The 60,948-nt window shown below is 53.7% G+C and overlaps 1 protein-coding gene across 2 annotated transcripts; it reads right to left on the bottom strand.

Moving 5' to 3' along the window:
* Window positions 1–879: 879 nt before the first annotated feature.
* CPNE2 (copine 2) lies at window positions 880–57,041 on the bottom strand. 2 transcript variants are annotated; one of them, XM_032157413.2, is made up of 16 exons: window positions 56,693–57,036; window positions 38,596–38,810; window positions 35,723–35,902; window positions 33,022–33,096; window positions 31,006–31,077; window positions 29,293–29,376; window positions 28,922–29,011; window positions 27,549–27,647; window positions 26,982–27,068; window positions 25,230–25,289; window positions 22,726–22,859; window positions 20,765–20,819; window positions 14,150–14,201; window positions 11,703–11,836; window positions 2,681–2,917; window positions 880–1,459 (listed from the first exon to the last, which is right to left on the bottom strand). In XM_032157413.2, the coding sequence occupies exons 2-16, from the start codon at window positions 38,773–38,775 to the stop codon at window positions 1,352–1,354; spliced, it is 1,647 nt and encodes a 548-aa protein (XP_032013304.1). In that variant the 5' UTR covers window positions 38,776–38,810; window positions 56,693–57,036; the 3' UTR covers window positions 880–1,351. The 2 variants fall into 2 exon arrangements, with proteins under 2 accessions (XP_032013304.1, XP_058297003.1); XM_058441020.1 differs by lacking the exons at window positions 880–1,459; window positions 2,681–2,917 and adding an exon at window positions 10,256–10,443 and having other exon boundaries at window positions 56,693–57,041.
* Window positions 57,042–60,948: the final 3,907 nt, after the last annotated feature.

Raw genomic sequence — 60,948 nt, 5'->3', positions numbered from 1 at the left:
TCACCAAGATAGTGCTTGCAGCCTGGGCAACATGGCAAAACTCCGTGTCTACAAAAATTAGCTGGGCGTGGTGGTGCATGTCTGTGTTCCAGCTACTCGTGAGGCTGAAGGTGGGAGGACTGCTTGAGCCCACAAGGTTGAGGCTGCAGTGAGCCGAGATCACACCACTGCACTCCAGCCTGGGTGGGACAGAGTGATACCCTGTCTCAAAAAAGAAAAAGTGCCTGCAAAACACTGAACACGGAGGTGGAAACAGTGCTTAATAGGAGGGTTAGCTGTTGCTGGTTACACAGAAGCCTGTGTCCAAGGGGCTACCTGGAGGTCCAAGCGGGAGTCAGGTAGATAAAGGAGAAAGAGGTGTTATGTGGAATAAAGGAGGGACCTGGGAATGGGGCTGAACTTTCAGAGAGGGGTCCTCTGGCTGGTTTCATAAAACTGGGCCTGAGCCTAGAGAGGGGGATGTGGAAGAAAAAGCAGGGTCAGAAGCAGCCCCATTTGGGTCCTGAGGCCAGAGAGGCTTTCACAAACCTCTAGGTGGCCGACCCAAACACCCGGGAGACCCAAGGAGGAGCAGATGGGTGGCTGGGACTGCTGTCCAGTTGTGGGGTAGGGATATGTCAGAAACTGGTATGGGCCTGCACATTCATTCTATTCATCCACAAATATTGAGTTTGTACAATGTGCCAGGTTCTGTGCCAGTTTAACAGGTTATCACTGTTAACTGGCAGTGATTTAACAGGTTATCATCTGGAATGCATGTCCCCATGCAGAAGTGACTACACCAACTTATCAGACTTGTGGGGTGGATTTTCATTTTCCATTTCCTTTCTCAGATCAGTGAGCCGGTCAGGTCCCTGCTGAGGAAGGAGCTGACGCAGGGACGTCTGAAACTCGTTTATTACCCTGAGTATATAACAAATAGAACACAGTCACAGTATTAAAAAAAACAGCAGGAATTAATTAGGTGCAGGCTACGACACGTATGGCACCAAGGACACGTTTCTTTCATCAGAGTCTGCAGCTGGTTACTTGGAAAAAGCCAGTTATGATTGTAAAAATTTTATTCTCAATAACAATTCCACTAAGATTATACAAAGTACATTCAATACTTAAGAATGGCAAAGGTGGGGAGAGGAGGAGAGGAAGCCAGTTTGGCCTGGAAGCATCAACAGTTGACTCCAACAAAGGAAGCCCAGCTGGGCTGGAGGAAGTTGGGGGTGGAGGTCCGGTTGTAAAAAATAAAAATGTGGATCGGTAGAAAAAGGCCACCCACAAGGAAGCAGGGTGAGCGTGCATGTTCCTGGGGGAGGGCAGGAGGCTCAGCTGACATGCTGCTGCTGGGCACTGGAGTTCAGGCAGGCTCCGAGTTGGTGGGGGGCAGGTTTTTATGCTTGAAATACTGCACAACTTGTTGGGGCAGCTCCGCCAGCACAGCTTTGGCCAAGGTCTCTTTTGCTGCCTGCAGGGTGGAGGAGGGTGGGGTGGGGAAGAGAGAGAATAAGGATTAATGACTGGAAGTTGTGAGCAGCACTATGCCCAGAAGGCTGCTACAGCAGGTGTCCATTGAGGACAAAATTAGGGCTGCGGGCCAGGGCTGTCTGCAAGTGGCGTCCCTTATCTCAGCCCAGGCCTGAAATTCCCCCTGATCGCAGTGACTTCCTTTAGGTTAGGTGTAAGTGTTACCTGGAGCACTTGAGATGCTTGGGAGTAACGGGTTAGGATGACTCCGTCTGCGGGAAGCACCTATGCGTCTGGCAAACATTTCCTGAGCACCTTCTTGGCGGGAATAAATGGGCCTGACAGTCTGGTTCACTAGTGAACGGCCAGCCACAGGCCAGGCACATGGAGGTACTCGGTCACCAACCTGTGCATGAAGGGGTGACGGATGCCCAGCGTTTGTCCTTAGGAAGCGAATGCTCCAGAAGGAGTAGAACCATCGCAGGCAACCCCAGAGGATGCTGGGCAGAGAGGTGAGGGCCACTGGGTGTAAACCAGCATGGGCAGTTCTTGCTGAGGCTGGGTTAAGCCCCCACCCAGCAGTACGGGGGTGGCATTACAGTACAGCAGTACAGTGGAGAGACTGCTCCCCTATGGGACTCCTCATGGACCCTGCTGCTAGGGCAGTGATCAGGAAGCCAACCCCGGCCTCCTTGTGGGCAGACCTGGGATCACCTGCAAATAAAGCCAGAGCCACTTCCAGGAACAAGGCTGAGGACACCATTCTCCCAGGCAGAGGGATTTAGGGAGAGGACGTCAACCTAAGATGACTGGGAGGCCTTGTTTTCCGTCTGCAAAATGAGGGGGCTTGCTGGGGTGTGATGATCAGGAAAACCCCTCTCTCCTCCTGCACTTTACACCACATGGATAGCCCCAGCCTCTCATCAGACCCCACTAGACAGCAGGTCCTCCAGGAAGCCCTGCCCCAGAGCCTCAGGCTAGATGCCCACGGCTCCATGTTCCATCAGTTTGTGGAAGCAAGTGCTCACACTATCACAACGGCCACCACCAGGGCAAGGCCTGGCACGGCGCCTGGCACATAGCAGGACCTCAGAAGAGCACAGTCAATGGAGTGGAGAAGTCTAGGATTGGGCCAGACAACCCCAAGACTCTCAAGCTTGATTATGAGCTATGGTGGCTGGGATCCTGTAACCGCCCCCTCCCAGCCCAAGCCCACACTCACGTTGCGGAACTCTCGAAAGGGAACGAACTGCACAATATCGCGGGCTGCCTCCTCCCCCGTGTGGGAGCGCAGCGTGCGGCTGTCCCCATCCAGGAACTCCATGGCAGCGAAGTCCGCATTGCCCACGCCCACAATGATGATGGACATGGGCAGCTTGGAAGCCTGCACCACGGCATGCCGCGTCTCCTCCATGTCACTGATGACCCCATCCGTGATGATGAGGAGGATGAAGTACTGCTGCAGGGAGGGAGCCAACGGGGCACTCAGCAAGGCCGAGGCCCTGGCACCCCTTCTCCCTCCCTCTACCCCAAACCCTCTGAGTCCTGGAGGAAGGCAGTGCATCTTACCCAGCTGCAGCCAAGTCCCAGACAACTCGCTATGCATCCTGCTCTCAGCACCTCACCCCTGCAGGCCTCTCATGCTCTAAACTCTGACCTGGTCACAGCAGGAAGTACAAACTGCTCTCCCCTCCTGTCCTGTGTGTTATCTTAGACTCCCCCTTGGGGCCTCTGAGAGCCCTGGACTCTGGGCCTGGCCTTGCCAGTTGCTACACTGTGGGACTCTAGGCAACTGACTTGACTCATAGTGCCTCAGTTTCTTCATCTGCAAAGTGGGAGTTGTTGCAGATAATGTGCCTGACGTGGCAGTAGCCCAGTCAGCTGCATTCCCGACAGGCCCACAGCTGGTGCAGGAGGACTCATCTGGCTGATGGGCTGCTCTGGGACCGGTCTCCCCCTCTCTGCTGCACCTGGGCATGGGCACCTGTGACCCCCTCCATTCCCTACTCAACAGGGCAATCTGAGACACCTTGCAGGAGCTAAAGCAGGTCGTCTGGGCCAGGGCTTCCAGGAGTGTGGGACTCTGCTGACAAATAAGTGGATTTGGGCCACATCCCAAACACAGCACTGAGCACCATCAAGTCATCAAGTCACCCCGGAAGAGGACTGGTTTGCAGTGGCCTTTCAATTCTATGAACTGCACCCAGGAGCAAGTCTTGGTTTGGTACTACTGTGTCTTTCATGTCTCTCTAACATTTGCTAAGCTTCTTATCAACGGAAAGGGAAGGCAGGAAGCCCAGAGCTTGAGGAGACAATAGTCTCCGGCTAGACTTTAATACCATTGTACAGCTTGTTGTGTTTATTTTTGTTACTCTCTATTTATGGCAAGTGATACTGCTTTTTTCATTTACACTGGGATATAGAGTTTCTTTATAAATTAAAATTTAAAAATTGAATAATTAGTGTGGGAGATATATAAAATACAAACTGTGAAGTGGGGCCGGGGTGTGCCTGAGTGAAGTGCAGGAAGGCTCACTGGACCATCTGAGGGTGAGGGCCCAGGATTCCAAATTGGCCAAGAACTCTTTTTTTTTTTTTTTTTCAGACTGAGTCTCGCTCTGTCGTCCACACTGGCACAACCTGGGCTCACTGCAACCTCCACCTCCTGGGTTCAAGTGATTCTCCTGCCTCAACCTCCCAAGTAGCTGGGATTACAGGCACCCGCCACCAGGCCTGGCTAATTTTTGTATTTTCAGTAGAGTTGGGGTTTCACCACGATGGCCAGGCTGGTCTCAAACTCCTGACCTCAGGTGATCCACCTGCCTCGGCTTCCCAAAGTGCTGGGATTACAGATGTGAGCCACCACGCCCAGCCAAGAACTTATTTTCAGCTCAGCTCTGTCCTTAGTACCCACTGACCCCTTTAGGGGAAGCTCAGTTTCCCCCATCCCTAACATCAACAGATCAGCTCTTGTGATCTTCATATCCTCTGTTTGGGGCTTTACTCTTCCAGAAGAGGAAACTGGGGCTTAGCCTAGTCAAGGTCATGGAGCTAAGGAGGGTGGAACCAAGCTGGACCCCAGGTCAGCCCTTGGCCACCTTCATATCCAGCAAAGCCACTTGTTCCCTGGGGAGGTTGCAGAGGCTACAAGCTCAGCCTTCCAGGGTGCCTTGTTCCTGTCTGCCCGCCAAGTACAACTGTGGAGGGAAGGAGCAGGGTGAGCTGTGTGGAGACATGGACCCCACCACCCTCACCTCCAGCTCCAGGCAGCAGTGGTCTAGCTCCAGCACTGTGCCTTTAAGAGACCAATCCCTTGGCTGGGGATACCTGTTGCCATGGAGATGGCAGCCTGAATCCCACAGTGGAGGGCTACTGTTGCCAGCCCCCCATCCCTGGCTGTGAGGGGCCTCAGAAGCCCATCCAGACCCTACCCTTGACAGCCCACCATTGTTCCTGGGCCCCTTCCCTTAGGCGGCCCTCCAACCCCACCTCAATACCATCAGAAACAGTCCAGGGCAATATTTCTGGGACACCTGAGCAGACAGGTAGAAAGACACTAAGAGGCCAAGCAATGAAGAAAGAAAAAAATGCTTGGTCTTGGTCTAACGGGCCCCACCCTTCAGTGGGTGGGATCTGTCTCCAAGCCCGTTCCAGTTCAGGCAGGCAGTGCCCACTCCCTCCACACATGGCCCTCCTGGCTCCCTCCTTTCTATTAGCCCCGTGCCTAGGAGATGTGTGGGGCTCAGGCCTGGGCCTACCTCTTAGCTGGCAGCCCTCCTCCCTGGGGAGCCTGGGGGCAGACAGGGCCAGGTTCCTGCAGGACTATGGGCACCAGTGGCCAGAGGAGGTGATACCACACAGTGACAGCTCTACACAGACCCTGCCTGTCACCCTCACTCTGACTCCCATTCTAGAGGAGTGGAGCTCAGACAGGTGATGTAACTTGTTGAGGCCTCACAGCCGGGAACTGGCACAGTCCAGATTGAACCCAGCCTGGCTGACTCCGAAGCTGGGGCTCTTTACATGATGTCCTCCTCCACCGCCCACTGGCACCAGTGGCCTGTCATTGTCTCCAACAGAGGGGCCTGGCAGGGAAAAGCTTTCCTCCCACCCAGCATGCCAGTGTCTGAGGGCCTGAATATCCAGGATAGCAGCCCAGGGTGGGGCCCAGAGCCCTGGTACTGGACTTTAACCCACACCCCTGTATGCCAATCAACCAGCCACCATGCCCACACCCAGGGGCTTGGCCTTAGCGAGTGCCCAGCTGCGCCTGAGGTCAGCAGCCCAGACCTCGGCAGTGGAAGTGCAGCTGACAAGTCCCCGGCTTCCCGCCCAGCCTAGACAAAGCCAGAGTTGCTCAGGAGCCTCAAAAGTCTATTACACAGCCCTACCCCCAGGACAGATCAAAGGGGACGGGGCTGTAGATGGAGAGAACGGAGGGTAGAATCGGGTGCAAGGGGTTGGAAGAGGCTCTGCAGGCTCTGTTGTCTCTGCAGATGGCCCTGGTTCACCCTGTCCCCAGCATTCCCACCTCCAGAAACAGCCCATCACTGTCAGATTGAATCCAAAAACCCAACTCCCAACAAGGACGAAGCAACTCTTGCCTTTACCCCGAGGTTCTTCAGGTTTCTAGGGCTGTAAACAACTGCTTCCCCTAATGCATTTAACGTGTGATTTGATTTATAAGAAATTGACTTGACCACAACAGTTCCAGGCAGAGTCTAGGGAAGCTGCACTTACTCCCTAGCTCATTTCAGGGAAGTTGGCAGCTGAGGACCCTGCGAGGGGAGTGGGTGGAATTCCCAGGGAGCTGGCTGGGTGCTTCCCAGCTCCCCCTCTACTGGGACACAAGACACCTGGGTGACCAACCAGGAATGGGCCATGAATAGCAAGGAGCCAAGGCAGAGGGAAAGATGAAGGCCTGAGATAGGAGACCCCCAAGGCCCACTCAAACCTGCATAAGACCTTCCAGTGGCTCCCCACCGCCCTCCAGAGAAAACCCAGATTCCTCAATGGCTTCTGAGGCCCCGCAGGAACTGGCCTACCTTTCAGCCTCACCTCGCCCCACCTCCTCCTCTTTCAACACATTCCTTCCTTCTGGTACACCCACACACCAAACCTCCAGGCCTCGGCACGTGCCGTTCGTTCCCTCCGCCTGAGACACTCCACGCACACACATCCTTTATGAGGCTAACTCAAGCATCCTCCAAGTTTCAGCTCACATGTCACTTTCCCAAGAAGCCTTTCCTGAGCCCTCCATCTGGGTCGGATGCCACCTCTGCCCGTGCTCCCATCGCCTCAGGCTTAGTCCCCCTGCCTCCTGCTCCTGGCCTAGGGCTCCTCACTAGACTGCAGGCTCTGGGAGGGCAGAGGCCCTGTCTCACTCATCATGGTCTCCCCAGTGCTACGCAGAAGTTGCTCGGTAAAGATGTGTTGAGTGAATGAATGGGAGAGTGCAGCCCTGCCTAGAGAGAGGCTTCCACCACCTGCTCTCAATTTCCTGTACGTGGGTGTGCATCGGTGCACATATGTCTGGGGATGGGGAGGGTGAAGCCACACCAAATATTCTTCCCCAAACTAAAAAACGGCTGACAAAACCATCAGGGGATAATTCATAAATGACTTCCTTTTGCTTTGGGACTAATTGTGCTTGGCATCACTGAATGCTAGCCCAAGAGGTGTCCCCAAAAGATTCGGCCAGCAGGGAAGCACTTTATGTGTGCCAGGCACTACGCTGAGCAATTTCTATGCCTATCTAGTTCTAGAAGGCAGGGACTGTTTCCATTATCCTCGTCGCACAGATGAGGAAACAAGTTCACAGAGTTTAAGCTACCTGCTCTGGGTCCCACGAAGTCAGGAAGTTGGGGAGCTGGGATTTGAACCTCCCAGAGCTTGAGGCTGAACCACCAGGCAGCCCCACCTCCCCTCCACTGGTGCACCCTGAGGCCAAGGGGATAAGGTAAGGCAGGAGGTAGAGAATGGCCTTATCTGTTCTTGGACATCAGAGTGGGAGGGCCTGATAAGAGGTCCCTTGGCCCCACTCCTGCAGGTTAGAGATGCTCAGACATCCCCTGAGGTCACACAGCCTGGGTGGGTGACAGAGCTTTTCCAGCAGAAGGGAGCCAGGAGGTGGCTGCCTCCCCCAGGCCGGGAGGACCAAGTCGCAGTAAAAGTGGCTGGGATGTCCAGAGGACTAGCACCAGGTGCTTGGGCCTCAAGTCCTTCTGCTTCTTCCCTCTGGGGAGCTCTCCGCAGCTGCTCCCCAGAACACACAAATGCCCTTCCTGGCCTTTCCTGGGGCCCAAACCCACTCAGACCTGGGTCCAGCAGATATAGACCCACCTCTCCCCAGGACCCTGGTTCCTGCCCAGTCCTGCCCCAGCTCTGCAGGTGCAGCAGTGAAAGGTCCCTGGCGCTAACACTGGGCTGCACGCCCGCTCCCTGCCTCACATTTTTCCCCTTAAACAAACATGCAAGACTTTCTTTTTCTATCCCTTTGAAAGCCTGCTCAGGGTGGACAAGACTGGGTGGGACAATGGCCTGGCACCCAAACAGGAGGGAGTGCAAGCTGAAGCCTGCCTCTTGCTGTGCCCTCTCTAGCCAGTTCTAGCCCAGCAAACCCAGGAACTAAAAAAAAAAAAAAAAAAAAAAAAAAATCCCAGCCAGGTGCCGTGGCTCACGTCTGTAATCCCAGCACTCTGGGAGGCTGAGGTGGGCAGATCAGTTGAGGTCAGGAGTTCAAGACCCAGCGTGGCCAACATGGTGAAACTCTGTTTCTACTAAAAATACAAAAATTAGCCCAGCATGGTGGCAGGTGCTTGTAATCCCAGCTACTCAGGAGGTTGAGTCAGGAGAATCGCTTGAACCCAGGAGGTGAAGATTGCAGTGAGCTGAGACTGTGCCACTGCACTTCAGCCTGGGCAACAGAATGAGACTTTGTCTCAAAAAAAAAAAAAAAAAAAAATCCCTCCCAGGCCCTTCCCAGTTACTGCCCATTAAGCCTGCACCTAGGTCCTCACAGCACACTGGGGGTTTACTATGCCCATTTCATAAGAGGAAATGGGTCTGGGTGCAGTGGCTCACATCTGTAATCCCAGCACTTTGGGAGGCTGAGGCGGGAGGATCACCTGAGGACAGGGGTTCGAGACAGGCCTGGCCAACATAGTGGAACCCTATCTCTACTAAAAATACAAAAAATTAACTGGGCGTGGTGGTGGGCACCTGTACTCCCAGCTACTCAGGATGCTGAGGCAGGAGAATCGCTTGAACCCGGGAGGCGGAGGTTGCAGTGAGCCGAGATCACACCATTGCACTCCAGCCTGGGCAACAAGAGCGAAACACTGTCTCAAAAAACAGAAAGAGGAAATGGGTTTAGAGCAGGAAACATTCCATTCCATTAAGAAGAAACATGCCCCAGGCTCCGAGTTGCCAGGGTCAGGGCCGGGACGCTCCTTCCGGCACTCTGAGCTCCTTCTGGCCGGGTGCTGCCTCCACGTCCTGCGCTTCCTGTTCCCTCTACCCTGGCCACGCTTCCCTGGGCGCTTTGCTGACCTGTCCTTCTCCGTCCCTCAGGTCTTTTTGGGTGCCAGGTGCTGAGTGATCTTATTTAATCCTAATACTACCTCCTCCTGATTGATCCTATTAGTTTTCCCACTGTACAAATGAGGAAACTAAGGTGATGTGACTTGCCCAAGTCACACAGTGAGGAAGGGACAGCAGCAGGATTCAAACCCTGGCACCTGCCACTCCAGGGTACCCATGTTTCCCACAGATCCTCTGCTGCCTCCTGAACCATCAGAACAGGCTCTGCCCCTGCCTGCTCCTATTGAAACCGCCTTTGCAAAATTATAACTGAGGAAATTATGACAGCGAAAGAAATCAGACCTAACTGACTCCATCTTGCTTCTAACCCTTCAACTGTCCTTGTTTATTCCTCGGTGTAGGCTAAACTAACTTTGGGAAGGGATTCAGCTCTTGGTTTGACTCTGAAACGAACTGATAACAGCCCATTCCCAAAAAGACCCTCTTCTTGCCTGGGGTCCAGTATGTCTTTGCAGGACTAACAAATCAGCTACAGATTAGAAATTACAGTTTAGGAGTCATGCAGCCTCTGGCTCCAAGAGTCTGAACCTCCCCAAATTAGGGATGTCACTATTGTGAAACCTAAGATCAGTGCTTGAGATATTTTGCAGACCCTGCACTCCATGGATCAGCTGACACCACCCAGACCGGTAATCTGGCTCAATCAGTTCTGCCATCGTACCCAGGAACAGAAGACAGCAAGAAAAACTCACTTCAACCCCCTATGATTCCATCTCCAGCCTGACCAATCAGCACTCCCCACTTTCCAAGCTTCTCCTTGCCACATTATCTTTAAAAACTCTGATCCCCAAATGCTCGGGGAGACTGATTTGAGTAATAATAAAAGTCCGGTCTCCTGCACAACCAGCTCTGTGTGAATTACTCTTTCTCCATTGCAATTCCCCTGTCTTGATAAATCATTCTGTCTAGGCAGTGGGCAAGGTGAACCCACTGGGCAGTTGCACTATCTTTCCCACCACCTCCCAGAAGTCAACTGGCACCTCCCTGGTGAGCAGGTGCCTCCCTCCTCTGGCTGGTCCCAATGGTCCCCTTAGGCATGGGACCGGGTCCCTTTCCCTGGGGGAGGAGGCTCTGACTGAGCTTGTACAACTCACATCCCTCAGCCCGTGCTGACTTCATCCATTCACAGCATGATGAGCCTGCACAGCCCAGGTGCTGGACCAGGTGCGGAGAGAAGGATGTGAACTAGATGCTGCCAACCATCATCAGGGCCAGCCAGGAACAGGCAGAGAAGGCAAGAGATCTGCTTCACATAGGTGGTCAGGGAAGGCTGCTTGGGGGAGGAGGCCCTGAGGGAGAGCCTTGCAGAGTCCAGGAAGGACCTGCAGGGGAACAGCTGGGAGTGCTCGAAGAACACAGAGGGGGTTAGGTGGCAGAATCATCCTAAGAGAAGGAAAGGGCTGTGCAGTCAGTGAGCGGGTCGGTAAGGAAGGCAGTAAGGAAGGCAGAGGCTGGCCTCAGGGGATCCCATCTGATGGCGAAGGGTTTTTGGCAGGGCAGAGGCTGGATCTGACCCTCCAGTGGGGGAAACAAATGGTAGCTTGTGGACTGGTGGTCTGAGGAGTGGTGAGAGCAGCTGCAGGGCCCAGTGAGAGACCTGTGGCCAAGGGGAAGTGGGTGAATTTGGGATATGTTAGAGTCTAGTGAAATGAACACTCTAGAAGTGACTTCAGCAACCCTCTTCTTTCAATGGAGGTGGAAGATGAGAAAGGGGCAGGGGCTGGCCGAGGTCTCCCAGGAGGTAGTGGCCAGAAAGGAATTGGAGTCAAGTCTCCTCAACCCAGACCAGCATCCAGGCTGGGTGCCTGATTCCCCATCATGGTGCTGGAGCCTGAGGAGCAGGGCTGGGTCAGGGGCTAAGAAGTCCTATGCATAGGGCATGTAGGTCAGTCAGGTCCCCAAGGTCAGGAGAAGGCAGAAGGGACATCAGATAACTGCCCTTAGGACAGGGGGAGAAGACCCCTCAACTCATACTGCAGAGAGAGGCAAGGGCAGGTCATGGTGGAAATGGGGAGGTGGGCAAGGTGACCCTTGGTGACCCCATCACTGGCATCAGACCCTGCCAGTAGGGCCTGCCTGGGAGCCAGTCTGCAGCTGGGGGCGGGAGAAGGGAAGGGAGACCAGGGTTGCAGATGCCTGGGATGGCTGCTTACCATATATTCCAGATGTCATGCAGCTACTTTGGCAGCCTCAGGCCGGGCCAGTGAGGCTCTAGGCTTGTTGCTGAGTGTAGGGCCAGGGCCAGACAGTTCAGTAGCCCTCAGTGTGAGGCAGGGGCAGCTCTGATTGGAACTGGGTGGCTCAGAAGGGTCAGTGTTAGGGCCTCAGGGATCACCACCTCCAGTTTTCCATCTTGTTACTCTTGTGGGAATAATGAGTACCTCGCCCTGGGGAGACATCTCCCATTGATCACAGCCCTGCTTCCTGCTCAGCATGAATGGATTTGCTTTCTTCAGTCTGTGCTCCAGGAAGCCAGGACCAATCAAGTTAAGCTTGACTCAACTCTTACAATACGTGAAGGTAAAGCAAGGCCCAGAGGTGTCCACTAGGATTTAAAGCAAAGAGAAGGCAGAATATCCTGCTCCCCAGCCCAGAGGACGTGCGTGGTTCCTGGCATGCCTGGCTTGCAGCTGCCTACTCACCGTGGCCGTCTGCTGCTGTGTGGCCTGGGCCGCAAACCGGGCCACGTGGTTGACGATGGGGGAGAAATTGGTAGGACCGTAGAAGCGGATGTGGGGCAGGCAAGCTGAGTACGCCTGGGCAATACCATCCACACCTGCCTCGGGAGAAGAGTCTGGATCAGCCAGGTCTCCCTGACCCCATACCCACTCTCATCTCCCTGCTGATAAAGCATCTATTTCATGCTTACCCAAAATGGTCCTGCCATGGCTAGCATAGGCCTCGTGAGACTGGAAGCTGCCAGAGGGAAGGGCCAGCATGGTAGAAAGCCAAGAGCCCTGAATGTGAAGTCAGACAGGCCTGAAGAGTTTGAATCCTGCCTTTTCTTTGAGACGGAGTCTTGCTCTGTCACCCAGGCTGGAGTGCAGTGACAGGATCTTGGCTCACTGCAATCTCCACCTCCCAGGTTCAAGCAATTCTCCTGCCTCAGCCTCCCAACTAGCTGGGACTACAGGCATGTGTCACCACACCCGGCTAATTTTTGTATTTTTAGTAGAGGCAGGGTTTCGCTGTGTTACCCAGGCTGGTCTCAAACTCCTGACCTCAGGTGATCTGCCCACTTTGGCCTCCCAAAGTGCTGGGATTACAGGCGTGAGTCACCGCGTCCAGCCTAAATTCTGCCTTTCTTAGCTGTGGGACCTGCGGCAAGTAGTTTAATCTTTCTGAGGCTATATCTTTATCTGTCAATGGGACTGATAATCTACACTCTGGCAGTTGGCAGGAGGGGGGGTCTCTCAGGCCTTTCCAAAGAAGGGGCTTGGCAAAGCTTGCAGTGATGCTTTGAGACCATGGGAAGCCATCTGGAGGTCCATTCCGGATATGCTATGGCTTCTGTTCAGGGTTGGGGGATCGAGGCATTTGCACAGTGCCTGTACAGAGTAGGTGCTCTGTAAATAGCTGCTGTTATGAGCACACTGCCCTGTAGCCCTGCCCAGAGGCCTCTGGCCAGGGATGAAGTTGACCAACCAAAATATCTCTGGAGATCTACCCCAAATCAGACAGCCTGGCCCAGCTTTGGGGATCCCCAGGGAAGGTAGATGCTATGTTGAAGCCAAGTCCTAGGCTGAAAGGTCTCATGATGGTAGAAACAGCCCCCTTCCATACCCACCTGCATCCCCTCTCCTCCACTCAGAGTTTTCTTCCTCCCTTCCTCCATCCCTCCCTTCCTTCCTTCCATCTTCCTTTTTCTTTCTTTCTCTCTTTTCTTCCTTTCTTCCTCCCTCCCTCCCCTCCTCCCTCCCTTCCTCCTTTCCTTCCTTCCTTCCTCCCTCCCTCCTTCTCCCTTCTCCTTCCCCTTCCCTTCCTTTCCTTTCCTTTCCTTTTCTGTCTCTCTCTTTCCTTTCTTTCTCTTCTCCTTCCTTTTTTTTTTTTGAGACAGAGTCTCACTCTGTTACCCAGGCTGGAGTGCAGTGACATGATCTCAGCTCACTGCAACCTCTGCTACCTGGGTTCAAGTGATTCTCCCACCTCAGCCTCCTGAGTAGCTGGGATTACAGGTGCGCACCACCACGCCTGGCTAATTTTTGTAGTTTTAGTACAGACGGGGTTTCACAATCTTGGCCAGGCTGGTCTTGAACTCCTGACCTCTGATCTACCCACCTCGGCCTTCCAAAGTGCTGGGATTACAGGTGTGACCCTCCCTTCCCCTCCCCATCTCTCTCTTTCTTTCCTCCCACCTCAGCCTCCTGAGTAGCTGGGACCACAGGCATACGCCACCATGCCTGGGTAATTTTTTTAATTTGTAGAAACAGGGTCTCCCTCTATTGCCCAGGCTGGTCTTGAACTCCTAGGCTCAAGCGCTCCTCCTGCCTCAGCTTCCCAAAGTGCTGGGATTACAGGCATGAGCCACGGCATGCGGCCTCTAATAGCTTCTTAACTGTCCCTAGGAGGCTCAGAAACCCTCTTAGGCCCAGGAGTGGGGATGAACACAGACACCACACTCACTTCCCAGCCCCTGCTTCCCCCTGATCCCCTCCCAGAGCAGGGCTGGCCTTCCCAGCAAGGGGGTGGGTGGGATGGAGGTGAAAGCAGGTGTGGCTGGTGCCACCCTCACCTCCTCCTGGTTTACACAGGGCTTCCTGTCAGTGGCTTCCTGTAATTCTCACTGAATCACCCAGTAAAGTGAGAAGAGCAGCTGTCATAGTTTTCCTGGAGCAGGTAAGGAGGCAAAGGCCCAAGAGGTACAGTGACCTTTCCAAGGTCCCACAGCTAGGAAGGGCAGCAGCTGGCCTTGAATCCAGGACTATCTGACTCCAAACTGCAGCTCTTCCCCCTCTGTCACTCTGAACAACAGTAAGGGGGAGGGGAAAGGAGAAAGAAATGAAAACCTGTCCTCTGCCCTCCCTCCACCCAGGGAGCTGGCCAGGCCTGTAGCAAACACAGGGCAGCTGCAGGTGGGTCTGACACTCACCTGAGCAGAAGGGGTTGGTGGGGTTGAAGTTGATGGCAAACTCATGGGAGACCTGAAACGCAGAGAAAACGCTGAGCTGCAGCCTCCCGCCCCCAAACCCAGACCCAGGCCGCCACCCACTGCCAGGCCAAGCCTCCCTTTGAGAGCACCGGCTCGTAACCCCCACCCCTACCCTCCTCTAGGCCACTGATACCCCCCACATCTGCTTTTCATCTCCACTGCTGGGTGTGACCCACAGAGAGGCCCAACCACCCTCTCCTCATAGTGGAGGAAACCGAGACCCTGGTGTGTCACCCTGGGCTCTTCTGGGGACTGGCGCTGCCTATGCCCTGTCAGTCCTCTAAGAGTCCTGGGTGGGACAGGGATTCCCCTGCGGGCCAGGGTTCCAGGATGCTCCCTCATCACTGCTACTGCTGGATGTGGGCTCCACAATTAGAGCACCGCTTCTCTGGGCTTCAGAGGCTTTTCCTACCTTAATAGTAAGCAAAGGGGCTTAGAGGGGAGCCCGCCTTGTGCCAGACAGCCAAACGGGGGTGAGCTGACAGCCCGCTCAGAGCTGACCTGGCGATCAGGGAGTGTAAGGGGGCTGCAAGAGGAGCGGATGGGGCTACCACAGGCTCCCCAGGGACTCATCCTGCTTCTCTGCCTCCAGGCCCAGCACTCAGCCCCAGAGGATCATCAGAGGCTGACCCGGACACTCCGGGACACTGCTGCACCCATCACATCTGGCTGCTGCTGCTCACGTGGCTTCGGGGTACAGAAGGACTCATAACTGGCCCCGTTCAGGGCTGTGGGTGAGACTGCAGTGCCTGCAGAACCCAGGGCCTGGGGAGATGCTGCAGAGCTCAGATGGGGGACAGCCCCTCCTTTCTTCCCTCCCCTGCAGCCCTACAGCCCCAAATCGCCCTCATCCCCCTTCCTACCACGTACCACATCCACATTCAGTGCTGTGCCGGAATCCCCTTACTCCTTCCTCACAACACCCCAATGGAAGGGCATCTGTTATCACCTCATCTTATGGATGACAAAATAGACACAGAGTGGACTAGAATTTTCCCACATTTCCTGGCGGGCAGAGCTGGGACTCGAACTGAGGTCAGGCTACCACCAGAGCTCACGCTAACCTCCAAAGGCATTCCTCCCCCAGGGATTTTCAATGAGGAGGGTGGAGGGGTGCCCAGGACAAAGCGACCGCCTCCCCGGTCCTCAGCTGCAGGGGGAGGGCTTTTGTCTGGGCACAGACAATCTCAGACAGACGCTTCAGCTCCAAGACACGATGACGGGGGTACTGGGAGGCTCTCCTGCATCCAGCGTCCCCATTTTACAAATAAACAAACCGAGGCCCAGAAAAGGGAAGCCAGGCACCAGAGCCACACAGTCGAATGGGCCTGAGACCCAGTGCCCTCCCCTCCCCTGGGGGTGGGAGTTGGTCTTACTCCTGGGGAAGAGGGCAGGGACCCAGTAGTGGGGCTCAGTCTGGCCTCTCTGGCAGCCCGGGGAAGGGGAGGCATCGGGAGGACTCCTCCCTGTTTCGGGCAATGGGGTTTTCCGTTCTTTGCTGTCTGCTTTAGGTGCCTGGCACAGAGCCAGTCCTCTGGTGTCCCTCTTGGGTCCTGTCCCTGTCCAGGGCCCCCTTCACCCTGTCCCCAGTCTGGGCTCCAGGTTTGGGGGCTGGAGGTCCCTGTTGCCATGGAGACTGCCTGAGCCTCTATAGAGATTACGAGGGGGGCTTGTATGGAGGGGCTGAGAGAGAAAATGGTTGCCAGGGAAACAGGCCTCCCTTGGGCCAAAGACTTCCCGAAAAATCAGATTTTAGGAGATTTTAGAGACGACAGTGGGAAAGCCCCCTGATGATAGGGGTGGAGGAATATTTTGCCTTCTCAGGCCCCCCACTCTTCATCCCCACTCTTCCCCCCCCCCTTTATTTGGGGAGGGCCCAGACTTCTGGTCAGGGGGGCTGTGGAAGGTTGTCCATCCGCCCCAGAGGCCCCAGAGGTTGCCTCCTCTAGCAACTCCATTTCATAGCTGGAAAGAGTGAGGTTCCCAGAGGGCCAGGGAGTGCCCAGGTCACACAGTGGGGCCTGGGGACAAGTGTCCATGCTACCAGCAGTGACAGCTCAGCCCCTCCCATACTGGCTGCCCTGGTTTGCCTGAGAAAAGTCATAAACAGGACAAGTTTCTGGAGGCCACAGAAGCTGATGAGGGGCCCCTGGGGACTGGCTGCCGGCCACAGGCCTTTGTCCTGGGACTCCTGTTGCCTTCCGACAGCCAATGGCCCTGTTCACCCAACCTGGCCTGGCTCAGCCTTGAGGTCAGGGAGTTACTTCAGGCTCAGTTCTTGAGGCCCTGGCTGAGGCAGGTGGGAGAGGCAGGGGGTGGGGCATGGAGAAAGCCCAAGGGATCTCAGAGTGACTGTCCTCTCTGAGCCTCAGTTTCCCCACCTGCAGAGTATGCTCCCCCTCCTTCCAGACCTTTGCACAGACTGTGCCTTCTGCCCAGATCCCGTTCCTCATCTGAGTAACTCTGCTCACGTTGAAGGGCCAAGACCTCATGCCATCTCCAAAGGGAAACGTGTCCTGAGCCCCTCAGCCACTCTCTGGGGCAGGAGTTCTCTCTGGGATCATCTGGGCCACCCTCAGGGAGAAACTGAGGTCTCAAAGGGAGGCAGCCTGGTCGCTGCTCCTTCTGGCTCCTTCTAGCTTCCCACCCTCAGAGAACCGACCCCTCTGTTTGTTCAGGCCTGGGGTCCCAAATTTGGGCTAGGTCCCAAATTCATTCTGTCAACAAACAATAATAGCACTGCACACTGCAGGCCAGGTGTTCCATGAGGGCAGGGCTCTGGGCAGGAAGAAGGGCCCCCATGTGAGAGTGCGCATGGCTCCCAGAGGGCAGGCCACTCCCCGAAATTCTAGGTGAAAATAGGTGGCAGAAGCCCAGGAGAGGGAGCAGCAGGCTGAGTGAAGGCCATGTGCAAAGGCCCTGAGGTGGGAGTGAATGAAGGAGCTTCAGGCAGCAGGAGTGAGGCAAGTCACAATGCCAGAGAGGGTGAGGGGCCAGGAGGGGCCAGGCCTGGCGGCTCCCGTGGCAGGGGGAGGTGGGACACAGCATCTGTCCTTTCCTAGCCGGGATGCAGCATCTTTCTTGGCACCGCCGGGCACTCCAGCCTGGCCAAGCCCCGGCCTCCCCAGCATCGCCCTGTGACATTTACAAGGAGGCTTTTGCTCAAGAAAACACCTCATTCAGTTCTTTGAAAGCTGGCTGGTGTCCTAGCAACGGGCTTGTGCTGGGCCCAGCCGCGCCAGCTCGCCCTGCCCCCCGAATGGCATCACTGTGGCCCAGCTTTGGTCCCATCTGAGGCGTAGCCTCACACCACAGGGAGCCAGGACACCCACCTCTCCTGCCCTGGCCCTTGGGCCACTCCCCGAAATTCTAGGTGAAAATCATCCTCCCCAGCGAGGACCAGAGAGGACGGGAGGCAAAAATTCATTCTGGAAACAGCAATGCGGCACAGCAGGGCAGACAAGAAGGGGCACTGGCCGAGCAAGACCCATGTGCAGACTTAGGAGCTCTCTGGGCTCACACCCCACAGGCTTCTCATGGGAAGACAACAGATTCTGAGAAGAAACTTTAGAGTCCATCTGCCCGGTTGGTGAACATGACCTTGGGCAAGTCATTTTGAGGCTCCAAGCCTTGGTTTATTGCCCTATAAAATGGGACGGCATTCCCTGCCCCTGTCTGCAGCGACTCCCCAGCATCACAGCTTCTGCCCTCATTGACGTCTTCATCTCTGAGCCACCAAACCACCCCTCCCCTGGTGCCCGTGGTTCTATGAGGAGCCCCCGCCTCCTGCCCCAGGACTACCCACAACCACACCTCAGGGACCCCCTTTCAATTCACCTCCACGCCTCTCCTGGCTCCTCCTCAGCCTTTAGACCTGCTTGACCTGCCCCTTCCCCTCCCTCACAGCCAGGTGACTTCCACGCTGGCTGACTGCCACACTGGCTGATGTCTCCATGCCCTTCTCCCCTCCCCATCTTGTCTCTGCTGTAATGGCCCCAGCTGTGGTCAGTGAAACGGATGGCCTCTTCTCAGCCTTACATCACCAGGCCAGGGGCAGCCTCCAACCCTACTCCCTCCTCCCCGAGCCCCGACTGCTTGGCTTCCTCAATGATCAAAATGGGTTCATAACAGACCCTACCTCATTGCCTTTGGTGAGAATTAGTTGAAACTGGTAAAGCAGGCAGAGTGGTATCTAGAACATTCTAAGGGCCCAATAAATGCTGCTACTTATGGGTTTGCTTTCTGCCCCTCCCTCCTTCACTTCCGCCCCGCTCTGCTCCGGCTCAGTCTTCGCTTCCTCTGCCTGGCTCTCTCACGCAGCTGTTTTTTATTTTAATTAATTAATTAATTAATTAATTTTTTAGAGACAGAGTCTCACTGTGTTGCCCAGACTGGTCTTGAACTCCTGGCTCAAGCAATCCTCCTGCCTTGGCCTCCCAAAGCATGAAATTACAGGTGTGAGCCACTGCACCCCGCCTCATGTGGCTGTTTCTCACTCCACCTGTCTCCCTAGCAATCTCATCCTCCGAGGTGGCATCATGGGTCCTGGCCCAGGTGGCCAGGGCTCTCTCTGTCTCCCCAGAGCCCAAACCCATTGACCCATCATCCACTTATCTTTCTTTTTTTTTCTTTTTTTTTTGTGACAGAGTCTCACTCTGTTGCCCAGGCTGGAGTGCAGTGGCGCAATCTCGGCTCACTGCAACCACTGCCTCCCGAGTTCAAGTGATTCTCCTGCTTCAGCCACCCAAGTAGCTGGGATTACAGGTATGTGCCACCACGCTGGGCTAATTTTTGTATTTTTAGTAGAGACAGGGTTTCGCCACGCTGGCCAGGAAGATCTCAAACTCTCTGACCTCAAATGATCCGTCTGCCTCAGCGTCCCAAAGTGCTGGTATTATAGGCATGAGCCACTGTGCCCAGCCATCATCCACCTTTCTCCTGGGACTCCCACCTTACCACCTCCCCTGCTGAGCCTAGCACCCACCCTGTTCCTTATCTCAGTAAGCAGCACCACCCCCGCCTCAGTGCCCAGTTGGAAATCTCGGTGACCTGTTCGGCCCACACTCACTTGGTCACACAGATAGTCCTGGCCTCTGCCCTGAGTCTCCTTGCCTTCGCCCCTTCTTTCCACCCTCCACTCTGCCCACTCTTGCCCTAGCCACGCCCCACTCAGCAGCCAAGAGAGGCCTTTAGAAATGCCAATCTGCTGATGAGCCCCTATGTGGTCCCTGCAGGGGTCCCCGTGGCCCTTTAATGCCCACATCTGTCTCCACCCTGCTCACCTCCAATGGAGGGTCTGTCACCCGCCTCTGCCAGCTCCTCCAGCTCGTCCTGCAGCCTTCACACAGGCTGTTCTCTGCCCTGAAGGCTTCCCCTGCCCCACTGCCACCCCTAGTCACTCTGCTACTTCCCTTTCCCCTCTTGGTTTAGAGCTTGCCCCCTCCAGGGAAGCCTGATGGCCCCAAGCTGGGTTGGGTTACCTCTTCGGCTCCCCACAGGCCTACGGTGCCCCCACCTCAGCACCGATGACACTACCTGTCTTTGGTGTTGCCATATCGAATACAGGATGCCCAGTATCACTCAGAAACAGAAAACAAAAAACTGCATGTTCTCCCTTATAAGACGGAGCTAAACAATGGGTGCACACAGAACAGACACACAGAGGGGAATAACAGACACTGAGGACTCCACACAGCGGGAGGGTGGAGGGGTGATGGATGAAATGCCACCTACTGGGTACAATGTACTTTATTTAGGTGATGAATACACTAAATGTCCATATTTCACACAATACATCCTCGTAATACAACTATACTTGTACCCCTAGATCAATACAAAACCTTGAATTTCAGATAAACAATGGATGATTTAAGTATAAGTATGTCCCATGCAATATTCAGGACATACTTGTACTTTAAAAATTGTTTATCTGCACTGGGCACAGTGGCTCAGGCCTGTAATCCCAGCACTTTGGGAGGCTGAGGCTGGTGGATCACCTGAGGTCAGGAGTGTGAGACCAGCCTGGTCAACATGGTAAAACTCTCTACTAAAAATACAAAAGTTAGCTGTGGGGTGGTGGTGGGAACCTGTAATCCCAGCTACTCGGGAGGCTGAGGCAGGAGAATTGTTTGAACCTGGGAGGCGGAGGTTGCTGTGAGCGGAGATTGTGCCACCGCACTCCAGCCTGGGCAACAGAGCAAGACTCTGTCTCTAAATAAATAAATAAATAAAAATAAATACATAAAAATACACATTGTTTGTCTGAAATTCAAACGTAACTGGGTGTCTTGTATTTTGATTTGCAACATCTGGTAATCCTATCTGTCTTCCCCACTCCACATGGGTCTCAAGAGCAGAGAACATAACGTGCTGCCCCATTATAGCCTCAGTGCCTGCCCAAGGATCAGGCTTGAGAAATGAGCGTGGCCTGGGGTGAACACAGGGAAGGCAGGGCAACAGGGCTCCAACCCAAGACCTTTCCAGAGCTGATCCCAGAGAGGCCATACACACAAACTCCATCTCAACCAAAAGGAAACTAACTCCGGTTTCACTCACCTTCCAGTCTGGGGGTAACTGGGCCCCGAATCCCAGAGCTGGAAACATCTTATCACTAATCGGAGAGAGAAGAGAAACACACTGTAAGACACCTGAGGAAACCACCCGACCCTCTGCCCAGGGCTGGGCCCACTCTGCCTCACACACTTCCAAGGACAGAAAGGAGGAGCTCACCACCTCTAGAAAAAGCTGTTAGGATCATCTACCTAATGAGTCCAACCCACCTCCGGGGACCTGATGAACATGTGGCCTGACCACATCTATACCTGTGGCAGCCACAACAATGGTACTTCTAACCAATGGGCCTGGGCGCAGCTTCTAGATCCTTCTCAAACTGAGACTTCAGCCAGCCACTAAACCAAGGTCAAGATGGAAGTAGAATGAATGTACCGGCTGTCTCTCAGCCTACTGCTCATAGCTGGGGAAAACTACTAATATGAGAACCCTCCTGGGGCATTCAAGGTCCTGTGTCATCCAGCCCCAGAGCCTAATCTTATCTCCTTCCACCCACGCCCCTTCACACCCCACTCCCCTAGCCCTGGCCACTAGCCACTTGCTATTCCCCAAACACATAGGGTACCTTCACATTCCAACTTCAATGTTGTTGTGCCCCCATCTGTAACATCTCTCCCTAATCTGTTTCCCCTAGCAAACTCCTACTCATCCTCTAAGGCCCAATCAAAATGGCCCCTTCTCTCCGTAGATTTCCCTGATACCCTACAATGCCTCTCTTTTTGTGTTCCCATAGCTCCTGCTTCACATGTAAACTGGTCTCTCAGAACTCCAACGATTCCTTCCTTATCTTCCTCTTTAAGTGAGAACTCCCTGAGGACAGGGATCACATTTCATTTGTATATGCACTCAACAGACATCTACTAAGGATCCCTATGGCTGCCGTGGAGGGGACACACAGCTGCGGGCCAGGGCAGAAGCAGGGAGGCTGATGAGGAAGCTAATGAAATGATCTGGGCAGGAAGTGATGGTGGCTCAACCAGGCATCCAGAGCTCACTGGGGCCATGCTAAGTCTTAATGCCCATTAGACAGCTCGGTGATGGGCTGAATGGGCAGTCGGACACCTGGGACTCCACACAACCATGCTGATGATGACTTCCACCTCCCTTGCTCTGCATGTTGTACCTCTCTTAATGTGGCCTGGGATCACAGCCATCCTTCAGGCCCTGGGCTCCCTGGGAGTCAGATGCTGGTCCCTGGCTGCCCCTCTCTAGGAGGCCAAGTCCACACAGGGCTCCTGAGCCTTCTGTCTTTCCTGCCAAATCTCTGGCACCTGCTTCTTCCTCCCCTGTTCTCAACGTGTCAGCCTCCTGGTCATTCTATCCTCTGACCTGGAGCTCCCAATCAGCACCATCTGTGACAGTGATGTCATATCCTGTTGGTGGCCACACCTGCCACACTTTCACACAGCTTCCCTTCACTGACTTTCCATGGTACCCAGCCTGACCCAAAGGTCCCCAGGAAGCAAGGTCATGGGAGGAGGGTCCGTGCATGCTAGCTGCTTCTCAGAAGTTCCCAAAGCGAGACCATTAGGGAACTAGGTGCCGGGCCCAGGAACCAGAATGGCTGGCCTCCAGTCCCATGATCTGCGGGACCTGGAACAAATTTTCCATTCCCACCCCAGGCCTCCCATTCCCCAGCTCTAAAAGGAGAGGATGCAGCAATAATGAACGAGTTTCATCTTCCATCATGATTCATTTTCTTATTGGCTACTTGGTGTACTGTGTAGAAAACGATCCCAGTTTGAATCTGGGCTTGGCAGGTTAGAGTTCAGCAATTGATTAGCAATGTCTGTCAAGGGTATGGGAATGGGTAATAACTACACCTATGCCATTTGCTGTCCATTCCTAGATTTGATGATCTCTGGGCCCCTTCTATCTTTGATACACTGAGCTTCCCAGGTTGGATGGAACCCTAGCTGACCTTCAGAGCCCCTCTCCAACCTTACCTGTCATAGTCCTGAATGATCTGCCCAACAGCCCAGATGGCTGACAGATATTCGTTGGTGCCCATAGGGTTGATATAGTGCAAAGAGGAAGGGTCAAGGGGATTCCCGTTGGAGGCTGTAAAGTCTATTCCAACCTGCAGAGTGGAGAAAAAGGCCACTCAGTGGGGCCAGAGACCCCAGCACCCTACCCCACTCCCAGGGAATAGGAGAGGTAGATGGGACATGGGAAGCCCACTCATCTTCCAGCCCTCCCCACAAAAAGATGGTCTGAAACCTCGAAACTGTCTGATTGTATCACTCCTCTGCTGTAATTCCATCTGTGGCTCTCTATTGCCCAAGCATAAAGCCCACTGCCTAGATGTGATGACATAAGAGACTAACATACAGTCCCAGATCCCTTTTTCTCCTTACTATCCCTACCCACACATTCATCTGTTCCCATATGCAGGCATTTATTCATGAGCTTCCCTCTGCATGCAGAGCCAGGCTATCGTTTCTCCCCGTCTAACTTTGCTCCATCTTCCAGGCCCAACTCAGATGCCACTGCTCCACTGCAACCTTCCCAGATAACCTCACCCCCAACCCAAGCCATCTCCCCATTATCCCTCAGACCACCAAGGGGCCTGGGACCTGGGGTTGCCTGGTAGAGCAGTGCCCCTCTCCCCAATCAGCTGGGAGCTCACCGCAGCACGTACTCTGGAGAAGCCTGGCCCAGGGCTGGGAACAGCAGACAAGGCAGGTGCTTAACAGGGACTCGGGGCTGATAGGCAGGCAGGGACTGGGGCTCTACCTGCTCTCTCAGCCCCAGAGAATCCCAGCCCAATCCCTGGAGAAAGGGCACAGAGGCGTAGGCAAGAACAACCCTTGCCCAGCAGGGGAGGGTTAGAAGTAGGACCCAGGGGAAGATTTGGCTACATGGGAACTCAGTTGCTGTGGGGTAGGAGAGAAGGGGCCATCCATCCAAATCCTCATATGACTAGAGGGTCACTCCCCTAGGTCAGGGGCAGCATGTCTTAGTCCTTGAGGGACCCCTGCAGGGACACAGCCTAGAGCCTGGCACAAAGGAGGCAGTCAGTGTGAGTTCGCTGAAGGAACAAACCCATGCAGGAGGAACAGGAGGGCCTGGCCTCTCTGCAGGGGAGGGGGCAGTGGTGGGCAGCAGGGTCAGAGGTCAGCAAGGCCAATCCTCTGACTCCATGGCATCCTGCGACGCCCTCCATTTCCCATTAGGATCTCGGGGTGGTGATGGGGAACGGTGAGACAACATGGGGAGGTGGGCAGAGCATGGCACCCCAGCAGCTTCCTCCCTTCTGGGCCTGAGGCTCCCTTGGGGTGAGGAAGCAAAGCCAGGATGAATGGCACAGAGTCTGTGGGGCAAAGACTCCAGGCCACAGGCAAGGTGGCAGTTCATTCTTCCAACGAGAAATAATGGAGCACCTGCTATGTGCCAGGTACCATGTGATATGCTGGGGTTGGAGTGGAAGCAAAATAAAGAAAGTGCCCACACTTAAAGCACTCACATTCCAGTGGGTGCGACGATCAGGGAGAAGCGACAAATGCATATGAATCTCGGGGCGGCAAGTGCCCAGAAAATAGGAAAATAGTGAGGGCCAGGCCCAGTGGCTCATGCCTGTAATCCTAGCACTTTGAGAGGCCAAGGTGGGCAGATCGCTTGAGCCCAGGAGTTTGAGACCAGCCTGGGCAACACAGCAAAACCCCATCTCTACAAAAAATGCAAAAATTAGCTGGGCATGATGGCATGCACCTGTAATCCCACCTACTCAGGAAGTTAAGGTGGGAGGATCAACTGAGAGCTAAAGGTGGGGGCTGCAGTGATCTGAGATCGCGCCACTGCACTCTAGACCAAGTGACAGAATGAGACGCTGTCTCCAAAAAAAAAAAAAAAAAAAAAAAGAAAGAAAATAGGAAGATATGACAGAGGAGCAGCAAGGCATTGAGGGAGGGAGGGCTCCCTGGAAGGTGACCTCCATTACCTCCTCAGGCCTGAAAGATGGCAGGTAGGCAGCCATGCAAAGGTTCTGGGGAAGTGTTTCAGGCAGAGGGAACAATAAATGCAGAAGGAACAGCAAATGCAAAGTTCTAAGATGAAGCAGAGCTTGGCGTGTTGGGCAAACAGAGGAACAGTGTGGTTAGAGCCCAGTGAGCAAGGAGGAAGGAGACTGCAGATGAAGGAGGCAGGGATCGCTGAAGGCCTTGTGGCCAGTGAGGAGGAATTTGCTTTCTTCCACCCACAGAAGGAGTGTAGCCGCCAGACTGAGGTGCAGCTGTGCTCTGACCTGTAGTTAAGCCCCAACTCAGGCACATCCAGCAGGACCAGACAGCCCACTTATGCCCTCCTCACTAGGCCGGACACACTCTTTGCCCCAGGGAAGTCCTTCCTGAAGTCTACCCTAAGTCCCTCTGGCTGCACTAGTGGCCCAAGTCTTCAGGGAGGACCCTCACTGGGATGGGGGTGCAGAGGGATCCAAGGGGGAGAGCCTTACGGTGAACATGAGCTGGCAGCCTCCCAGGATGTAGTCTAGGAAGGAGTAATCTCGGTTTATCTGGAAGAAAGCGGATGAGTCAGTGGGTCCCCTTGACTTGGTCACACTCCCCATGGGGGAGTTGTTGCTCTGTGTCCTGCAGCCTCAGTAGGGATAAGGAGGTCAAAAAAAAGCTGATGGGCCTGATCTAATTACAACAAAACCCAAATCTCTCTATAACAAAGCCTTCAGTGCAATGGTTCCCAATGGGTAGGGGACTCACAGAGACCCCCACACCCCACAGATACACAGACACATGCTGGTTCCAGGCAGGGTGCCAGGGCCCAGTGTCAGTTACCTGACACAGAGTGTCTCAATTTGTCACTGTTAGGTACTTACCTTCTCCTGGCCCTTATTAATCTACCTTTTTAAGAAAGAGAAAGAGCAGGCCTCCAGCTCAAGGCCTTCCTCTAGAAGTTGATCAAGCCGTTAAAAGACTGTATTTGTTTTGATGGTCTTTGTGTCTTTTTGGCAAAGAAGCCAGACCTTTTTAACTTTGGCAGAGTTCTAATAATCTCTTTCTAAATAAATGTATTTAAGTTAAAAAAAAAGAAAAAAAAAGAAAAAAAAAGAAACAGGCCAGGTATAGTGGCTCATCCCTGTAATCCCAGCAGTTTGGGAGGCCAAGGCAGGCAAATCACTTGAGGTCAGGAGTTCAAGACCAGCCTGGTCAACAGTGAAACCCCATCTCTACTAAAAATACAAAAATTAGCTAGGCGTGGTGGCATGCACCTGTAATCCCAGCTATTTGGGAGGCTGAGGCAGGAGAATCCCCTGAACCTGGAAGGTGGAGGTTGCAGTGAGCCAAGATCATGCCACTGCACTCCAGCCTGGGCAACAGAGCGAGACTCTGTCTCAAAAACAAAAACAAAAACAAAAAACAGTGATACAGGGAAGAAAGACTGATTCAAAAAAATAAGTAAGGCAGGTGCCAGAAATTGTGAAAAGTGATGTGAATGATGGAAATTTCAGAAACAAGGACCATCCATCACAAGGCTGCAATCTGACATCTTGACCTTTAACAGAGTGCTTTTTTGTGGCGACACCACTGAATGTTCATGTAAACCCTAGCCAGACGAGGCTCCAAGTAAGGTTGGGGTCTGGGATCCACCCGCTGGTGGAGAGCAGTGGCCGGACTCCTGAGCTGTCAGGCCCTGAGCCCAGGTCTCTTGCTTTCCTGCCCCAGGCTGCCTTCCTTAATGTTCTGCCAGATCCAGCAGTTATTTGCCCACCAGGTCTCCTGGCCCCTGCCCACAGCCTTGCCAATGCTGACATGAACTTCATTGCCTTTCTGGGCCTCAGTGGCCCCGGCTGTACCACGGAAGTCACAGTGACACTGATGCCAGAGAGGACAGGGTGTCCCCACCCAATGTCCTCTGCCCCTTGCATGCCCACCGTGGGCGGCAGCAGCTCGCAATGATAATTCTCCCACCAGGACAGGCCCTGGAAGGTCAGCTCGTGCCTTCCTTGGCCTCCACACAGGAATGTGAGAGAAGAGTAACCCTGGACATGCTCTGCCTCATTAATATCTCCATTCCACAGATGAGGAGACTGAGGCCTGGTGAGGTGAAGCTCAGAAGGCCATAGGGCCAGGATGTGGCAGAGCCGGGATTTGAACACAGGCCTCGCTGGCTCCAGATCCAATGCTCTGTCTATCCCTTCTGTGTGGCCTGAAACCTGGCCCCTGGCTCGTGCTTGCCTGCGCCAGCTCACCTTGCAGGATCGCAGGATGATGATGCCCGAGTTTTTATAGTTCTTCTTCTTCCTCTGCTTCTTGGGGTTGATGCACTCGAACTCCAGCTGGGCAACGCAGAAGAAAGACACTCACCTCGGGGCTTTTTTGGGGACAGATCCTCCTCCTTGGCCCTAGAATCCCTTCCACAGGCTTGACAATGGGGGCAGCATGCTTCCTCCAGGGAGCCTCCCGGGATGTCCACACCCAAAAATGGTAGCAGAATCAGCATCTGCCCCCCTCCTCCCCAGATAATGCACCCCCGAATTGTCCAGCTGAGGGCCCAACATCACGGGATGACTTAAATGGACAGCTCCTGACTGCTCACTATGTGCTGGGCACTTCACCTGCATCATCTCATTCAATCCCCACCCAAATCCTCTGCCCCCATTGACAGATGGAGAAACTGAGTCTTAGACTGAATGCCTTGCTCAAGGTCATGCAGCCAGAAGGGGGATCTGAGCCCCAGGCTGCCTGACCCAAGACCCGGTGCCCCTTTCCCCAGCCCTGCTGAGGTCTTGGGGTTACAGTACACGTGCCCATCTCACCGGGACGCTGTCTCGAGCCTCACACATCTGTGACACTGAGGTCTGGAACTCGCCGATGAAGTCATGGCCCCCGTCATTGTCATAGTCGTAGCACATGATCTGGGGTGGGTTCAGCAAAGTCACCCCAGAGCTGTCCCCCAAGAGGTGCTCTCCAGCCCCTCTCAACTCCCCAAGCAAACCCTCTGTCTTCTGTTTGGGTAGTGTCTCCCCTCAGCATCTGCCTAGCTGGCCTGGGTAGCTCCTGAACTGCCTCCTACAGGAAGACTTCCGTGATTGCTGGGAAAAGGAGAAAGTGTGTCTGCCCCACTGATGGAGGCTGTACCCTCTAGTGCAGGCAACTCCACTCCTTACACACCTGGCAAATGGCTCCCCCTCCGTCTCGGGTTGTGACCCACCCAGCTTATGGCCTGGGGCCCTCTTTAGACATATTTTTTTTTCTGAGATGGGCACAGAAATCACAGCTTTACATGCTGTCTGAGCTGCCATGGCCCTCCTAGGAGGAAGGCAGGGATTATTGTTCCCATCCCACTGATGGGTAAACTGGGGTCCTGAAAGAGAAGTACCTGCCCAAAGTCTCACAGCAGCAGTAGCAGGCCTAGTACTAGAACCTAAGATTCCTGGTGTGCTACTTGGGAATCTCTGTCCTGACCTAGCCGTCTCCCCAGTCCCATCTGCTCTCAGACCCAGCCCCTGGGGACCAAGAGCTTTTATTTTTTATTTATTTTATTTTATTTTATATATATATATTTTTTTGAGATGGAGTCTCACCCTGTTGCCCAGGCTGGAGTGCAGTGGCGCAATCTAGGCTCACTGCAAGCTCTGCATCCCGGGTTCATGCCATTTTCCTGCCTCAGCCTCCCGAGCAGCTGGGACTACAGGTGCCTGCCACCACACCCGGCTAATTTTTTGTATTTTTAGTAGAGACGGGTTTCATCGTGTTAGCCAGGGTGGTCTTGATCTCCTGACATCGTGATCCACCCACCTCGGCCTCCCAAAGTGCTGGGATTACAGGCATGAGACACTGCACTCAGCCAGAGGACTGACAGCTTTTAGAGAGACTGGTAATCACTGTCCTCATCACGCCAAATTTCATCATTTCCAAGGTGTTTCCCTAGCTAGCAGCTCCGCAGCCCTCTGGGGAGGGCAAGAGAGTTTTAGAGAGGGACTCAAAGGTGGGGGCCCTGCCCAGGTACTTCAGGGCATCAGATAGATTCAGGATAAGGACCCAGTCTCCAGTCCTCCTTCCTCCAAAGATGGGGGTTCGTTCCATTTGTATGAGAAAGAGCTTTCTACAAGGCATCCCTGGGAGCCTCAGGTAGACTGGGAGGCTGGAGCTGGCAAGGTGGGGAGGAGGGTCCCCAGAGCCCCCTCACCTGGATGGGCTTCTCCATGTCCCCATCACACAGGGACACCAAGGGCACTGTGAATGGCTTCCACACAGGGTCCAGTGTGTACTTGATCACCTGCGGGACACAGAGGGATGCTGTGAGCTCAGGCCCTGGGCAGCAGTGCTCTGGGGTTGGGTCAGCCCAGTGGGGACAGGGTGACAAAATGGAGACCCACAGCCATACTTCCAGAGATGAAAGTGAGCATCCCTGTGGCCGGGAGGAAGCATGTCCCTCAGGTGCCACTGTGGGTTTTCCTGCACACTGCGTGGCTGTGACCGCACCACCCTTTTCAGAGCTGTGGAGGGGCTGGACTGCAGGCCCACTGCTTAGAGATCCCTGGGCCCCCACATACCCACCTCAGTCCTGTGGACCAGCATCCACTTGCCATCGTCTCCTGGCTTATAAAACTCCAGAAAGGGGTCTGACTTCCCAAAGAGGTCCTGGGAGAAGCGGGAAGATGCGGGTGAGAGAGGCACAGCCCTGCTGGGTTCAGGCAGATGGGGATGTGGCCCCGCTGCCTCCCCAGCCAGGTGTCAGGATAGGAGCTGTGGGCAGAGCCAGCCTGGCCCCCTCCCCTCAGCCTCTGCAAGGCTCAGCAAGAGGCCCAGGGCAGCTGCAGCCCCCTGGGATCAACCAGGTCCCCCAGCAGAAATCCCCCACCCTGAGGCTGTCAGAGCTTGTGCTCAGAGACCCTCCAAGATTCAGAGCCTGTGTGAGTCAGAACTCCAGCATTTTAGATGGGCCAGGACTTCAAGAGGGCAACTATTCCCAAGGTAGGGTGAGGCTCCCAGGAGGGTGTCATTTAAGTTTATTTTATTGGGAATGTGAAAAACTGAAACTATCCTGCACATGACATAAGGAATATCACGGCCTTTAAAAAATCATTTAAGGTTTAAAAAGTGCCACTTTTTGTATGTGACTCTATCTATCTATCCATCCATCCATCCATCCATCCATCCATCCATCCATCCATCCATCCATCTATCCATCCATCTATGGGGTCTCACTATATTGCCCAGGCTGGTCTCAAATTCCTGGCCTCAAGTGATCCTCCTGCTTCAGCTTCCCAAGTAGCTGGGATTATAGGTGTGAGCTGCTGCACCTGGCAAGTGTTACGTTAAGGAGGTTATATTCAAGTTAGGGAGACAGAAAATAAGTAAAGAAAGTATGGGCCAGGTATGGGATTACGCCTGTAATCCCAGCACTTTGGGAGGCCGAGGCAGGCAGATCACGAGGTCAGGAGATCGAGACCATCCTGGCTAACACAGTGAAATCCCGTCTCTACTAAAAGTACAAAAAAAAAAAAAAATTAGCCGGGCGTGGTGGCGGGCACCTGTAGTCCCAGCTACTCGGGAGGCTGAGGCAGGAGAATGGCATGAACCCGGGAGGCGGAGCTTTCAGTGAGCTGAGATCGCACCACTGCCCTCTAGCCTGGGCGACAGAGCAGGACTCCGTCTCAAAAAAAAAAGAAAGAAAGTATGCTAGACAGTAATAAGTGTTAAGGAGACAAGCAGGAGGGGGTGGGAAATCGAAGACCAATTTCAGGGAAGGCCTCGTTGAGGAGGCGATGTGGGAGCGAAGGCTTGATGGAGGTGAGAGGGTACCGTGAGAAAATTCAAGGAAGAGAGCGTCCCAGGCAGAGGGAACAGCAAGTGCAAAGCTCCTGAGGGAGAAGAGTGCCTCATTTAATTCATGGAAAAGTGGCTAGATTTGGCTGAAGCAGAGTGAAGTGCGGGGAGGAGGAGTGAGGTCGGGGAGTCGGGGCACTGGGGACACGTCAGGTAGGGCCCCATTGGGTAAGGATCTTGGAATGTACTTACACTAAGTGAGATGGGGATGCCCCGATGAGGAGGTTTCCAGCTGTGTTTTGAATACCCCTAAGGGATGGAACACTCACTACCTCAGAGGTGAAGGAGTCCTAATCTGGAGTGGCCAGGAGGGCCCTGTGCTGGACCAGTCCCTAGAATGTGATGGCGGTGGTGGCCCGAGGCCCTGGAGTGAGGCCACACAGCCCTGGGGCTGGTGGGGGCTACTGTTCCCGATGGGAGCCCCTCCTCTGCCCGCCTTACCTTCTTGTCCAGCCTCCTGCCTGCCAGGCTTAGCGTGATGACGCGGTTGTCAGACAGCTCCTGGGCAGTGATCTGTAAGGCCAGGGACATGAGGGGCTCCTCAGACTCCCCCAGCTTCCTGCCAGGCAGGATGGCACAGGGTGCCCCAGGAGTAATCCTCCAGGGCCGGGGGGGAAGGGAGGGGCAGTGCCAGGTGACCTTGGACAAATCTCTTGTCTTCCCCACACCTCAGTTTCCATCTTCTGGAAAATGTGGGAAATAACCCATCTGGTGATAAGGAGTCAGGAAGTGGATCTATGCAAATCCGCAGGGCCCATGGGGTGGTGGGCAGAGATGAAGCAGGGACCAGACACCGGGGGTGGTCTTGTGTCCCAGGGAGAGGTTCTGGGCCAGAGAGCAGCATGACCGGACTCCTCCTGCCCCTGCTGCAGCCGCAGAGAGCACAGCTTCCTCAGAACACCAAGGTGTCAGCATCACAGTCACTTCATTGTACAGCTAGGGAAACTGAGGCCCAGGGGAAAAACTGAGTCCCATCAGTTCACACTGGTCATCTGTCCTCCATGCATTCCCCATCAGCTATGGTCCCCTGACCCCAGCCCAGCCAGTGATGGCCTAGCTGGGCGACTTCAAGACTGCTGAAGCCCTCTCTAGGCCTCTCTCCCTCCCCTGCTGCCCATAGCAACGCAAGTGGGCTGGGGCCTCTCGCTGAGGCCTCCCCTCCTCTCCTGCCTCTAGGATGGCCTCACCCAGCGCAAGGCATCCGGCCCTCTGGACCCACAGACAGAGGCCAGCCACGTTGCCCGTTCTGCCCTGCCGTCTTCCCACTGGGACTTGCTCAATAACCCTATAGGGTAGTCCTATTATCACCCCCATTTCCCAGGGGAGGGGATGGAAGCCCAGAGTGGAACTGCCAGAAATGCTGGGGGTGATGGCATACCCAGCTGAGTGGGGTCTGTCTGAGATGGCTTCTAGGTGGAAGCTGCCTTGTGAAGGCATTCATTCATTCATTCATTCAGAGATGTGGTCTCGCTCTCTTGCCCAGGCTGGAGGGCAGTAGCATGATCATAACCCACTGCAGCCTCAAACTCCTGGTCTTAAGGGATCCTCCTGCCTTAGCCTTCCAAATAGTAGTACTACAGGTGCAAGCCATGCACCTGGCCTGGGAAGGCATTTAGATGGGGCAGTTAGAAACCAAGAGGTCGGGGGAGGTTGTTTGGGAGGTGGCGATCCACGGGGCAGGGACAGAGTAAGTAAGAGCCTGGGGTATGTTCAGGATATGCTAAGAATTCAGTTTGCTTTGAACGCAGGGCATTTAAGTGAAGGAGAGTAAAAAACACCAAGGCAAGAGAGCCAGGCAGGGTCTGAGGGGTCCTTCACAGCCTTGAACCAAAGGGTTGGTCAGGCAGTGGGGAGCCATGTGAGGTTCCAGGGCAGGGGAGTAACACACAGGAACACAAAGGCATGGCTTCTCCCTCCAGCCTGGCCGGCTCCCCAGGCATCGCGTGGGCTCAGAAGGCAGCCAGACAACCAGGGGACGATCTCGCTAGCTCAGCTGCCCGAGGGAACTTCCTCTCTGGGCCTCAGGGGTGGCCCTGGCTTCTGGGAGTCTTTGAGGACCAAGGAGCTCATCCCGGCAAAGGGCCTGCGCATCGCCGGAGGAATTGCTGCCCATCGTGGGAATTGTTGCGCATTGCAGGAATCATTGCGTGTCGCAGCCACAAGCAGGGCACTGATGGGCAAGGCACTTCTGAACGACCCCCAGGGGAGGGCAGGCAGGGGCCAGTGCAGGGAGGGGGCTGCTGGCAGGGCTCTGGAGGCCTCCGCAGCTTGTCAGCCCCCAGTGCATCATTTGTGGAGCCAGCAGCCGGTTGCTAAGAGACCTGTTGCTAAGTTGTAAGTTGGGCCTTTTTACTCCAAACAAAGCTGGTGATTATCTGCCAGGGAAGCGGCCCATTGATGGGGGAGGGTGTGGGGTGGGGGTGGAGGGGGTGCGGAGAGCCAGGAGGAGACTGGTACCGTAATCAAGCCCTTCCCCGCAGGCTTGTCATTCAGCAGCAGCAGAGGCCTAGTGATCTTCTTGCTGGAGACGATCTAGGGGAAAGAAGAGAAAGGGCGCTCAGTGAGGAAGTGGGGGAAGCCCGGGGAGGAAAAATCCTCCACCGGCACCGCTCGGCAGGGCTGCTCCCCGCCCTGGCTGGCTGGTGACCTGCCTGAGCATCACCATCACCCTGGGACGTGGACAGCAGCCAATCTGGGCAATGAGGAGCCTGAGGCCCAGAGAGGGTAAGAGACCTGCCTGAGGTCTCCCATTGCAGTTGGACTCCCACTGCCTGGTTTGCCCCTAGGAAAAGGCATTTTGGAGACAACTGTGGGAGGTTAGCCCCCCAACTCCCTCCTCCAGAGGCATTCTACAGACCCCAACTGCCTCAGATTATGATCTCTGATGGATAGAGTCAAGGTTTGATTCTATGTATTTTCCTTTTGAGACAGGTCTGGATCACGGCCTACTGCAGCCTCAACCTCCTGGGCTCAAGCGATCCTCCTACCTCAGCCTCCTGGGTAGCTGGGACTACAGGCATGCACCACCACGCCTGGCTTTTTTTTTTTTTTTGGTAGAGACAAGGACTCATTATGTTGCCCAGGCTGGTCTCGAACTCCAGGCTCAAGCGATCTTCCCGCCTTGGCCTCCCAAAGTGCTGGGATTACAGGCATAAGCTATAGAGCCCGGTCAATTCTTTCTATGTATTTTTATTGGTTTGAATAGGTAATATACTCACACAGCGTGCAATAATCAAAACAACATAGAGAGGAAAAGTGGGCCACATTGAAAACACATGAAGAAATGCTCATCATCACTGGCCATCAGAGAAATGCAAATCAAAACCACAGTGAGATACCATCTCACACCAGTTAGAATGGCCATCATTAAAAAATCAGGAAACAACAGGTGCTGGAGAGGATGTGGAGAAATAGGAACACTTTTACACTGTTGGTGGGACTGTAAACTAGTTCAACCATTGTGGAAGTCAGTGTGGCGATTCCTCAGGGATCTCAAACTAGAAATACCATTTGACCCAGCCATCCCATTACTGGGTATATACCCAAAGGACTATAAATCATGCTGCTATAAAGACACATGCACACGTATGTTTATTGCGGCACTATTCACAATAGCAAAGAGTTGGAGCCAAGCCAAGTGTCCAACAACGATAGACTGGATTAAGAAAATGTGGCACATATACACCATGGAATACTATGCAGCCATAAAAAATGATGAGTTCGTGTCCTTTGTAGGGACATGGATGAAACTGGAAAACATCATTCTCAGTAAACTATCGCCAAGGACAAAAAACCAAACACCGCATGTTCTCACTCATAGGTGGGAATTGAACAATGAGAACTCATGGACACAGGAAGGAGAACATCACACTCCGGGGACTGTTGTGTATACCTAATATAAGGATAATAAAGGAGCAAGAACCAAAATGGAATATGGATACATATGTAAACACCTGACCATGATCAGAAGTGCAGTGCGAGCGTCGTCCTGTGCAGCGGGGAGCACACATCAGTATGATCTAGTCCTGCTCCTGCGGGGCTAGTTCTTCTCCCCAGATCCACGTACCTGCTCTGTGCCCTGGGGACTGTGCCACCTGGCTCTTTTGCCCTCTGGCTTTCAGAGGTTCAGCCAGTTGGGGTGACGGGCAGGAGATGGGAGAGCAAGTGGCGTGAGAGGTGGGGGCCCCCGTTTGATGGGAGCTTCTTCATTACTCTGTCTTCTGCCTCGGTTGCAGTCCAGAGGCCTCCCTCTATGGGCCACAGGTCTCACCAGGCCCTGGCAACGCCAATTCCTCACCCTGCCTTCCTTCCAAGTGAAGGTGGTCAGCTTTCCTCTGGGGCCAAGCCCTGGAATGGTTTCCCCATCCCTTGTCAGTTCCCTGCCCTGTCCACAAGCCCTTAAGCTCTCTTCTCAGTTACATCACAGGGTAGGGACCCTGACTACTGTACCCTGCTTCCTACACAAAAAGTAGACATCACGACCACGGCAGTCCCTTGCTTTCTGCATGGTCACCATCTCCTGGAAGGCCCCGGGCATTTTTCAGTCTCCACTAGGACCCCTCAAAGCATTTTCCATTTCATTCCCTCATCAGCCGTGTAGGCCGGGCAGAGCAGTCATCATAATCCCCAAGGAAAATGTGGGGAAACTGAGGCCCAGAGGGGGATGGGAGCTTATCCAAGGGCATACAGCCATAAGGAATGATTGAGACTTGTGTCAGGGGCACCTAGCCCCGCTTGCTCCTGGCCTCCAGGAGCTTACCAAGGACTGAGATGGATGGGGAAGTGTGGCCCAGAGAGGGAAAGGAAGTTTCTCAAGGTCACACAGTGAGTCTGCCACAAAGCGGGACTACTGTGGGCGTCTTGGTTGCTGGTCAGCTGCTCCTACCCCAGGAGGTCAAGACCACACCTGATTACTCTAACAATCAGAATCCCTGGCCACCTGGGGCCCCGGATCCTGAGAGGCATTCTGTTTGGCTGCCCCTCCAGATGGGAGATCTTCAGCCCGGCCTCGAACCTGCCAAGCCTGTTCCCCACTCTGCATCTGCATTTTGGGACCCACCCAGGAAGATGGGGCTAGGGAAAGAGAGCACGAGAAGAGACTTTCTGAGGGGTTGCCGGTCTTTGGGCCCCTGCTCCCACCCAGGAGGGCCCAGCTCACCGTGCCCAGGCTGCAGAAGAACTGGCCCAGGAAGTCATGCTCGTCCAGCCGCATGCTGGACTTGTCCTGGTCAAAGAGTGTGAACTTGAGCTTCTGTACCTCCTCGAAGTGGTAGTCAAGCACAAACTTCTTGGAGAAGGCAGGGTTGAGGTTGTTGATCGCGGTTTCTGTCCTGTCGTACTAGCAGAGGGGCAGGAAAATGGAAGTCAGAGTCAAGGCAGCTGGTCCAAGACCTCGCAGACTGCTGGAAATCATTCTGCTAACTTGTACAATGCCTACTCTGTGCCAGGCTCTTGTGGTCATCGTCAGTGACTCACTATCCCCAGCTCACAGACAAGGACGCCGAAGCACGGAGAGGTTAAGTGACTTCCCCAAGGCTGGACAGCTTGTGGAGCAGGGCCGAGATTCAAAACCGAGGTCTGACTCTACTACTCACCCTCTTTTTTTTTTTTTTTTGAGATGGAGTCTCGCTCTGTCACCCAGGCTGGAGTGCAGTGGCGCGATCTCGGCTCACTGCAAGCTCTCCGCCTCCCGGGTTCACGCCATTCTCCTGCCTCAGCCTCTCCGAGTAGCTGGGACTACAGGTGCCCGCCACCACGCCCGGCTAATTTTTTTTGTATTTTTAGTAGAGACGGGGTTTCACCGTGGTCTCGATCTCCTGACCTCGTGATCCGCCCGCCTCGGCCTCCCAAAGTGCTGGGATTACAAGCGTGAGCCACCGCGCCCGGCCCCACACTCTTAATTCTTCGGCCCTGGCTCCCTACCCAGGTGCCAGGGTAACAGCTCGGGCCCTGTCCCTGCCTGGGTAAGAGATGGAGGACAAGGCCCTTTCCCCATCTGGGCCTCCGTTTCCAGCTCTGTAAAGGGAAAGGATTTGACTACCTGTGGTTTTCACTTTTTATTTTGGGAAAACCCTTTTTCAAACCACGTTTTACATGGAAACTGAGAGAGGAAGCAGAAAGAAGGGAGGATTCTTTGGGGGAGGTGGGGTCAGGGACTCCCCACGGGAGCGCAGGGAGATGTTTGTATCTTGTATAGAATCCTGACACTGTGCAGCCCAACACCCCATCTACTATGGATACCAAAGCCTGGCTGAGCACAGGGCCTTGTACTGTGGGTCAGTGGTGGCACTGGGACAGGAAACCCGCCTCCTGGCCTCTGGATGCTGAGGCCCCAAACCGCGGAGTCTGGGTGACAGTCTATTTTGGGGCCCAGGCTGTGTTGACTTTTCCTCCCACCCCGTCCATTTCCAAGGGCTGGAGCAGCAGGGACGGAGGAGGTCTTGGCCCTGGGCTATTTTTAGCCAGGGTGGCTGGGCTGGGTGGGGGCAGAGGTTGTCAGGGAGGGTGGGGGGGTGTGCCATGAGTCAGGGGTATACCACTCCCTGGGGGCACTCAGGGGTTCTAGAGACCTGGTGGAAGGGAACTGTGCCCCCAGACATGCCTCTCACAGGCCTGGGGCTCCCCCAGGAGTCCTCAGCTGGCCCCGTGTCCCACCTCCCACTTCCAGTTGTACCATCAACACGCTGGGTGACACAAAAAAGTCCCTACCCACTCTGGGGCCCCTGTTTCCCCCTCTGTAAAGTAGGTCAACAATCCCACACCGTTTTCTTGGCATCACAAGAAGGAGCCAACATCCATGGGAACTCTTTGTAAACCACAGTATGTTCAGGTGAACTCCCAACGTGGCCTAGTTAAATATCCATTAAAAAAATACACACATATTTTGGGAAATATACATGCATATAAAGCCATCTGGAAGGCTGGATACCAAACTGTTAACAGTGGTTCTCTATGACAGGCGGGTTCCTAACAATTTTGATTTTCTCCTTTAGGTTTATCTGGATTCTCTACATTTACTCCAATAGTTTCCTTTTGCAAAAGCAAAGCAAGTTTTAAAACCTGAAGGTCTCAACAGCTTAGGTTTCTCAACATCCTTCCTCAAGTTGCAACTCTTTCCAACCTTCAAGCCGAAGTCTTCCAGCTCAGAAGTCCTTGCCTGGGGCACCATTAATATCCCCAGATCTGGGGCCTTCCAAGGGAGTCAGCAGAAAAAAATATATTATAATTTCACAGATGAGGAGACACGTTCAGAAAGGGACAGCCACTTGCTTAAGGCCACACAGCAGGGAGTAGCATCACTGGGCCTTGGACCAGCTCCCAAAGCCTGAGCTCACTGTTTCTCTGTTTCTTACTGACCATGTGTTCATTTAGAAATAATATGGAACGGTTATTTAAAAGCTGAAGCAAACATTTCGTAAAACTATAAAATTTTATCTATATATAACAATTTATAACAAGATGGGGCGTGGTGGTTCATGCCTGTAATCCCAGCACTTTGGGAGGCTGAGGCGGGTGGATTGCTTGAGGTCAGGAATTCAGGACCAGCCTGGCCAATATGGCGAAACCCCATGTCTCTACTAAAAATACAAAAATTAGCCGGGCGTGGTGGTGCACACCTGTAGCCCCAGCTACTCGGGAGGCTGAGACAGGAGAATTGCTTAAGCCTGGGAGGCAGAGGTTGCAGTGAGCTGAGATCTCACCACTGCACTCCAGCCTGGGGACAGAGAGATTCTGTCTCCAAAAAAAAAAAAAACAAACAAACAAAAAAAACAAATAATCAGTATAAAGTATATAATTATAAATATAAATCTATAGATTTTAACTGTAATAATTTAAACACAAAGTAATATTTTAAATATATTTAAAATAAAATTTCATTTTAAGAGTAACAATTTACCAAGTAATCCCCTGCCACCAGCCCACACTCCAACTACTTCTATCAGAGTTCTTGGATCCCAGTCCTGGAAGACTCCCCCTCCCCAGCAGCCTAGCCACCCCCTTACCCACCGCAGACACACAGAAGAGCCTCACCTCGATCCATCTGCCATTGTTCTCTGTAAAGAGGACACAGAAGGGGTCGGACTTGGAGGTAACATCCCGGTCCAGTAGGTTCTGGCCACTCACTGACAGCTCCACCTTGCACACGCAATACTGGGGGCCCATGGGGGCTGCCCCCGCTGCTGGGGCACCCCCACTGGGTATGTGGGCCATGGGAGCCAGTGGCGGTGGCAGGAGTTCCTGGCAGTCTAGGGGAACAGGAGTGAGGGTCAGAGAGTGGACAGACACCTGCTACGCTGCCCCACCATAGGGAGGCATTACCACCTGGCCTTTAAGAGGTGAGTGGAGAGATGGAAGGCAAATTGAGGCAGGTTGTCAAATAACATGGGCAAAGGTTTGGAGAAAGAAGAATGCAAGGAAATGCATGAAAAGGGAGTCTCAGCTGAGCGCAGTGGCTCACGCCTATAATCTCAGCACTTGGGGAGGTCAAGTGCCTGGAAGCCCGGAGTTCAAGACCAGCCTGGCAACAAGAAGGATCCTGTCTCTGCAGAAAATATTAAAAAATCAGCCAGACGTGGTGGTGTGTGCCTGTGGTCCCAGCTACTTGGGAAGCTGAGGCAGGAGGATTGCTTGAGGCCAGTAGTTCAAGGTTGCAGTGAGCCGTGATTGCGCGTCACTGTACTCTAGCCTAGGCGACAGAATGAGACCATCTCAAAAAAAAAGAAAGAAAGAAAAGAAAAGAAAAAAGACTCTCTGTCTCTGGTAGGTGTGTTAAATTTGTCTTTGAAGTTTTTCTCTGCTGTGGTCAGTCTTCACCTGTAAGGATGCACAGCTCCCTGTGTGTTGCCCCTGTCACATGAGCAACAAATCACAGTGGACATGGGTGTCTCAGATACTCATTGTGCCAGGAAAACCTGGGCTTCTCCTCAGCAACTAGCATGTTGGCATCTTGTGGCCACAGTGGAGCTGACAACTGCTCAGGCTTCTCTCATTGCTTTGGTCACTAGGAAGCTCACTTCTGGTAATGTCAGAAGCGTTTAAACCAGAGCAACTCCATCTTGAATAGGAGCCAGGTAAAATAAGGCTGAAACCTACTGGGCTGCATTCTTAGATGGTTAGGCATTCTGGGTCACAGGATGAGATAGGAGGTCAGCACAAGATACAGGTTATAAAGACCTTGCTGATAAAACAGGCTGCAGTAAAGAAGCCAGCACCAAAACCAAGACAGCCATGAGAGTGACCTCTGGTCGTCCTCACTGCTACACTTCCACCAGCGCCATGACAGTTTACAAATGCCATGGCAACATCAGGAAGTTACCCTATATGGTCTAAAAAGGGGAGGCATGAATAATCTGCCACTTGTTTAGTATATCATCAAGAAATAACCATAAACATGGGCAACCAGCAGCCTATGGGGCCGCTCTGTCTATGGAGTAGCCATTCTTTTATTCCTTTACTTCCTTTTTTTTTTTTTTTTTGAGATGGAGTCTGGCTGTGTCACCCAGGCTGAAGTGCAGTGGCATGATGTCAGCTCACTGCAACCTCCGCCTTCTGGGTTTAAGCAATTCTTCTGCCTCAGCCTTCCGAGTAGCTGGGACTACAGACACCCACGACCACGCAAGGGTAATTTTTGTATTTTTAGTAGAGATGAGGTTTTACCACATTGACCAGGCTGGTCTCAAACTCCTGACCTCAGGTGATCCACCCACCTGGGTCTCCCAAAGTGCTGGGATTATAGGCATGAGCCACTGTGCCCGGCTATTCCTTTACTTTCTTAATAAACTTGCTTTCACTTTATGGACTCGCCCTGAATTCCTTCTTGCACAAGATCCAAGAACCCTCTCTTGGGGTTTGGATCGGGACCCGTTTCCTGTAACAGTAACATTAAAAATTCACCCTTGTTCATTGTCTATCACCTTCACCCTGTATCTCCAGCTCACACACAATGACTGGTGCACAGGAAGCATCCAGTATATATTTGCTGAATGAAAAAAGGATGAGTGTGTAAACGAATGAATGAACAAACCCTCCATATGCCTCAGATCCTGCCAGCATTGGTCCTTATCTTCAACACACAATTTACCCTTTCACTCATATACAATTTCCCAAAATTCTGTGCCCTGGGCCTCAAGTATCCTCCTCCAGTCAAGGTTAATTACTGACATGTGATCACTCGAAGGAGTTCTGTTTTCCTTTGAGTGCAAGGTGTTAGTGAGACTGGAGCAACCCATCTCAAGGGGTGGAGAGGGACCTAGGTCACACCCATCACAGGCCCAGCAGACAAGTCCTCTGGCTTTCTCTGCCTCAGTTTCCCATCTGCCCATAGACATCAGGACACAGCCCTTTGAGCCTCCTATGGTCAGGTCTCATTTCCACTGGCATGTGTGCATTTAACACTGGCTCCATCATCCCAGTGGTTGAACCTAGCCCCTAAACACTTACCCAGCAATGGCCAGGTTCCAACTCCCTGACTAACACTTTGTCCTCCTGAGGCTAAGTGGTTTACTGACCCTGCACTTCTCCAGTGGAGGGAGGCAAGTGTGGTGGTGGGTGGGACCCCTCTGGGAACACAAATCCAAGTCACTGTGCTTGTGAGCACTAACTGAACATGTCACCTGCACAATGTCGCTAATCTTCATTCAGTCTTATGAGGCAAGTATAGTAATATCACCCTTATTTTCCAGAGGAGGAAACTGAGGCTTTCATTCACTCTAGAGGGTGTACTGAGCATCTATTAGGTCCCAAGAACTGTCCCAGTGCTGGGAATGCTACAGTAAGACTGCTCTCAGCCGGGCTTGGTGGCTCATGCCTGTAATCCCAACACTTTGGGAGGCCCAGGCAGGTGGATCACTTGAGGTCAGGAGTTCAAGACCAGCCTGGCCAACATGGTGAAACCCCATCTCTACTAAAAGTACAAAAATTAGCCAGCATGGTGGCATGCACCTGTAGTCCCAGCTACTCGGGAGGCTGAGGCAGGAGAATCGCTTGAACCCAGGAGGTGGAGGTTGCTGTGAGCTGAGATCGCGCCACTGCACTCCAGCCTGGGCAACAGAGCAAGACACTGTCTCAAAAAAAAAAAAAAAAAAAAGTTTGCTCTGTCTTAGCTCCTGCAGGGCTCACAGTCCAGTCTGGCAGGAACACAATGAGGGAGCAGGGAGAGTGGTCAGGACCTGCAGGAGCTGTGGGCTCTGATAGGGTGTCTGAGTTTCATTCTGAGAGCGACGGGAAGTCTTAGAAGCAGAAAACGGACATGATCTGATTTGTGTTTTTAAACGCTTACTCGGCCCCTTGTGGGGAGAAGGGGTTGTCAAGCTAAGGAAAGGTAGCAGAGAGAACAGCGAGGAGGCAGCTGCTGTTCTCCAGGCAGGAAGGATCAAGCCACCGTCACTATGCTGGGTCCACTCCTCCTCCCTGTCACCCAGGCCACGGCGCACTCCGGAGTGCCAGCCTCTTGCTGGGCAGATGCAGTCCCCTGCAAGCCCCAGTCTGCAGGAGGCCAGGGTGAGAGTGGGGCTGGCAGCGGAGACCTCCCAGCTTCCCCTCCAGATCCGGTGCTACCCGGACATGCCTGGTAGGGGAAAAATCTGGACAATGATGAAGCTGGTCCTCAGCCCCCTCCCTTCCAGCCTTTGTTCCTAGAACCTTGGTATAATCACACGAGCTCAGAGCATCAGGACAGCACTACAATTTGCCTGCAGGATTTATTCTTGTCGTGTAAAAATCAGTTTCCACTGGAGGAGGTGGTGAACTGCGTTCACTCTTACTGTGTGTAGCTGGGCAGCTGTGCCAAGTGGGGGTGGGGTGGGGAATGGGGCAGACAGGGATGTCCAAAACCTTGCTGTGTGGCTGAGAGAGACTGCCCATGCCTGCAGGACAATTGCCCCCATTTTAGAGATGAGGAAACTGAGGCCCAGAGAGTAAAAGTCACTTGCTTGAAGTTACAGGGCCAGGAAAAGGCAGAGACAGGGTGTGAATCAGGTCTCCCAGGCCAATGCTTGGCCTTTTGCCAGGGTGAGGAGATTGCTGAACATTGTGGGACCTAGGCGGGGACAGCCAGGACATCAGCCAGGCCAGGGGAGCCTGAGGCTAAGTGGGCAGGTTGTGATCAGGGCTAGGGAAGCCAAGGGCATTCCCCCATTTGCACACACACCCAGGATGGGACCCAGAGTATCCAAGTTCACCAGTTCCTCTGGGTCACCCTGTCTACACCCCTGCATCTCCCACCATTGCTGACGAGGTGGATTCTAGCTCACCTACCCCCTCCCCACTTCACAGGTCCCCTCTGTGACATGTTAGATGCCACCTAGGCCACCATCCCCTGCTGCCAAATCAGACACTTCTGTTTTCATCCTAAGGGTGTCAGGCACACACACCCAGATTCACGTGCTTCCTTGTCCATTTACACACGTGTGGTCACATATACACACATACACACACGTACACATACGCACCCAGACTGACAAATACAATGACAGATGCTCATATGAACACTCTGGGGTCACCTCCTTCTGTCCCCATCACTATCCTACCCCCACCCCCCTGCCTCATCCAAGCCCCATTGTCTTGCCTTGGTTACTCTATCAGCCTCCTGCCCTTCCCTCCCTCCAGCCTGACTGAGCGTGTGGGCAGGAGGGAGAGGTTATGGGGGCAGGGGGCGCTGGCTGGGCCAGGAGCCCCCAGCTCACTGCAGCTCCACCTGGATCAGCTCAGGCCCTGGCTAGAGCGAGCGATGGGTGGGTGGGAAGGGAACTCCTCCCCGAGCCAGGGGCAGGTCCTCCCATCTCCAACTCACCCTCTGGCTGGAAGCTTCTGGATCCCCGAAACGGGGAGCACATGGTGTCTGGAGTTGGGGCAGGCGGGGGGAAGAGTGGGTCCCTCTGCGCCAGCCCAGCAGCAGCCAGGCGTACTGGACCCTGAGGCCTGACGCAATGGAAAAAGAAACTACAGCTTAGGCTGGGCCAGGGGCCCCCTCCTCTCCTACCCCAGCAGGAGGGCAGGCAGGCAAGGTGTCATTAAGGGAGGGCTGGGCCTGCCATGCGCATCTGGGCACGATGGAAACACCCCTGGGGCAGCCCCCACCCCATAGGTAATTTGAGGTTTCAGGCTGGGGGATGGGATGGGGAGCCAGGGCCTGCTTAAAGCATGGTCCTGACTCCTGGCACAGATGGGCACAGTCCTTCTGGGGTGACCAGACCCCCCAGGCAAGGAGGTTGGAGAGGGGTTTATGAAACTAATGGTCCCTTTTACAGATGGGTCAACTGAGGCAAAGAGAGGACAGGGCTTGGGAATTCCCAGGCACTGATTCATTGGTTCATTCAACAAATACTCCCTGAGCACCCTGGGGCTATGCAGTTAATAAAACACACAGGAGCCAGTGGTGGCTCACACCTGTAATCTCAGCACTTTGGGAGGCTGAGGTGGAAGAACGGCTTGGGCTCAGGAGTTTGGGGCTGCAGTGAGCTGTGATTGTGCCACTGCACTCCAACCTGGGCGAAAGAGCAAAACTCTGTCTTAAAAGAAAAAAAAAAAACGGACACATAGGATTCAGCCCCCACAGGGTCCACTGACCCCAGCGAGAAGGCATCTTGCCCTTAGGCAGAAGGACAGGCTTGGACACTGGTGCTGAGCCACAGGCCTAGAACATCATGGTTTTAGCCAGAAAACGAGGAATTCATCGTCCTTAATCTCCTTTTATCTTCACCTCCTATGTGCCACCAGTGCTGCTGATTTCACCTTCAAGCTGCATTCAGCATCCATCCTCTCCCCACTTCCACTATGTCAGCCCAGCCAGGCTCCCATCATCTCGTACCCAGACACACCCTGACCCATAACAGGTCTCTCTGATGCAAGCTCAGCTGCACTCTCTTTTCCACACCAGAGCCAGAGGGAGTCTTTAAACCTAGAAGTCAGAGAGGGAGTCTTTAAACCTAGAAGTCAGATGCCACCATGGCTCTACCTGAAAATCTTCCTGTGACCTCCTCATCCAGGTCGCACAAACCCCAAATCATGCCCAAGATGACAGGACCCTGCCTGACCTGTCCCCACTTCCTGCCACCCTCCCCCTCACTTGCTTCCTTTGCCCCAGGTGCACTGGTCTCCCTTTGCTGTCAGGCTCTCTCCTGCCTCAGGGCCTTAGCACTTGCTGTTCCTTTTTCCAGGAATGCCTGTCTTCACAGGAAAGTTCTTGTCAGGTTAATATCACATCCTTAGAGGCCTTCCCTGATCACCCAGGCTGACGTAATCCGTCTCCGCTCCATGCTGCTTCTTTCACAGATTGCTGCAATGTACAATCGTTTTACATATTTGTCTGTGTGCCTGTGTCTGTTTGTCTGCCCCGTCCCTCAGGAGGACATCACCACTGTTTCCCCAGCACCTACGGCCATAACTGCATATGTGAGCACCTAATCAATGAGCGAGGTGGGGGCTCACCAGGCAGACTCCATCATCAGCAGCCCCATAGCAATCATAGCCACCTCCCCCTGCACACATCACTTGAGAGAATCACAGGCAGCTTCTCAAACCCTGGGCTCTGAGAGGCCAGCAGGAGAGGGACTGTGTCCTACTTCACAGGGGTGGAAACTGAGGCCCAACAAGAGGCAGTGGTTTTTTAAGCCAGGGAAGGATGGTGACCAGGCCCAGAGCCAAGGCTGCCATCACTCCATCCTTCCCACCTTGGCTCTGCCATTTAACTGCTGTGTGACCTCTGGCAAGTTCCTTCAACTCCCTATGTCTCAGTTTCTCCCTCTGTAAAATGGGAACAACAAGAGTGCCTTCCGGCCCGGCGCAGTGGCTCACACCTATGATCCCAGCACTTCGGGAGGCTGAGGCAGGTGGGATCACCTGAGGTCAGGAGTTAGAGACCAGCCTGGCCAACATGGTGGAACCCCATCTCTACTAAAAATACAAAAATTAGCTGGGCGTGGTGGTGTGTGCCCGTAATCCCAGCTACTTGGGAAGCTGAGGCAGGAGAATTGCTTGAACCCAGGAGGCGGAGGTTGCAATGAGCCGAGATCATACCACTGCACTCCAGCCTGGGTGACAGAGCAAGACCCCGTCTCAAAACAAAAACAAAAACAAAAAACAACAACCAAAAAAGAGTGCTTTCCTAGGTGTTGTGACGATTCAGTGAGATAAAGCACTTGGAACAATAATAGGTAGCTTTTGCTATGATCAGTGATTCTTAATGGCTGTGAGGAGAAAGTAGCCCTGGCCCCACCGCGATGTAGAACCCGGGAACCAGCTGTAGTGTAAAGGAGCTCACTGTGGGGGAGGAGCTGCTGGGCTGGCTGGGTGGGGGGATCTCCAACTTAGAAATGGGCAGAGAGGAGGGGACAGTGAAAGAGGCAGGCACAGGGAAGCAGATGGCCCAGGAGGAGGCCTGGGAACCCCGAAGGGGAGAAGAGCTGTTGGATGGTGAAGGGCAGGCCTGAGGTGGCCAGGGAGGCAGCCCCCATTCCAGAGGCTGGTGGAGAGGAGGAGCTGGGACCACAGTGGCATGTCCTGTCATAAATTCTAGTGAGGGCACTGTGTGCTGTCAGAAAAGCACGTGCAACTTGATGGGTAGAAAAGGAAAAAACAGGCCAGGTGTGGCAGCCCACACTTATAATACTAACACTTTGGGAGGCTGAGGCAGGAGGACTGCTTAAGGCCAGGAGTTTGAGGCCAGCCTGGGGCAACACAGTGAGATCCTGTCTCCACAAAAATAAAAAATAAAAAAATTAGCCAGGTGTGGTGGTGCACACCTGTAGCTACTAGGGAGCCTGAGGCAGGAAAATTACTTGAGCCTGCAAGGTCAAGGCAGCAGTGAGCTGTGATTGTGCCACTGCACTCGAATCTGGGTAACAGAGTGAGATCCTGTCTCTAAAAACAAAAAAAAAGAAAGAAGGAAAAAAATAAATTCTCTGTTTTGCTGGTGGCAGTAACAAAGAAAGGGGCATGGTTGCCTGGTCACGGTCAGTACCAGGCATTAGTTAGGAACCCATTCTGTGGGGTCTGAATCCCTAGCAATTCTTAATGTCTGGGGACAGGGGAAAGTAGATAAAAAACTTGGGGGATGTGTAAAGTTAAGTTTACATAAAGGGGGCGAGGTTAAAACTGATTGAGAGGGCTGGGCATGGTGGCTCACACCTGTAATCCCAGCACTTGGGGAGGCTGAGGCGGGCAGATCATCTGAAGTCGGGAGCTCAAGACAAGTCTGGCCAACAAGGTGAAACCTCGTCTCTACTAAAAATACAAAAATTAGCCAGGCATGGTGATAGATGCCTGTAATCCGAGCTACTTTGGAGGCTGGGGCAAGAGAATTGCTTGAACCTGGGAAGTGGAGGTTGCAATGAGCTGAGATCGTGCCACTGCACTCTAGCCTGGGCAACACAGCGAGACCCTCTCTCAAAAAAAAAAAAAGAAAAGAAATAAAAACAAAAAACTGATTGAGAAACACAGCTCTAGGCTCTCCCTCCAGGCTGGTGGACACAGCACAGGGAAGCCCAGAGAGACCACGGTAGTGATGGGGGACTAGGGAGTGAATTATGGGCTTGGATACACAACCCTCAAGGTCTTCGAGGTGGGGCCCACTCCTGGGTGCTGTGGCTTCTGGGACCCTCAGGACCTCCAAGTCCTTCTGCACCCAGCATATCCTCTCAGTGGGGTCTCATCTCTGACAGCAGAAGCTCCTGAGGTGGCTCAGAGCTGTCACCACGTGTGGTTTCCAGACGGGTCACCTACGCATCTCCCCGGAGCCTGCTAGAACTGCAGCAGCCAGCGGGTGCAGTGGCTCATGCCTGTCATCCCCGCACTTTGGGAGGCCGAGGCGGGTGGAACTCGAGCTCAGGAATTCGAGCCCAGCTGGGCAACATAGTGAGACCCTGTCTCTACAAAAAATGGCAAAAAAAATTAGCTGGGCATGGTGGTATGTGCCTGTAGTCCCAGGTACTTGGGGGGCTGAGATGGGGGGAATCACCTAAGCCCAGGAAGTCAAGGCTGCAGTGAGCTGTGATCGTGCCACTGCACTCCAGGCTGGGCAACAGAGTGAGACCCTGTCTCAGAAAAAAAAAAAAAAGAAAAAGAAATGCAGCACCCTAGGCCCACTCAGACCTGCTCTAGCAGAAGGCCTAGAGCGGCGCCCATAGGCCTGTGTTTTAACACGCTCTCCTGGTGGTTCTGATGTGGGCTAAGTACACACAAATCACAGGTTAGCTGAGTACGTGGGGCATATTGTTCAAATACAGATTGTCATTCAGCAGGTCTGGGGAGGGGCCTAAAATTCTGTGTTTCTAACAAGCTACAGGTGATGCTGGGGCGGCCCCCCTGGAACTACACTTTGAGACACGAGGCTACAGATCAGAAGTTGCAATGTGGCCACCCCATGGCTGACCACACCCTGGGGATGGCTCTAGCGTAGTTGGGTTTGGCATAATGAGGCAGGTATCACACTTGGTCTCCATACAAGCCCTGCTGGCTTCACACACTGAGCTCCCAGCCAGGGGAGTTTGCAACCTCTAGTCTGGATGAGAATGCTCTGTTAACCAGAACCCTCAGCTAACAAGACACCCATTCCCTATTGGCCCTGATGGCTGCTAAGTTTACTGAACTTTTGGGGGGTTGGAACGTATCTTGAATGCATCCAGGTCTAAATTGCCTCCTTCATCCCACTTCCCAGATGAGAAGATCCAGGAAGACAAATGGCAACCATATTAGTCCAGGTTTTCTGGAGAAACAGAACCAATGGGATATCTAGCTACGCATAGAGAGAAATGTATTTTAAAGAATTAGCTCATGCGAATGTCGGGGCTGGAAAGTCCAAAATCTGTAGGGCAAGCCAGAAGGCTGGAAACCCAGGCAGGGTTTCTACGTTGCGGTCTTGAGGCTGAATTCCGTCTTTGAGAAACCTTAGTCTTTGCCCTGAAGGCCTTTGATCAATTGAATGAGGGCCACACATAATGGAGGGTAAGTTGCTGGACTCAAAAGTCTACTGATTTAATGTTAATTGCAACTAAAAACTACCTTTATTTGACCAAACAACTGGTCACTAAAGCCTTGCCAAGTTGACACATAAAATTAACCATCATAGCAATCTCCAGTTCCTAGGAGATCTGTCATGGGGCAGCAAAACACGGTGTTAGGGCAGGAGCTCTGGGCTAGCCCTTCTTAAGTATGGGAGCTCAGAGAGCCCGCCCCCACCCTGTCAGCTGCAAGAGAAGGGTGAAGGTGGGTGTGGCCATGCTGATGGAGAGATAACCATAATAAAATGAGAATAATAATGCCTGTCCCAGGTCCTCAAAATTCTGTAGCTTCACAACATCCCCAAATGAGGTGTTATCATCAGCACTCCCATTATCCAGGTGAGTAAACCAAGGCTAGGAGGTTGAATCACTTACCCACATAGTTCTGGTCCTCTGGCTCCCAGCCCAATACCAATCTACCTATTGGGCCTCTACTAATGTGACTCTGGACAAGTCATTGGTCTTTCTGTGTCTCAGTTTAGTTTTCTCATCCAACACATGGAAATTACAAAATGCTTGACACACTGCAGATACTGGCTCAAAATGAGAAAAACCTCTCCATGGCTCCTGGCTGTTCTCAGGACAACATCCGGGTTCCCTGATGAGGCTCTCAAAGTCTTCTCCCTCACACCTTTGGCTCTAGCTCTGCTGTTTGCCACACAGAATTTCAGCAAGTATTTTTCGTGCCTCCCTAATTCTGCATATGCTGTTCCATCTGCCTGGAATGCCCTTCCCCCTTCTTAGTGATTTCTTTCTTCAAATTCAGCTCAGTAAAACCAAATGCACGGTGACTCATGCCTGTAATCCCAGCACTTTCGGAGGCTGAGGTGGGCGGATCACTTGAGGTCAGGAGTTTGAGACCAGTCCGGCCAACATTGTGAAACCCCATCCCCACTAAAAACACAAAAACTAGGCAGGGCGTGGTGGCTCACGCCTGCAATCCCAGCACTTTGAGAGGCCGAGGCAGGTGGATCACAAGGTCAAGAGATCGAGACCATCCCGGCTAGCATGGTGAAACCCCATCTCTACTAAAAATACAAAAATTAGCTGGGCGTGGTGCGCGTGCCTGTAGTCCCAGCTATTTGGGAGGCTGAGGCGGGAGAATTGCTTGAATCCAGGAGGCAGAGGTTGCAGTGAGCCGAGATCGCGCCACTGCACTCCAGCCTGGCAACAGCAAAACTCCATCTTAAAAAAAAAAAAAAAAAAAAAAAAAATCAGTAATTAGCCGGGCATGGTGGCGGGTGCCTGTAATCCCAGCTACTCAGTAGGCTAAGGCAGGAGACTCACTTGAATGGGGGTGGGGTGCGGAGGTTGCAGCAAGCCAAGATCACGCCACTGCACTCCAGCCAGGGCAACAGAATGAAACTCTGTCTTAAAAAAAATGCACTATGCACCCACCCCCACCCCCAGGACGGCCAAAATTTTAAAAAGCTGACAATACCACGTGTTGGCAATAATGCGGAGCAACTGGAACACACACAGGTTGCCAGAGGGAGTGGAAATTGGTGCAACCACTTAGGAGAAACATTAGTGCCCAACGAAAACACTCACATATGTTCACCCAAAGATACACACAGGAACGTCATGGCAGTGCTAATCCGAATAATCCCAGTTGGAACTCCCCACCCAAACCCCCATCATCGGAAGAAGGGAGACATAACTGGTGAATGAACACACAGCAGACCACATACAGCCAGCTTGAAGGAAGAACACGGGTAGCAATAACACGGATAGGTCTCACACGTGCTGTGTGAAGGGGGCCAGAGAGAAAGGAGTATGTTATTCTCTATCATTTCACTTAGGTGACCTTAAACATGGACAAAACAAATCTACGCTGCTGGAAGTCCGGATAGCGGTAGGACATGTGGACGGGTGTTACTGACCAGAAGAGGACACCAGGGGCTTTGGTGCTGGTCGTGTCTGTTTCTGATCTGGGTTCTGGTGACCCAGATGTGTTGGTTTGTGAACAGTCATTGACTGGTCCATGTAGAATGTCTGCTCTATTTCATATGTTACACTTCAATGTGGTAAAACAAAAAACAAAAAACACCAAAACCAAAAATCCAGGGACTCCTCTACAAAGCCCTTCCTACTTCCCTGGTCCTTCAGAGGGAATCACTTACAATATTAGCATACTGTAACCATTGGCTTAGAAGCGTCGCCCTCACTGGAGCTTAAAGATGGAACCAAACCCTGTTTCCATCTCATTGCTCCCAACACCCAGAGGCACAGAATGGAAGCTCGACAAAAGTTTGTTGAAAATGAGGAAGAGTGAAAAGGTGTGAGGAAGAGGAGCCGTGACATCTTGGAATTGTAGAGGCCTGGGACTAGAGGTTCACAGAATTCCAGAATTTGGGAATTCTGGGATTTCAGAGTCATGAGTTCTCTGAGTCTCAGAGCTAAAATTTAGAGTTTATCTGGCCCCACTTTCCAGCCACAAGCCTTATTCTCTGGGGCCCTTGCTGCATCGGCTCCTGCCAGGCGACAGGCAGCCCCCCAGGGAGCAGGCTGGCACTCCCAACCAGGTGGGGGCGGCACCTTGACACAAATCACTTCTCCACCTCGGCTATGGCACCGGCTGCTGTGCTCCAAAGACACCACACTCCAACAGGCAGCCAGGCCATTACGGGGATAAATATAGATGCAGACAGCATGGCGAGGAGACTGCAGCAGGGGTTGGCCCTGAGGCCCCCCGGGGATCCCCAGCTTCCACCAGACCACATTCAGAGGGAGGTCATTCTCTGTAGTGCCCGCTTAATCACTAAGCTCTGGCTCTTAGGGGAGGGGGCTTCCCTTGGGACCCCCCCACCCTCCCAGGCCCCAGGTTCAGCTCAGCCTGCACTGGAAGGTTTGTGTCACTTATAGGGGCTGACCTAGCAGGCTGAGAGGCAGCCTCCACTGTACTCCCCGTGAGTCTAGGGACTGGGTTCTGTCCTCTCCTGCCACTCCTCCCTCCTGGGCCTCAGCTCCTTCCCCTCCTGCCTCCCAGGAAGCTCCATGTGGGGATGGGCACGGAGTGCTCTGGCTCTTGGGAGACTCTGAGTACTTAGGGGACCTTGGGAGTGGGTCTGGCCAGGCTCAGAGGGCAGGGGACTCCCATGGAGGAGGGAATGGGGAAAGTTTTATGTCTGAGAGAAGGTGGATTTGCCTAGGACTGAAAGACTGGGGGCTGGGGAGGTGGAGAATGTGAGGTCCCCTGGGCAGCACATCACCTACTGCCATTGCCTGCCCACCCAAGGGACTGAGGTGTGCTGGAGAAAGTCACCCATTCCCTATGCAACCTGGGCCATGTGTCCTAACCTCTCTAGCCTCAGTTTCTTCATACAGGAAATGGAGCTGCTGCTAACTAGAGCTGTCCCCACTACTTTCTTCATGATGTTCTTAAGGCAGCAGTGACAAGCTTGTAAACTGAAGAGGGTTGTGCACAGATGTAATCCCTCTTTTACTTATGACTTTGGGTCTCCACCTTCCAGGAGGGCTTCCCTCACCATGCAGCCATCCATTTGGTTGTTCAACAGATGTTTCTTAAGCAGTTCCTCTGGACCAGGGACTTTGCTGTGTGCTGGAGGGGCAACCATGATCAAGACACACTCAGGCTCTGGGCATAGGAGTTCGGGATGGAGTTGGGGGGACAGAGAGATGAGCAAATGACAAGGGCAGGAAATCTCAGATAGTGGAAAATGTCATAAAGAGAATAAAGCAGGGTGAAGTGATTGTGATTGTGATGGGGCAGTGTGGAGGAGGCTGCATTTGAGCTGGGATGTTAATAGCCCAGAAGCCCCAGGAGAGCAAGGCATTGGTCTCTCTCATTCATGGCTGTATCCCAGCCATAGCTGGTGCCCAGCAGGTACTCAGTGAATATTTTTGAATGAATGAATGAATGGTCTCCTGAACCAGGTTAGGCATGTCCCCACCACAGGGCCTTTGCATGTGCTGTTTCCTCTACCTGTTTCCCAGCATGTGCAAAGGCCCTGTGGTGTAGACATGCCTAGTGTGGTTCAGGAGCCCATTCTCCCTGCAACTCTACTGTATCCCTGCAGGCTTTTGTGTTTTATCAGGAGCTGAGGATATCTGGCCTGCCTGATGTGCCCTGGCTGTCCCCTCTCTAAAACACAGGAGGGAGTATGCCCAACTCCCAGCAGACAACTCCTCCAATCCCTCTCTCCTCTGGTTGGACCCCAAGTTTTTTTTTCTTTTTTTTTTTTGAGACATGGTCTCACTGTTTCACCCAGGTTGGAGTACAGTGGCATAATCATGGCTCACTGCAGCCTCGACCTCCTGGGCTCAAGCAATCCTCCCACCTCAGCCTCCCAAGTAGCTGGGACTACAGGCACGCACCACCACACCCAGCTAATTTTGTTTATTTTTATTTTGGTAAAGACGGGCTTTTGCTATGTTGCCCAGGCTGGTCTTGAACTCCTGGGCTCAAGTGGTCTGCCTATCTTGGCCTCCCACAGTACTGGGATTACAGGTGTGAGCCACCACTCCCGGCCCTCCCATCAGTCTTTCAGAGACATGCCCAACCTGAGAAAAGGGTATTGTAAGAGTGCAGTGAATGCTGGGAGCTGAGCTACTGGGTTTCAAACTCTGGTTGGCCATGGGCTAGTTGAGCACCACACAATGGATGGCTTAGATTCTCTCACAGTTCTGTAGGCTACAAGTTTGAAATCTAGCTGTCAGCAAGGCCATGCTCCTTCCAGCACTCAGCATGGTAAGCCAGAGATCCCTCCAGAGACTCAAGAGGGCAAGCTCGTAATTCTCCCAGGATCCATCACTCAATATCACAGACTCATTTAACAGGAGGCTGCAAGGAGGGGCAGGTGCAGTCATTCCTCACACAAGGATTTACTGAGCACCTACAATGTGCCAGGCGCTGTTCTAAGTGCTGGGACGTGGCCCTAAACAAGACGGACACTGTTTGCTCTTGCCTTTTTGTGGATCTGACACCCTTTGGGGAGGGAGGCAGATAAGCTGGTGCACCAATGAGTAAAGAAGATGATTTTAAAGAGTGGCAAATGCCCCAAGAAAAATACAACCAGGAGATGCAGCAGTGAGGAGAGATGGTGACACAATCTCACTACAGTCAGTCTCATTGCAGACCTCAGAGCAAGTGTGGCCAGGACAAGTGAAGAAATGTTCCATGGTCGGGCACAGTGGCTCATGCCTAAAATCCCAGCACTTTGGGAGACCGAGGTGGGTGGACCACCTGAGGCCAGGAGTTCAAGGCCAGGCTAACCAACATAGCAAAACCCCATCTCTACTAGAAATACAAAAATTAGCTAGGTGCGCGCCTGTGGTCCCAGTTACTTGGGAGGCTAAGGCACGAGAATCGCCTGAACCTGGGAGGTGGAGGTTGCAGTGAGCTGAGATCGCACCAGTGCACTCCAGCCTGTGTGACAGAGCAAGGTCCTGTCTCAAAATAAATAAATAAATAAATAAATAATAAAAAAAAGGAAGAAAGAAAGAAATGTTCCAGGATATGGAACAGCAGTCTTCTTGACTCTGCCACGGGAGCGACAGCCGAGGTCCAGGGGCCCAATGAGGGCAGAAGACATTGGGATGGGAGCCAGGAGGCACCTCTAACCTGGGCTCTGTCCTCAGGCACTGTGGGACCCCTACGTCCTCCCTTCTGGACAGGGAGGTGGGGAGACATGTGATTGTGGACTTTTCTAGCTGCTGCCTGCCAAGATCACAGGGTGACCTGGCATCCCAGCTCCCACAGAGCCCACACCACCGTGTCCGGCAGGGTTGGGGGAGACCCCATCTCCACTCTCTGAGGCCATATTCTGCAAGGGGGAAGGAGCTGGGTCCTCGAGGTGTTTTGCTCCTGATTCGGTAGCCCAGTGCCATCTATGTATAAGAGTCAGGGGAGGGGAGAGGGACAGAGACCTCTATCAGGCTGGGGACACACTGACCCTGAGCTGAGGGCTTCTCAGATTAGGGACCGTGCCTGGCGATCATGCCTCCTGCTCTGACAGGAGGGAGGAAATTACTAGAGAATGCTCTTTTGTTTTCTGTTCACTCCTTAGAGCCCTGTGAGGACAGCCAGATGTGGGGAAATGGGGACACCTGGATGAGACCTACCACCTCTCCTGGTCTTCTTTCACCCCAGGCCCCTGCCCCTAGAACAGCCCAGAAGTCCTGATGGGAGGGGGAGGAGCAAGCTGGCCTGAGACAATCTCACAAAGGATCCTGGATGCAGTCACCCACATCAGGCTTCTTAATATTCCCATGGATAATGACAATGACAGTTAACCAGGCGCTCACCACATACCAATAAGTGCTGGCACCCGAGTCCTTGCAATCTAATTTAATCCTACCTTTGCAGAAATACACAATTACCTGAAAAGAATATAAAGGTGTATAGATATAGAAACTGAGGACTAGGAGGAGGACTGGATGGGGTCCAGTACTTACTGTTTTACAGACATAGAAACCGAGGCTCCATTCTCAGCCATCTTCTTCCCTTATGCCCCAGTTTTTAATTCTCATGACATTCCAGAGGGAGTGTCCATTGGAACACCACCAGAGACACCACACTTGCCACTCATGAAGTGCTCCCTACTTGCAGAACGTCTGCTCCCTGTTCCCCAGTTCCAGCCTCCCAGCTGCCCTACTGTAAGCTGGATCATGTCACAGTTTGCCTCATTTTACAGACAGAAAACCCCCAAGTCCAAGGGGTGACAAGGCATGCAGACAGGAAGTGACGGCCGCGAGATGAACCCAAGCGTCCACATCCTTCGTCCCTCGTTCTTTCCATGGAGAAACCTGCCTGGGTGACCCCTTCCAATCCAGCTGGCTGGGGTGGTCCTGGAGCTCACCCGGACCTATGCCAGGGGGAATGCCGTAAAACCACGCCTTCATGCTGTGTCCATTCTCCAGGAGGCAGGCCCTGGAACATCAGCCCATTTCACAGATGATGACCCAGAGGGCCACAGGGGCGGAGGGTCTGGGCCAAGTTCCCTGTTGGTCATAGGTGGAGGTCAGACCCAGGTCTCCCAGGCCTCCTCATCAGGGCTGGCCACAGGCAGGCTGCAGCTGCCAGGGATTACAATCTGCGCACACCGCCTGTTTCCTGAAAACCATGGGCTCCCTGCAGTCCGGGAAGCTGTGGATGCCCAAGGGGCAGAAAAAGCCCCCCACCCTTTGATGACAGCACACACCTCTAAGCGAGCAAAAAACTAAGGTAGACAAAACAAAGGGCGTTTTGTCTGGAAGATCATTCTTCCAGACCCCTGTCCCTTCCCCCAGTACATATGGGGCAGGGGATTCAGATGCAAGATGAACCCCCTATTAGCTACCAGAGCCAGCAGCATCTGTGACCTTGGGCAAATCACAACCCCCTTTGAAGCAGCCCCTTCCCCATAGGAGAGCTTCTCAAACTGGGGGGGAGGAGAAGCGAGGCTGGGGGATGGGGTGGGAAGAGCAGGGAAGAGGGGAGTAAGACCCCTCTATTTTCAGAGGAGCATCGCTGTGAGAAACAGGGAATAAGAGAGGGCCTTGCTCGCCCGCTCTCTCCATGCCCACCCCCACACCCCCTTTAAACACACAGGTGCCAGACAGCTTTTTCGCAAAAACTAGTTTGCAAACACACTCCGACTTCTGGGAAGCTGCCCAGCTCCACTCCCCCTCTGCGCTCCCAGTACCGGGGCTGGGAGCCGGCCCTCCGGCAGTTGCCTGGGGCAGGGGGTGGGTGTTGACGGGTGGGAGGAGGGCAGAGGGGCGCAGAGAGGAGCCCGCGCCCGCCAAGAGCCAGCGCGACCTCACGCCTTCAGCAGCTGCGGCAGCGGCTGGACTCCACCTCCCGTACGCCCTCCAAGCCCCTCGTGGCGGGTGGGAGGGTCCCCAAAGCAGCTGGGCTCGGACCCCCGAGGGCGACCCCTCCCCAGGGACCCGGCCCGCCCTTCCCCGCAGTCCGGGCGCCGGCGGGGCGCCCCCGCGTGGCCGGGTCGGAGCTGAGTCACCGAAGCGCCGGATTCCGGGTTCGCGCGGGCGGCGGGGGCTAGAGCGCCGCAGCCCCGCGAGGCGGAACCCGGCTTCCTTCGGACCCGCAGCTGGATCCAGGAGCCCAGCCCCAAGGCCGAAGTTGGGCACTCACGCCAAGCTGCCCCGCCTGCCCGGGCCCCACTCACCGCAGGTCCCGCGGGCGCCACCGCCCTCACCGCACGGCTGCCGCTGCCCGCGCTCCGGGCCGCCTGGGCATCCCCTGGCGCTGCTCCTGCTCGGCCGGGCCCGCGGACGCGGGACAGGCTCAGGGCGCTGCCCGTGCGGCCACGGCCCGCTCGCGTGCGCTCCCAGCCGCTCGGGGTCCGGTCCTTCTCCCGGGCCGGGCGGGCGGGCGGCGACGGCGGCGGCGGCGGCTCGGGCTCCTCCCTCCGGCCGAGGGGGGGAGTGGGGAGGGAAGTGGGAGGCGAGGCGGGAGCTTCCTGGAGGGGCGCGCGCTCTCCCACGGGAGGAGCGGGGGCGCTGTCCCGCCCGCGGTCCGCCGCTCCCAGCCCGCGCCTGGCGCGCCCCGGCACTCGAGGCGCCTGGCACCGAGGGGGCCCGAACATTCGGGGTCCGAACGCGAGGGTCCGAAGGCTCCAGGCTGGGACTCAGGTGGCTGAGGATCGGAACAACGCGGCTTCGCGCCCTCCCCAGGCCTGCTTTGCCCGAGCCTCTGGCACCTCCGAGTTCCAAGCGCTGTGCGCTCAGGGCCACCGACGCGGGAACAGAGGGGTGGCCTCAGCCCGGGCCTGCGGGGCCCCAGGGCCGCTTGGACCCCCCAGCGCCGATGGGAGCGGCGCTGCGCCCTCGGGGCAACACCCAAGGCTGGGTTCTGGGATGTATTGGGCAGGATTAGGGCCGCAGTGTTTTCTTCCCTTCTTTTTTTTTTTTTCAATAGCAAAAGAGCTCGGCATTTTCTTGCCGCCAGAGATTGGAAACATGACATATTTTTCTGACACAGACGATGAGATAAAGACGGATCCGAACGGGGCCTGGGGCTGCACATCCGTGCGGAAAATTAGGCGAGTGTTTAAGGCCTTGGAGCCCAGACCTCCTTTTCCCTAGAAGAGGCACCAATTCTTAGGACACTTGTCTGTCGCTGGGTGCTCAAGCCGTTGGCCGCTCCGCGGTATTTAGGTGCTGTCTGGGCAAGTTCACCACCGGGCATCAGAAGGCTGAGCCTCACGTAACCAGATTCTGGGGGGGCGGGGCCTTCCCGGAGATCTCAGGGCCATGTCCACAGCCCTTGGCCCTGGGGCTCAAGGACTGGGCAGCTGAGGGTTAACACCGAGTGCTTCCATTGTGGCTTTTCGATTCCAGGCAGGTGAGGGTTAATGTGGGAGCCTCGTGCGCTGCAGCCTGTGAGCCTCCCTCCAGGTCTGAGGTCTGAGTCACTGGCACTTTGCAGCCTTAGAGGGGCCGAGACTAAACAGCCCCCGGGGCTCTGAGCTTTGTTCTCTGCCTGCCTGTCACCCATCCATCCTTCCTTTCTCCAAGCGCTCCTCACCTTTCTTCCACCCAAGCCATCAAAGCCCTCTGCCCCGCTCTGGGGCGAACCAACCTATCAACCCAACTCCAGCCCCACTTCCTCCAGGAAGCCTTTCCTGATTGCTCTGGCCTCAGAATCTGTCTCTTGTCTTTCCAGCAGCACGAGAGCCAGGCACTGGGATGGACAGTGGTGAACCAAAGCAGATAGTCTCTCTCAAGTTGCTCACCTGTGGGGGCCAAGATCAGGACCCAGGCAATCATATCACCATATGAAATGTGCAAAGATTGGAGGTAGGGTGGCTCAGAAGACCCAACTCAGCCATGTGAGTCAGCGAGGCTTCCTTTAAGAGACCTGAAGAATGAGATAGTTGGGCCTGTCAAGGAAGATACTGGATCCCTAGCCAAGGAGGCAGAGTGCAAAGGCCAGGCAGGGGTCACAGCAATTCCACTCCTAGATATCTACCCAGGAGAAATGAAAACATATGGCCACACAAAACTTGTACACAAATGTATGTAGCAGCATGATTCATAGTAGCCAAAAAGTGGGAACTACCCAAATGTCCATCCACTGATGAATGGAAAAACAAAATGTGGTATATCCACACAACATAGAATATTATTCAGCCATAGAAAGGTGTGAAGTACTGGCCAGTCGTGGTGGCTCGCACCTGTAATCCCAGCACTTTGGGAGGTCAAGGCGGGCGATTACTTGAGGTTGGGAATTCGAGACCAGCCTGGCCAACATGGCGAACCTCTGTCTCTACTAAAAATATAACAATTAGCCAGACGTAGTGGCAAGCACCTGTAATCCTAGCAATTCGGAAGGCGGGAGAATTGCTTGAGCCCAAGAGGTGGAAGTTGCAGCCAAGATTGCGCCACTGCACTCCAGCCTGGGTGACAGAGGGAGAATCCATACCCCCTCCAAAAAAAAAAAAAGAAAGAAAAAGAAAAAAAGAAAGGTGTGAAGTACTGATACATGCTACAATATGGACAAACTTGGAAAATATTATGCCCAGTGAAAGAAGCCAGTCTCAGACAATATTATATGGCTCCATTTAGATGAAATGTCCAGAATAGACAAATCCACGAAGAGACAAAGCAGATTTGTGGTTGCCTTGGCCCGGGAGTGGAGAATGGGGAGTGATTGCCATTGGCAAAGGGTTTCTTTGGGAGATGATAAAAAATGTTCTAAAGTTAGATTCTAGGCAGAGTGCGGTCCTGCCTGTAATCCCAGCACTTTGAGAGGCCAAGGCAGACAGATTACTTGAGGCAAGGAGTTCAAGACCAGCCTGAGCAACATAGTGAGACCCCCACCATCTCTACCAAAAAAAAAAAAAAAATTAGCCGGGTGTGGTACACTCCTGTAGTCCCAGTTAGGAGGCTGAGGTGGAAGGATTGCTTAGGAGGTTGAGGCTGTGGTGAGCCATGATCACAGCACTGCACTCCGGCCAGGGTGACAGAACAAGACCCTGTATAAAAAAAAAAGTTAGACTATAGTGATGATTGCACAACTGTAGATATTCTTAAAACCATTGACTTACACACTTTAAAAGGACAAGTGTCATGGTGTATGGATTATGTCCCAATAAAACTATCTTTAAAAAAAGGCCAGGGATCAGGAGAGCCCTGAGGCAGTTGATTAAGGCCAAGGATCCATCACAGGTTGATTCTACATGCTTTATCCTCATTCCACACCCAACACAAGATTGCAAAATGTTAAACGGCAAAGTCTTTCCCTGCCCAGGTGGAGACCTCTCAGTGCACAGTGGGAGGCCTGAAGGCCCCGAAATAGACCCATGTCAGGGTATGTGTGTCAACACCTGCCATCTGGGTGTTTATTTTCACAGTCCAGGCTGTTTGGACAAATGGATCAGAATACCCAGGTTTGCCCGTGCATGTCAGTGTGCTTGTGAATGAAAGACACATTGAAGGAGCACCAGCTGTTCAGGGATCTGGCTGGGCCAGAGGTGTGTGAGGACTGGGGGAGGGAGGGTGTTCCAGTTATTTATGTTGCGTCGCAGATCACCCCAAAACTTACCCCTCACACTTCCGGGGTCTTCAGGGCTCATCGAGGGCAGGTCTTGCACAGCGTTTCCCATACAGTTGCAGTCAGATCATGGTGGTGGCTGAAATTGTCTAGAAGGCTTTCTTGAACATATGGCTGGCACTGGACGCTGGCTGTCAGCTGGAACCTCAGCTGCAATTGTCAGCTGGAACACCTACCTGAGACCATTCCTTGTAGCCTGGGCTTCCTAGTGGCATGGCACAGGGTTCCATGAGTGAGCATTTCAAGAGAGGCAAGTGGAAGCGTTATCATCTGTTTCAGGCCCTTGCCTTGGGAGTCATATAATGTCACTTCTGTTGTAGTCACAGAGGGGTGTCACCGTCACATAGTAGGAAGAGCATGTGGGATGGAAGATACTGTGATGATTGTCTTTAGAAAATACCATGTGCCACAGGGGGTTGATATGGAAACATATCAGGATTCTTGAGGGATCCCCTCAAGGATCTCCTGGTTAGAGGCAGGTGTGGCTGACTCCAGTGTCAACCTCAGGCACGGAGTCATGGCCATGAGTTTGAATCCCAGCCACTCAGTGGCTGGCTGGGTGAAATCACTCAATCCTCTGGCCCTTGCTCTCCTTCTCTGTAAAATAGGATAGACTTAGTATTAGCTTTATGAGATAGTTGTGAGAATCCAATGAGACAGAATGCAGTGAGACTGTAACGTGCCAGGCAAGTGTAGACAGCAGGGCTAGTGTATAATTGCTATTTTTTTTTTTGAGACGGAGTCTCACTCTGTCGCCCAGGCTGGAGAGCAGTGGCACGATCTCAGCTCACTGCAAGCTCTGCCTCCCGGGTTCACGCCATTCTCCTGCCTCAGCCTCCCAAGTAGCTGGGACTACAGGCGCCTGCC

This window comes from Hylobates moloch, unplaced genomic scaffold (genome assembly GCF_009828535.3).
Source record: "Hylobates moloch isolate HMO894 unplaced genomic scaffold, HMol_V3 SCAFFOLD_6, whole genome shotgun sequence".
Lineage (NCBI taxonomy): Eukaryota > Metazoa > Chordata > Mammalia > Primates > Hylobatidae > Hylobates > Hylobates moloch.
This window is presented reverse-complemented; position numbering and strand designations above follow the sequence as displayed.

What these genes read in the sequence shown, in the direction of transcription:
- CPNE2 (XM_032157413.2), bottom strand. Translation starts at nt 38,775, where the DNA reads ATGGCCCACATACCCAGTGGGGGTGCCCCAGCAGCGGGGGCAGCCCCC. An exon ending in AGGCTCGAGACAGCGTCCCG is followed by an intron (nt 27,069 to 27,548) that starts GTGAGATGGGCA and finishes TGCGTTGCCCAG; the next exon opens with CTGGAGTTCGAGTGCATCAA. An exon ending in CCTTTCGAGAGTTCCGCAAC is followed by an intron (nt 1,460 to 2,680) that starts GTGAGTGTGGGC and finishes TCCACCCTGCAG; the next exon opens with GCAGCAAAAGAGACCTTGGC.